The following is a 60,948-nucleotide window of genomic DNA, read 5'->3' on the forward strand; positions in this document are numbered from 1 at the left end:
AGGAAGTGTGACCTGGGCCTGGACCTTCTTTGGTTTAAGTAATCCATATCTGGTAACTGAGAGCCACCTTTGGCAACATGGGGAGAAGAAGTCTTCTATTCCTGAAGAAGGATCTGGGTGCCAAATCCAGTGCAGTCACCAATAAAGGACAGAGCTAAAACTGTGGCCCAGATCCTGCAGCACACTACTTTTCCTTTGCCATCTCATCTCTGCTTTCATCCCCAATTTGAAGGACATGGGCTAGCTCTTTGGTTGGAGTTCCAAGGCCTCTTGACACATGCAGCAAAATTTAGGCATAAGAGTTAGACAAGAAAAGCCCCCTGGCAGGGCTGTGAATGGGAAAGCCTACTGCTGCAAAGTCTGAAAACACAACTCACTCCTGAAACTCACTTCCCTGTGTACCTTCAGACCACATAGTCCCGTGACGTGGCCACACTTCAAATCTCTCAGCTTCTCATCCCTGCAGACCCCTAGCTGGTCTTATCTCATCATGGTAGAACCAAGAACCAAAACTATATACATCCTAGGATCTTGTGGAAACTTGCCTGACAGAGACCCTTACAGGCAAAGAGGGTTTGCAAAAAAAAAATAAAATAAGTATCTTATCTAAGGGTGCAAAGTTGGTAGCAGAAAAAAAAAGTGAGATTTGAACCCAGGTCTCCTGACTCAAAGGTCTTGGTCTTAGGTGCCACTCCGGGCAGTTGTAGACATTAAGACATGGAGATGGTGCTACTTTTTTTTTTTTTGGGTCCGGTCGTGGGGCCTACACTCAGAGCCTGGGCACTGTCCCTCAGCTCTTCAGCTCAAGGCTAGCGCTCTACCCCTTGAGCCACAGCACCTCTTCCGGCTTTTTTCTTTTTGTTTATGTGGTGCTGAGGAATCGAACCCAGGGCCTCATGCATGCAAGGCAAGCGCTCTACCACTCAGCCACCTTCCCAGCCCCGAGATGATGCTACTTTCTACCATCTCCCTGCCATGTTCTCTTTGTCCAGTATCCTCTATTCTCCTCTATTCTTTCCTCTCTTTTGCTCTGTTAGTTCCTACTCAGTCTTGAGATCTCTCCCGTAGGAAGTGTTTTCAGAGCTCCCACCCCACTCTATTTTGGTCCTCTCAGGACATCTCATTATTTACCTGTCACATCTGTGACTACCATAGTTAAATCCATTAGTGTGCAGCTGCATATTCAATAACTGTCTCATTAAATATGAACTCTATGACAGGGGTCCAGAGCAGTCTAACTCACCCACATATCCCCCAACACCCAGAAGGAATAAATTAATAAGAGTACATTCTGTTTGGTGCTGTTCTCTGATTCTTTCATTTCTTCGCCACAGTTGTCCTGACTTTTTAGACAAATGCCAATGCCTCAAAGGCACTTAATAAGATTAAATAAGTCTCTTGGATCTAGCACTCCCCCTCCTTGGAACCTAGCTCCCAGTTAAGGACAGAGTGGACAATCAACAGCAGTTTTAGGGCTGATTGATGATTGCCTGATGCCAGAGCCTCCAGAACACCCCTTCCAGGAAAAGAAGAGAAGAATTCTTGCACTTCTGCCAACACAGAAGGAGAGCAAGAGCCTCCTTCTTAGCCATTCTGGCCTGAGCCCCCAGGCAGCAAGGAGGGAATTAGCTCAAATCGCATTAACATGGTTCTCAGGAAACAGCTGCAGAATTAGAGGTTACAGCCACAGCAGCAGAGTCTTTTTAATAGGACATTAATGCTCATTCTGAGCAATTACTCTATTTGCAATGGTTTCTTAATGTTCAGCCTCTGGAGCCCTTGAGAGAAAGGAGCCATGTGCTTCCAGCAACCATTTCTCCATTGCAAAAGCAGAGGAGTGAGCTAGGGAAATGCCCTTCCTGGTCAAATTAGTGCCAGATAATTTGGGGAAGGGGTGAGTGGGTGGCAAGTCCCTGCACCTGGCTTCCCTTCTCTTCAAGGGTGGAGCTTCTCAGGCAGAGGCAGTGAGGTCTCTATGCACAAAAGACCCTTATCAAACCTTCTCCATTACTCCCTTCACAATCATGCAGTTGCCCAGAGCCAGAGCCTGCTAAGTGCTCCTAACAGCATCCAATACCTCTCCCAGTATAATGCTTACCATGCTTATCATCTTGGTTTTAATAGCATTTCCATCCTCAATTATTAGAGTAATTAAAGTTCATTGCAAAAATAAAGCAGCAAGCAGATCATATTTCCATGACACCCAGTAGTCCTAGTCCTGCAATGTTTTTCTAGGCATGGGCATACATAACAATATGGAAATACCAGATTATAAAAAAAGGAGGTCATTGGTTCTTCTACCCTGTTTTGTGACAGTAGCATGGCCACAGTTTATTGTTGTTGCATATCTAATTGTCTGCCCCATGTAGCCCCATAGCAGGGCACCGAATCAGGATAACTATTGCTCCGTGGGACAGAGCAGTCCTCCCCTTAAATGGTAGCAGACTAGTTGTGTCAAAAATTTGGGGGCTGCAAGTGACCTAATAAAAGAACCCAACTGAAACTCACTAAAGAAATGTCATAGCTAGAAAAATACCTTAGGGGTTTAGAAATAGTTTTAGCTGCAAATGAGACTCGATTCAGTAACTCTATTATATCATCTAAGATTCTCTCTCTATGCTTCCTCTAACCTCTTTCCCTAATCCCTCATTCTGTCTCTCTTTTTCACCTTTCTCCCTCCCTGCTTCTTCCCTCTCTTCTCTTCACCCATTTCCCCTCTCCCTTTCTTCCTCTTTCACTCTCTCTTTTCCTCCTTTCTCTCTCCCTCCTTTCTTTCTCTCCCTCTTTCCTTCTCTCTCTCCCTCCCCCTTTCCTTCTCCCTCTTCCTCTCCCTCTCCCTCTCCTTCTTTCTCTCTCTCTCTTTCCACTCTCCTTTTAGGCCTCTGTAGTCACATATTTTCCTGTGTTTCTCTGTCTGCTTTTCTCCCTGTCTTGTGCCTTTCCATCAGGTATTTAAACTTCATTAAACACAATTGCTCAGTTATCAGCAATGTAGGCACTCAATATTAGCTGTATTATTGTAGGAAGTACAATCTCTTTTCTGATAAAGGAATCCTGCTTCTTTCCACCAACTATGATGTCTTAAAAATATACTTACACAGAACATAATTCAGTTTTTTTTTTTGGTGAGGGGCATAAAACAAGTCTCCTGTCAGAGATCAAAAGTTCTTTTTCCTGCCAGCAGTACCTCTATTTGTCTACTGAGATAAGAAGGGCCAATATCTGAGCAGAACTAATTGCCGAGTGTTCCAGCAGAGTTCTAACAAATAGCTCTTCCTTTGATTTTTTTGGTGGTACTGATGTTTGAACTCCAGGCCTTGTGCGTGCTAAGCAAATGCTCTACTACTTGAGCATATGTCCAAACCTTTTTACTTTGTTATTTTAGATAAGGTCTCAGGCTTTTGCCCAGGCCAGCCTTGGACTTTACCCATTCCTCCTAAGTAGCTGAGATTACAGACACATACCAACTTGCCTGAATTATTTGTTAGAAAGATGGTAATCTCACTCACTTTTTGCTTTGGCTGGCCTCTAACTGCAGTCTTCCTTGCTCTGTTTGGGATTATAGGTATAAATCACCACACCCAGCCTGCCACTATTTTTGAAACATGACTGAATCAGCTGATGCAAACACTAAGGATGGAAAGGGCTGGCTGTGTTTCAAGAAGGAGGGCCTTATCAACTACATTCAAAGCCATGGGTGAATGAAGCAAATGGAGCAGGTGAGGGATGATCATGGATTTGATAAAGCACAGCAGAACTTGAACCTCATAATCTTTTATCCTGATACCAACCCTGCCAACTAAATGCCATGGTCTCCATTTTTACAGATAAGGAAATGAATGCCAAGAGTTGTTCGAGAATGTGCTCCAGGAATACATAACAAATAAGGATTGGGAACTAGATCAGATGGTACACATCCTAGATGTCATCAAAATCACCATACCTCTGCACAGGGCAAGCCGCACATGCAGCTCCTGAGAGTATTACTGTCCAAGTGGGACGTGTCAGCATGCAGTTCTTCTAGAAAGAGCTTGACCCATCTCTAAGCATAAGCCTGGTGTTTCATTCGCATTGTCTTTACTCTTAGCCCTTACAAGGCTTTTTTAAAAATTTTTATTTATTTATTTTTTATTGTGAAAATACCATACAGAGGGGATACAATTACATGGGCAAGGTAATGAGTACATTTCTTATCAAGTATTGTTGCCTCCGCCTTTGTTTCCCCTTCCCATCCTTTCCCAATCCCCCTCCTTCCCCGCTGCACCAAAGTTGTAGTTTGTTTTTCAACATAATGACTTGTACATCTCATTGTTGCAATGGGTCTACCTGTATCCCTATAAACAATTTGTTTTTTCCCTTCCCCTCTACAAATTATGCCAACATTAAATACAGTGAAAGCAGGGGTTATACAATGGGAGAGGGACATACAAAGCAACAAAGAAATCATCTTATAAATATGTTAGAAACAATAGCAAGAAAGAAAAACCATTTGAGTCCTTATCTTGGGGTTCATCTCACCTAACAATTTATCTGACCATTGTTTCTGCTTGTCTCAGACATATACTAGTTATTGCAAATAAGGGAAACCATGGGACCTATGTTTCTTTGGGCTTACTTCATTTAATAAAATTTTTTCCAAGTTTTTCCATTTCCTAACAAATGGGGCAATGTCATTCTTTCTGATGGAGCATAGAATTCCATGGTGTATATATACCACATTTTCTTGATCCATTCATCTACTGAGGGGCATCTGGGTTGGTTCCATACCTTAGCTATGGTAAATAAGGCTGCTGCAATAAACATAGTTGTGCTGGTAGCTTTAGTATGATCTTGCTTGTGATCATTTGGGTAAATGCCCAAAAGTAGGATTGCTGGGTAATTGGGGAGCTCTATGTAGAGTCTTTTGAGGAACCTCTATACTACTTTCCAAAGTGGTTGAACAAGTTTACACTCCCACCAACAATGCAGTAAGGTTCCCTTCTGTCCACATCCCCTCCAGCATCTGTTGTTATAAGAGTTCTTGATTATAGCCATTCTAACTGGGGTGAGGTGGTATCTCAATGTTGATTTGATTTGCATTTCTTTTATGGCTAGGGAGGTTGAGCATTTCTTCATGTGTCTATTGGCCATCCTTCTTTCCTCTTCAGAGAAGTTTCTCTTTAAGTCTTTAACCCACTTATTTGTTGGGCAGTTGTTTCTTTGAGGATTTGTTGATGGGGGATTTAATTTTTTGAGTTCCAGGTATATTTTAGATATGAGACCTTTGTCCATTGTATGGCTAGTGAAGATCTTCTCCCAATCTGTAGGCTTTCTATTGATTTTGCTAGCTATGTCATTTGCCATGCAGAAGCTCTGCAATTTCATGTTGCTCTCAATGTAGCTCTGAGGGAAAACATTAGTTTTCCTAACTGTAATGGAAGGGGAAACAAGTTTTGAGGGCCAATTCCTGCTACCTATGAGGCCCCAGGGAGTGGCTGGCTGCCCTCAATGTCTGGTCTGCTAGTCTATAGCCTCTCTACCATGAAAAGGATCCCACCAGCTACCTCCTCTTCTGGGTCCCATCAAGAGTTCCTCCCACCGGGGTCCTACACTCCTGCCTCTTCTCTGTTAGTAGTTCGCCTGCACCTGCAACTTTATTCTGCAGTTTCTGTTATCTTGATAAACTGTAGTGTGAAAACATCATCTGTTTGAGCCATAATCACATAATTTCTATTACAGTAAAATGTCTGCAATTATTTTGGTATCAGTTATTTCTCTCTATGTGTCTCTATCTCCTTCTCTGTCTCTGTTTGTGTTGGTCCTGGAGCTTGAACTCAGGGCCTGAGCACTGTCCCTGAGCTTTTTATGCTCTACCACTTGAGCCACAGCTACACTTCGGGGTTTGGGGTGGTTAGTTAGAGATGAGAGTCTCATGGACTGTCCTGCCCAGGCTGGCTTTGAACTGTGATCCTCAGATTTCAGCTTCCTAAGTAGCTAGAATTACAGGCATGAGCCATTATGCATGACTCTAGTTAATGCTCTCTTCTAGCATCTAAGTTACACATTTTATCATAGCTCCATATATGTAAAAAAAAGTATAGTGTGCATAAGGTTTGGTACTATCCAGGGTTTCAGGAATCTACTGTGGAGCTTGAAACATATCCCTGTTGATGGGGGGGGTGGTGCTATGTAATGTAAAGCAACAACAAACAATTTTCTATCCATGGAGCTTTGGATTGTCTCACTGATTAAAACATACATTAACAACTTTTGAAATACATTTTCAACCTCTCATGTTTTGTTTTACATTGTATTACGAAAATATCCAAACACTGAACAAAGTAAGTACTATGCAATAAGTATCCATCCACCCCAGCTCCCACACTCAAATCTACACAGTTTATCCCACATCTATCCATCCATACCTCCCTCTGGCCACCATCAATCCATCTTATTTTTAAGCCTCAACCTTTGGTACACTTTACTCTGAAATGAAACACTTCAGTGTGCATATCATTAACTACAGTTCAATATTTACTTATTTGTGTGATGCACTCTGCAAACAGAGAAATCAGCAACTTGAGTATACAAATGCTGCTTGTGAACAAATGCAAACACATGCAATAACTGACCCCTCCCCGATGATGCAAAGCAGTCTGTATCCCTGCAGGTGCCCTCATAACCTTTCTGTAGCTCTTACCCCACTACTCCCCTCCCCTGCTGATCGAATTCATCTCACCTTGGATGGCTTTGACTGTTACAGAATTTCTCATAAATAGAGTCATATGGTCATGTGCTCATCCGTGTCTGGCTCTTTTCACTCATCATAATGATTTTTGTTTTTATTTTTGGTACTAGGACTGGGGTTTGAACATCGAACCCTGTCTCTCACTTGGCTTTTTACACTCAAGGCTGGTGCTCTACCACTTGAGCCACCAACTCCACTTCAGCTGTTGGCTGGTTAGTTGGAGAAAAGAGTCCTACAGACTTTTCTGCCCAAGCTCTCAGCCTCCTGAGTAACTAGAATTACAGGCATAAGCCACCAGCATTGCTCCAATTTGTGGGTGCAATATCATGTAATAGTCCATCATTTGTCCATTTTGTTATTGATTGCAATAGTTATTAAGTAAAGAAAATTGCTCTTCCCTAATGAATTCCTTGTTAGGATATGTTTTTACTTTTGTAAGAATGCTTTTATCATCTAAAGCTAACTAGTTCTGAGCTATCAGGATCCAGGACTTTTGATAACCTGAGAGTTCTGGATTTCTACTTCAGTTCCACCTGTCACTAACTGGGTGACCTTGGGTTAGTTACCTAGCCATTTCCTTATTCATATTCATCAAGTGGAAGTAAAAATCCCTAAAAGTTTCCACATAGTAATTGCACTATACAAAATTGCAATGAGGATTGGAAAATATTGCAGGAATAATGCCAATTACCGTTTTTCATAGTATTTCTTGCTACTTAGAGAAAAACATTTGACAATGCAATTAACTCACAGGCCCCCAGATTTTCCAGGTGATCCTAAAGCCAACGATAATTCTCTTTGTAAGAGACAGAAGACAAGAAAATACTAACACAGAGAAAGCCAAGTGAAGACAGAGGAAGACATTGAAATGATGTGGCCACAGATGTCACCAGAAGCTGCAAAGGGCAATACAGTTGAGGCCCTTACCAACACATTGACTTTCAGCTTCAAGAACTGTGACAGAATTTCTCTAGTCTTGAGCCAAGAAGTTCACAAAGAATTACTATAACAGTATTAAAGAACTGATACAAAGAAGGGTTTTATGGTTAATCCTGTCATTCACACCCTGTTGTTATGGGTTTAGTAGGGAGAGTTGGAATTTAGATTTAGATTTAGAAATGCAAAATCCAGGATGGCTCTCAAGGATGTCAAGAAGAGGAAAAAGAGTAGCAGCCATTTTACTTAAATATTCAATAGTGGAGACATATTGTCATGATTTCACTTTTGAAATTATTCCTACATTAGAAGAAGTGATTTTTTTTTTCCTCTCAAGTGTATCTGATTTTCCTAGAACAAGATTCCAGCAAACAAGTTTAAGCTTAGCTCTTTCCTTTAAACCCCTCTGTTTGAACACAAAATATCCCTTGTGCAATGTTCTGTTTGTATTTCTTCACTTCAGGCTGGTTCTAACTTTATATTCATCTAGAAATTCTAAGCTGAAAGGGCCAAGGGAAGGTCCAAACCTATTTTTTTCCTTCTCCTTCCTTTCTCCACATGGCCAAATTGACAGCAGAAGTCTGCCATCTTGTGGACACACACAATTCCAACAGCCTAACCCTATATCAGAAAGTCAAAATTGAGATGTTAGTTTCAAAGTCACTTGGCTTGTCTTTCTGCCTCTAAATAAAGCTTCACCTAACTGGCTTGGAAAAACAAGTATATGTATGGAAATCTTCCTGGTCATTCAAACAGCTAAGACGTGAGCAAAAATGGTGTTGAAGTAGGCCTGCAACCTTCAGGAGACCTTAGGTGCCTTGGGTTCATAGAAAGAAAATAGTTTTTATTCTTCCTCTTGGAAGAACTAGATGCTCTACTTGCTACTTTCATAAACCCATAGGAGACATCTCCATGGACTTGGGAAAGCCCAATATCCACCCCCACTTACTTCTCTTAAGGTTTAATGGAGTAAGTGAAGAGAAGCTGGGAAAGGTTGCTTGATGAGCAATAAATGATAGCTAGGTAGGAGGTAAGAAGTTCTAATGTGCTGTCACCCAGTACGATTATAGACACGGATGGTGTATGACTTGTCTCAAAAAGCTAGAAGAAAGGATTCAGTGTGTTTTCCCATAAAGAAATATCAAATATTGGGGCTGGGAAGGTGGCTCAGTGGTAGAGCACTTGCCTTGCATACATGAGGCCCTGGGTTCGATTCCCCAGAACCACATAAGCAAAAAGAAAAAAAGCTGGAAATGGCACTGTGGTTCAAGTGGTAGAGCACTAGCCTTGAGCTGAAAGCTGAGGGATAGCGCCCAGGCCCAGAGTTCAGGCCCCACAACTGGACCCAAAAATAAAAAAATTTTTAAAAAAGAAATATCAAATATTTGACACAATTGCATAATGTACACATTTATACCAAAAAAATTGCCACAATACCCATTAATAGGTACAATTTTCTATCTTATGTACACATCAAAAATAAATTCTATTGGGTGGTGATAGCTCACACCTCTGATCCTAGATACACAGAAAGCTGAGATCCAAGGACCACAGCCCAAATCCAGCCCAATTAGAAAAGTGCAAAGATTCCATCTCCAAAATAATCAGTCAAAAGCCAGCCTGGCTCTGGTAAATTACCAGATATCAGCAAGCAAACCAAGCTAGAATGCAGGCCCATAAAAGTAGACAGTGAGGAAGCTAGCCTATGCATTAATTCTCAATCCATTTCAAATGAGGATAATATTATCTATCTAATAGATCTGTTGCAAACATGAAATGGTTAATATATGTTTTTAAAAGTACTTGGCATATTGCCTAATGGGTAAACTTAAAACATATTAACAATCTCTTCACCACAGCCCAAGCAGACCTCTTAACATGTGACCCCTGCTCAGTACCCAGTGCTCTTCAGCACCCCTGTACCTTGCCAGCCCCCACTTCCCCCACTGGTACTCCTCCATCACTGCCTGGCCCTGTGACTTTCAGGCCCCAAGGCCTCTTCATATCAGCATCAATCTGCCTGGAGCTTGATTCCCTTTCATCTACTCACTCCTCAGCTTATAGCTGAGATGCTCTTGGGGAGCTTTCTGAGGCCTCTCAGAAGAAGTCAGACCCCCTAACTACTAAGCACATCCTACAGCAGTACTCCCTGTCTCTTCCTTCACAGTTCCCCGCCTGATTGCCCAATTATTTGTGTAATTTAGCCTTCTGTTATCAACTTCACAGGGTCAAAGATGGAGTGTCTATGTCTAGTCACATCTTCAGTTATGAGCTCAGCGCTTGAGCATAGGAAATACTGAATGGGTAATAAATGTATAAAACAAATAGTACAGTGAGAGTTTCACACTGATGAAAAGGGCACACTGAACTTACTCTCCTTCCAGTGGCCAAAGGAGGCATGGGAGGGAGGAACATTCTTTGAAGCAGATGTCTTTGGTTGACAATGAATCTGAGTTAGCTTTTCATCATTGGAACTAAGTTTTGCTACCTAGATGGGCTTTGTAGGAATGTGTCCCTATCCTTGCTGAGGTGGTAGCATTTGTATCTGGTTTGAAACACTTTAGAAGTAGCCTTTGTGGCTACTGCTATCATCTCCAATACTTCCTTCACATGGGGCCACCAAAGACTAGACAGATGAATGCCTGGTACTTGTTGGTTGACCTGCCGGGCACAGGAAGGCAGATGGTATAGTAACTAGTATAGGCAGGAACTCCTGAGCCCTGTACCTGTTCCTCCAACATGTCATCTTGTGATTGTCGCCAGCATGCATACTTAGAACACCCAGCTAAGAACAGGATCCACTCACAAGTGATGACTCCGTTTCAGATTTTGCCCACCCTGCCCCCACACTCTAAGAGAGCTGACTATAGCTGGCAAGGCAGATGCTGGACACGGTCTCTACAAGAGACTGCATTCTATCAATAGACACCTAGAAACACACCAGGCTTGGTGTTGAGCCAGCAGATCAACACTTTCTCTATTCTCTACACACAAGAGTGTGGTGGGGGCTGAGTTCTCTAGAACTATTACTGTAGAATCACAGCAAAATGAGAATGGAGCTTGTGAACTGACTTTCAGCCCACATCATCCCCTATACAGTTAGCCTAGACATCTGTCTCAGAAGACAGGTGTTTATGTCCTGTCCTTACCTTTGGGTTCTGGCAGAGAAGCTGGTCTGTCTCCCCTCACACCAGTGCCTCTGACTGATTTTATGATGTTGTCTCTGATCAAGCTGGGAGAGCCTAGCACGACAAGTTCTTTGTACCATCCTTTCCACAAAAGGAAGCCAGCTTTGACAGGCCTTTGTTCCTTCCAAAACCTTACTGTCTTTCATTGAAAAGAAAAACCAAAATCATTCCTCAAGCAGAACTCATACTGGATCCATTTAAATTTGTTTTCATTGTTTCTTAGCCTGAGCTTGCTTGCTTTCTTCTACCATTTCTAGACAGTCTGCACAAACCTGCAACAGCAGGCTTTAGAAGATTTCAAGGACTTAATAGTGACTTGACACGTCATTGTTCTTTGTTGCCATTGACAAAAGTCTGGACCACACAGGCTTAGGCAGAAAAGAGACTAAACTTGGAATGGTAATTCCCAGCTTCAGGCATGGCAAGATGCAAAACCTCCAGTGATATCAGCAGGTTCCAACCCTTTCTGGTATCTCAGCTCTGCTTTCTCTACATTCAGCAAGGCTTTCTCCATGAAAAACTTTCTCTCATACCTCCAGTATCACACTATACATTCCACAGCCTTCTAGTCCAGCCAGGATTACCAGAATTAGCCAATATTTGGGACACATTTATACCTGAAATGCAAATTTAACTTAATTTTATCTAGCAACCCTACTAATATAGGTCCTAGGAGTAAATCTGAGCAATTGACTCATGTTCTGACACCCAGTTTCAATGATCAGAAGAATGGGTAAAAAAACAACTGTCAATATATGGCCACTTACCTAATCCTGAGATGGCCCTGTACTCCACATGTGCTAATAGTGGGAAGTGATGACCCCAATAATCAAGAGTTGGACTTAGAAGAAAGAGAAATAACTCTTTCTTAGGCAAAAACACCAAATGCTGGCTGCAGTGACCCTGAAAATCCCAGACAATAGTGAAGAGTAGAATACTCCAAGGTGCTTATAGAACATACAACAGCCTACCAACACCTCAAACCACTCTTCCTTCATAGGTACTGTAATTATTCTCTATATTAACAAAGCATGACAAACTGGGAGCAGGACTTACACAACAGAATTTCATTTTCTCACAGATGGAAAGGCTGAAGTCCAAGGATCAAGGTATCTATCTGCAGGTCTGATTTCCTCTGTGGCCATTCTCTTGACTTGCGGTTTCAAATTTCTCCTATGTCCTCATGTGGTCCTTCCTGTTATACCCCTATAGGTATTTAGCATCTCTTCTCAACAGACACCAGTCTGTTGAAATAGGCACCACCCCTCATGAACCTCACTTTGACATGTTCACCTCTGTAAAAATTTTCAGTTCCAAATACATTGACATTCTGAGACAATGGTGGCAGAACCTCAACAAAAGAATAGGGGATGGGCCCACTCCAGCCCATGAGAAGCCCTCTCCCATTTACTCTTTTCATTTAATAAACAGGATCACGAGGGGACTGTGGCTTGTCTCCCATCCTCAGTTCTGATTAATGGTGGTATTCCAAAGAGTCTTTCAGAACTCCAGACAGAGGCTGTCCAGCCACACCACTGCCAATGTATCCAGTCACCAATATGCACACCAAATCCACAGGCCAGACACTTTTGTTTGTTGGAACTCAAAGCCTCACACATGCTATACAAGTGCTCTTCCACTTGAGCTATGCCCCCAGTCCTTTCCATATTTGTTCATTTTTTTTCCCAGATAGCTTCCTCTAGTGCCAACCTCTGATGGCAATACTCTACCTAGGCCTCCCATCTAGCCAAATTGGAAAATCTACATCTTGCCCCAGACATTCTTAAAATTGAGTATTTCTCTGAGAGGGATGGAACTAAACAGGAAGAAAGATTCTTCTACACAGTTTGAGGAGATTCAGCTAAAACGAAAGGGGGACAGGCACCCAAGCTTATGATTTGAAGCAATAAAGACTCTTTAAGGGCAAAAATGATGAGTTCTATGGATGTGTAAATGAGCCCAGAGAGGAATTCATCAGATGGGTAAATTACAAAATGAAAAAAGACTGTAACAAGTGAGAGAGAACAGTGAATATTTCAGTGTCTTTTCGTTCATAAGAAATTCATGAGCAACGTGTGTTGGAAATTTTGTTGGTTTTGCTGGTGAGGGAGAATTGTAAATATGTATAATATGTAAATACCTTTTATAATAAAAGCCCTGAAGATAAATGAGGCTGTCTGTACAGAAGCTGTGAACCATATCGGATGTTGATGTAACTGGCATCTCTCTAGAAATTACCATAATGCTTACAGGCCTTTGAAAGTTCCTGAGCTCTGGGAAAGAAATGCATAAATACTAACCAGAAAAACATATACAGACGCCTCGTTTTTCTCCTTTGCTTTTCCCTTTCTCTTTCTTTTCATTTCCTTGGGTTCATTTTCATGTGAGGAAGGTAACCTTAGCCTAGGTGGAACAGGGCTTTGGATCTAGACCTGGCCAGGTTCAAACAGGCCTTCCTTCCACCAACCACCGCGGAATCCCACCTCTAGGCCCTGTGAAAGTCGCTTTCCCCACCTGTGACACGCTTCTCGCCCTTGGGGAAGTCTGGATACAGCTGCAGAGTGAGGCCTAGGGCCACAGCTTTGGCGAGGGTTAAGTCACCTCAAGGTAGTGAGGTCATCTGGAGAGGATGCCAAATGAGCCACTGAAGTAAAGACCGACGAGAACGCGAGAAGGCCAACAGAAGCCAGGCCCCGCCCCCGAGGCCCCGCCCCGAGCCTCGCTCCCCCCACGTCCCGCCAGACCCCGCCCCTGGCCCTAGCTCCGGGCCCGAGGTCACGTCCAAAAACCACGCCCCCGACTCAAAGGCCACGCCCCCTGTGTCCGGCCACGCCCCCGTCCCATCCCCTGGTCTCTTCCCGGGCGGATTCCAGAGCCATGGCGCCTCAGGCGGCAGTGCCCGGGGCGCGCGCACTGTGGCGGGCCTGCAACGCGCTCATGGCCGCCTTCTTCGCGCTGGCCGCCTTCGTGCAGGTCAGCTGGGCTGGCGCGCGGCCGGGGGACTCCAGGCCCGGCTGCGGTGCCTGGCTGCGGGGCCGCAGGGGCGTTCGGGGTGCCGGGAGGACCAGCAGTGGGGGTACGTTTTGGGGAACCCCAGGCTGCCACTCTGTCACTTCCCATGGGACCGTGAGGGCAGCTGCCCGGCCCTTCGGCCTGAGGGGAGACGGGGAGACCCGGAGCAAAACCCTTTCCGATCATGCCTGACCTCATCCTGTCTGGTCTGCTTGTGGGATCGTCCTTAGAGCCCTTAGAACGCACCCATTCAGGAGTTTGAGGCAATTCTTGGGGGGCAGAGGGGGGGGTCTGTGGGTGTGTTAGAGCCACCTGCTGCATTCAGTCTGGAGCCCAGCAGTCCAGAGTTGCTAGACTATGAATGTTGCAGCGTCTGGCTATTTGCAAATGAAGAGAAAGAGCTAAACCAAACCTAGAAAATGGAACAGATGTCCACTAACACGGTGATGTTTTCGTGTTCCAGGTCAATGATCCAGATGTCCAACTAACACGGTGATGTTTTCGTGTTCCAGGTCAACGATCCAGATGCAGAGCTGTGGGTGGTGAGTAGGGGCCTCTTTCAAATTTAAAAAAAAAATGGCCCCCTAATTTGGTAGAGTTGTGTAAAGTGCACAAATCACACAGGTTGATCAGGTTGCCTCTCCTCCTGCTTCATGTGCTGGAAAAACTTAAAACATCAAACCTTTATTTCCTAATACAATGTGTGTTTATGTGTGTAACTGCTAAACTTTCCAGAGATAGTTCTTCCTGTTGAAACGCCAACAATCCTCATCCCTTAATCATACCACACTTATGAGTCCTATCATTTTCTCAATGCCTCAGTGTGCTGAACATTTAACATGCATTATCGCTAACCATGATAGCAATCATAAGAAGGAAGTGTGTAGGTTATTATGCAAATATTTGAGCATCCTTAGAGTTTAGTATCCTCAGTGGGCAGGTGCAGTGAAGGAACCAATTGTCCATGGCTACCAAGGAGCAGTCACATATTCTCTTTGAATAGATGTCATAACTGAGGATGCTGTTCTGGAGTGTTCTATCAACCAAACCTTCCTCCTGAGTTTCTAGCTAGAAACTCTAGCAAACAGTTGAGTAGGCAAAGGCAGGCTTAAGGTTAATGGTTCTGTTGATTCAGAGTTATTTTTAAGAAACCAACTAAAGCCCATAAAACCTACAATGTTCATCACTGCTGTGACTCGAGCCCTTTGGAGGGGATTGTCCCGTAAATGTCTTGAGACATTTGAATTTTGCAGTTGTGTGTGTGTGTGTGTGTGTGTGTGTGTGTGTGTGTGTGTGTGTGTGTGTGTGTGTGTGTGTGTGTGTGTGTGTGTGTGTGTGTGTGTGTGTGTATACTGGGGGCTTGAACTTAGGTCCTCATGTTCTTAGCCTAATGCTCAAGACTAACACCTACCATTTGAGCCACATCTATTTCCAGCTTTTTACTGGTTAATTGGAGATAAGAGGCTTACAAGCTTTTTTGCCCAAGCTGACCTCAAACTGTGATCCTCAGATCTGAATTCCTGAGTAGCTAGGATTACAGGCATAAGACACTAGCAACCAGCTTTGTCCCCAGTTTCTTTCAACACAGATGCACAAGACTGCACAGTGTCATAGAGGAGATAATGCTTAGGCTTTGGGATTATATTGACTGCGTGAATGAACAACAAGTGAAAACAGTGGAAATTATAATGAGAAATTCTAGTTAGGTTTGGGGGGAATTTTTTAGTGCAGTAGTATCACACTCTGGCATTGCCTGTCATGCCCCTGAATCACACCCAATCATCTCTTCCTCAGCACTGTGGCCCACATGATCTCAGGTAACAGCTATGGTAATAGCTGGTAGACAAGGGTAGTATTAGGAATAGCTGCATGGTAGTATTAGGAATAGCTGCATGGTCCTCAATGGCTGTGTGTTGAATTAAACTAAACATTGTAAGTGAGCACCATGATACAATTAGTTTACTTGACTATTTAGGAGGGAAGCAGGCAAGAATCCAAGCTGGCATGGTGATCAAGTTATATAAGAAAAGGTAGCTACTTCATAAAAGGTTACTAAAACCTAAAAGAAAATCATGGAGCTTGATGACAACTGATGTCAACTTTCTTTACTTTCTGGATATCTCCACACATCATGCATCTTGACATACTTCTTAACCCAGGTATTTCTTCTCTTTTTGCTTACAGGTGGTATACATGATACCTGCAGTACTGACTCTGCTTGTTGGATTGAACCCTCTTGTCACAGGTATGAACCTTGAATTCTGAATGGATAGCCACCAAATCAGATTTCCTTAGGATAATTCCTGAGAACCTGCCTACCCAACTCCCAGGACTCTATAAAGCACTGCTTCTAATTTCTGATTATAAGAGGAGTTCATTCTACTCCAAATCATCCTGACTCATCTTTAGGAAGGACTTGTTATACTTACTAATTTGGATCCAGGACTTCAAAGGCTGATATGGAATCTGCTGTACAGGTTAGCCCATAAGAGAGAAGGGTTTTAGCCATTGCATTGATTTCTTAAGCCACTAAACTCAGTGGCAATTGATACATAGTACATATTTATTATTTATAATTCTTTGCAAAGTTTTCTTAAAGCAATACCACACACCTTAATTTCTTTCTTATTTTGAATTTATTTAAAATCTATGTGTCTGAATTGCCACTTGTGAATAGAATCTGTCTATAATGTCAATAACAAATCTTAGTATACTATCATAAAATCTACAGCAATGCATTGCATACTTTTATATCCATTTCTCACTAAGCTATAAATCTCTCTTGAGCAGAATTATAGCCCATGCATCTTTGTATGACTTTAGCTTACATGTGCCTTAATCCATTTAAATTGCTGTTACAGAAAATATCATAGACTGGGAGGTTTATAAACAAGAGAGATGGATTTCTTCCAGTTCTGGAGGCTGGGAAGTCCAAGATCAAGTCATCAGCAAGTTTGGCCTCTGATGAAGGACTGCTTCCATCAGAGACAGCCCTTTTGCTGTGTGTTCTCCCCCAACAGTAGAGGACACACAGAGATTTCTCAGGCCTCTTTCCTGGGCACTAATCTAATTCACGAGTGTTCCATTCAGATGAACTGCTTACCGCCCCCCAAAGGTAGTATCTCATAGTACTATCACCTTAGGGTTAGGATTTCAATTTATCTATGTGAGGTGGACACAAGTATTCACTCTGTGCTTGAGTGACCAGGCATATAGTAGGTACTTGATGGTTGCTGAATAACTGAATGCCTGTAAAGCAGTCTTGTGTGTATGTTTATTCTGTACTCTGTGCCTCTTTTGTTATTGTTATTGGTCAGGGAGCTTGAACTCTGGGCCTGGACTCTGTTCCTGAGCTTTTCAGTTTAAGGTGAACACTCTACCAATTGAGCCACAGTGCTACTCCCTGTTTTCTGGTGGCTCATTGGAGATAAGAGTCGTATGGGCTTTCCTGCCCAAGCTGGTTTTGAACTGCAATCCTCAGATCTCAGCCTCCTGAGTAGCTAGGACTTCAGGCCTGATCCACCAGTGCCCGGCATCTGTGCCTTTTTTTTTTTTTAACCTCTTACAAAAATCTCCCAGTGAGTATACACATAAAGAGCTCAATTAAAATAACTGGTTTATTTGCATACAAGTGACCAAGTGTTGGGGAAAACAGGATCTTACCTTTCATAGTCCTGAGAAATTCTCAACAAACTTTAGGTTGAGTCAGGTGCTGGGGGCTTACTTCTATAACCCAAGCTACTCAGGAGACTAAGATTTGAAGATCCCAATTCAAAGCCAGCCTGGAGGAAAAAAAATATGTGGGAATCTTAATCTATAATAAGTCACTCAAAACCCAGAAATTGAGGTATGTTCAAGAAGTAAAGCACCAGCCATAGCTGAGTAAGAGTGTGAGACCCTGAGTTCAGCCTGTTACCAGCACAAAGACACAAAAACACAAAAACTCTTAGACTGAACACTTTTATAACTAGAACACTGTCTGTTAGAAAAAAATACTCCTTTTGATGAGGACTGTCAATCCTGAAAGATTATTCTTCACTTTCTTTAAAACAGCTTCTACTAAGAGGGCTTGAATGTTCCCAATGGCTTTTGGATGATTCTCACCTTCATGGGGAAAATTCTAGTTCCTTATATACCTTGGCTCCTTTTTTAGGACCCTTAATTTCTTATCTTCATCCTTAAAGTGGATGAGTTAGGGCTTCATCAATTACAGTCCAGACAGAAATAATCTAAAATATGCTATCAACTAAGAAGTAATTAAACTGGTGATGTTCACTGAAAAAAAGTTATGGGTGATGCTGCCTGTAGGCACTAGACTCACCCAAGACTTCTCTCTACCTCTTATTTCTACCATTTGCTGCCCTCACTTTACTCCTAGGCTCCACAGGGTAATTCTTGGTGCTCCGTGCAGCTCCAAGTTCACAGAACAATGCTCAACAAAAGAGACTCCCATTTCTTCACTACCAAAGGCCCAGAAGTGAGTTATTGGCCTTGGTTCACTATCTATTGGCCTTGAGACAAATCATGGCATCAAATCATGGACCACATAGAACAAGAGGTGTGGAAAGGGTAAGTCTCATAAAGAAAATAATGATACTACTCATGGAAATGGGAAATGCTAGACAACCAAAAACAATTTTTTCAGTGAAGTTTATAGGTAATGCACATTATAACCTCTATGTTGTCTCTTTGGAATCTCTTTCCTGAAAGCAGTTTATGACATGACAGGTACTAAGAGATTGTTTCTGGTTGTGTTCCAGTGACTAATAGCATCAAGATTTGTATTTGTAGGGAACTTTATTTGGAAGAGCATCTCTGCAATACACATGGTGTTTTGTATGGCGTGGGCTGTAGGTTTGGCGTACCATCTCCTGATTCACTCACAACAGAACATCTTACATGAAGAAGAAGGCAGGTGAGCAGTAACTTTTGCTCTTTGGATGGGTAGGGTGAAACCAAGAAACCCTTTATTTCTTTGTAATGCCAGTTTAACTGTGCACAGTGATGATTTAACTACCCCAACTGTACCACGAGAAGCAAGGAAAGTAACACGTCTTCAGTAAGCTGAAGAAACTGAGGAAATGATGGGGTCAGGATTCAAAACCCACCTATCAGATTCCATGATTACCTACACCCAAAGTCATTACCTATTCCATTCTATTACTGTAGGCAGCTGGACCTTGACCTCCCTGTAACAAAGCCAAGGTACAACACAGTGACCTAAACCTCTACTAAGATAGTAGTAACTCTGTCAGCATTTCCATTCACCTCTGGCTAAGTCAAAGTCCTCAAATGTGAACAGCTGCCTCTGAGGTCAATATTTTATAACCACCTCTGCCAGGCTCACCCTCCTGTGTCACATGTCATCTCCTCCGATCACCATGAACCTTTACTCTCCTGTTACTACCTCTTCCTTTTCCTCCTCCTACCCTTGACTCTTGGCCTTACTGAGAGACTATTTACTTTCTTTTCTACCCCCTGCTATTTTCCAAGTCCAACTTATGAAATAGTCATCAGTACTAAGGTGTGCTTTGTCATCTGTGGGAAACTAGAGAGTCAACCTGGCTAGGACTGTATATGGGATATAAACCAAACAGGTTGAATGCCTCCAATTTAAGCCCGGGAATTAGTATGGTGAGCTTCAAGTAGGACCTTCAGTGGCACTGACAGAAGATGATTGTTGTTTTTTGCTTTTAATCCTATGTAAAAGTCATGTGCTTTTAAACACATATCCAGAAGCACATATGCACTACAACAGTAATCTGATTCTTACTACAAACTATGCATCTCCCTTCAGGCTCCAACTACTACTAAAAATGTATACAGATTTGAGCTCATCCTGCCTAACACTGAGGTCTCAGACAAGTAGAGATAATGAAATTTATCTGGGCTTGTTTTCTTGGTTGTACTTTTCCCCGTAGTGGTAAGGGAGTAAGGTGCAGGCACTTCACATCATGAAATGTGAAACTGTTTTCCAGGGAGCTGTCTGGCCTGGTGATCATCACAGCATGGATGGGGCTATGTCACAGCTCAGCAAAGTAAGTTTTCAACCTTCCATTCAAATCAGGTGACCCCAAGGTTGGTAAAATCAGGTAGCAAGTGAATTTTTTTTAATGTACTGGAACTGGGGCTTGAACTCAGGGTTTCAATCTCTCCTTTAGCTTTTTTTCTCAAGGCTGGTGCTCTACCACTTATATTACACTCCTAGTTCTGGAATTTTGCTGGTCAGTGGGAGATAAGACTCTCTTGTATTTGTCTGCCAAGCTGGCTTTTAACCGTGATCCTCAGATCCCTACTTCCTAGGTAGCTAGGATTATAGGCATGAGCCAGCAATACTTGGCTTCAAGAGAAAATTTAGACATGTATGTGAACAATAATCTTTAAAGAAAATCTTTCTACCCTAATCTTACCTTTTCATAAGGGAAGTGACTGACAGATCATTTGTATGTTCATGAACCCCATGTGTAGTGTGTGTTCTTCAAGGAAACAGTCATCTCAGACAGAAACTTCAGAAAAGAAGGAAAAGTGGGGAACAGGGGGAGCGGGGAGGATTGGGCGGGGGGGGGGACTGGGGGAGGATGGGAAGGGATGAGAAGGGGAAACAAAAGAAGAGGCTACAATGCTTGATAAGTAATGTACTCATTGTCTTGCCCTTGTAATTGTAACCCCTCTGTATAGTATTTTCACAATAAAAAAATAAATAAAATGAAAAAAAAGAAGGAAAAGCAAGGAAAATACAAACATGTAAGATACATATAAAATGGATATTAACAAAACAATAGTAGCGATGTTTCATTGAGTTTAAAAATCTAGAATAAAAATACATAACAAGAGTAGGATGTATGTTTGAAGGGTATAAATGGAGTTAAGTTTTTTATAGATCTTGGATTGTCTAAGAAGAGTTAAAGTACAGATGTTGTCGTCTTTCGCATAGCACTAAGAGAATAGGAAATGAATAGAGAAGATAGTACAAAAATGGGAAGTAGGAGGCAAGTGGCACAAATTGGAAGCACATGTTAAGATAGAGATGAAAAATCCAGATACACCAGAAATTATGTCAAAAGTTTACCAGATATTCTGGTTAAGAGTCAAAACTTTCCAAAATGCACCGAGACTTAAAATCCAAATCTCCACTGTTCATAGAAGACAATCTTTGATATACAAATATAGAAATACCAAATGTCAAAAGGTAGAAATGTATTATCTGTGTGTGGTGCTTCATGCCTGTAATCTCCTGTCATTAGGAGGCAGGAAGATCATGAGTTCTAGGCCAGCCTGTGGTATATACTGTGCACACACACACACTCATGCATTCATATTTTAGGTATCATTTTATTTAAAATGTACTCATTTTTAATAATTGTGTACAATGTCTACATGGCTTCCTAGTCAAATCTATAAAATAAGACATATTTGGGAAAAAAGCCCTAACTTCTTTTTTTTAATTTTTTATTGTAAAGATACTATACAGAGGGTTACAGTTACATGAATAAGATAATGAGTACACTTCCTATTGAGCATTGTTACCCCCTCCATTGTTTTCCCTCTACCATCCCTTCCCTCCCTACCTTCCCCGAGGTTCTTTTTTTTTTTTTAATTGTGATTAAGTGATTACATAATTTCCCAAATTTTACAGTATTGTGGAATAATGATGCTCATTTTAAGTCACAAGTTCATTCTAACTTTCCTGGAGCAAATTGTCTATCACAGTCTATAACATATAACGGTGTATACACCATACATGTGATCAGCAGCATGGGGATATTTAGTAGTGGTTTGACCAGATGAGTGGGAGTTCTTTGTTTCTTAAGTCCTGTTAGTTTTGTTGTATCACCTAACATTTTAGATTTAGCATCCACTTATCAGGGAGACCATGTACTGTTTGTCTCTTTGCTCTTAAGCCCTAACTTCTTTATTGAATCCTAAATCCTTTCCCTATATGTGAGCTCTTTTCAGTTTTATAGCTTATCCCATGGATTTTCAGTGCAACAAATAGAAACATATGTATTAATTCCTGCCTACCATAGATGAGTGGTAGTGAGCTGTAAGCAGTGTACCTAGGCTTTCTGACCTATGTCTTAGAGCTCATTATAATATACAAAGCCTTTCTTATTCCATGGCTCTGTTTAGATTATATCCACGATTTTGCCATTAAAAATAGCGCTGCAATTAATAACCTTCTACATATATCTAATGGTTTTAGAAGTATGGCTTTGGGATTGCTGGATCAAAGTATAATTGCATCATTAATATTTCACTGTGCTTCCTCAGACTCTCCTCCACAGGGATTGCTGTGTGTTTTGTATTAACTCTAGCCATCAATAAGCGTGACTTTCCCTAGGCCCTAGCCAATAGAACATATTGTTAAAATTTTGAACTTTTACTAATTGGATAGTTGAGAAGGGGATAGACTTTTGATTTAATTGGTCTTATTAAGAGCAAACTTAAGGGCTAGGAATGTAGCTTAGTGGTAGAGCACCTGCCTAGCATGTTTAAGCCCTTGTGTCCAATCCCCATCCAAGAAAGAAGAGAGATTAAAGACACTTGAGCCACACCTCCACGCCTTTTTGCTTTGATTATAATTGAGATAGGATCTTATCTTCATGTCTAGACTGGCATGGACTGTGATCCTCTAATTTACACTTCCCATGTAGCTGGGATGACAGGTGTGCAACACCACATTTAGTGTTTTATTGCTTGAGATAAAATTGGGTCCCCTGCACTTTTGTTTTTTGTTTTTTTGGGGGGGGGAGGGGGTCAGTTGTGGGGCCTGAACTCTGAACCTGGGTGCTGTCCCTCAGCTCTTTAGCTCAAGGCTAGTGCTCTACCGCTTGAGTCATAGTACCACCTCCAGCTTTTTCGGCTTATGTGGTGCTGAGGAATCAAACCCAGGGCCTCATGCATGCAAAGCAAGCATTCTATCACTGAGCCCAGTCCCCTGCACTTTTATGGCATCTCTTGCTTGCACTTCTTGCCTAGGTTCGCTTCAAATCATCTACCCCACTCCTTCCTCCCAACTAGCCAGGATTGCAGGCATACCTATCATACCCAGCTTATATTTCTTTTTCTCTGAAACATTGGTCCATCTCCAGGATATAGTTAAATTTAATTGTCAGATTTAGTGTTATTTATCTTTAGAAGAACTTTATATGCCTGAAATTCAATTGTCAGATTTAGTATTATTTATCTTTAGAAGAACTTTATATGCCTGGGCAATTAACCCTTGGTTATAAGTCCAGAACTACTTTCTTGTGCAATTTGTTATTGTTTTCACTTTACCATGGGCAAGTTTTTATTTTGTTATATTCATTAAGGCAATTTTGATCATCCTTGTTGATTCTTCATTTAGAACCACTCGTGTGAAAACATACTTCCCTTCACACTATAAAGAGACTGACATAAATTTTCTTGTAATATATGTGTGGTTTCAGTTTTACATTTAAATCTTCAGAATTGGGCTGAGGGTGTAGCTCAGTGGTAAAGTAGTTGCCTATGTTCAAGGTTCTGGGTTCAATCCCCGGTATAGCCAAAACAACAAAATTCCTTATAGATAAACCCGAGGTAATGACATGAATAAGGAATAAGAGAGTCAATATTATCTTTTTCCATAGTTACCTAGTCATCTAAGCACTACTTATTAAGAAGTCCACTTAGGATGCCAAAGAAAGACACTTTTTAATGACCATTTCTATTCATCAAAAAGATATAACAGTTCTAATTTTTTATTAATTTTTTATTGTGAAAATACCATACAGAGGGGTTACAATTACATGGGCAAGGAAGTGAGTATGTTTCTTACCAAGCATTGTTGCCTCCTCCTTTGTTTCCCCTTACCATCCCTGCCCTCCCATCTCCCCCCCCCCACCAAAGTTGTAAAGTTCGTTTTTTGACATATTCTAAATTTTATGTGCCTAACAACATAGCTAAAACTTATACCATAAAATTTGAGAGGTAAAAACTTTTCACTCTAGTTATTGTGGAAGACATTAAAGTATTTCTCTTATTCTTTAATATAGCAAGAAGACAAAAAATAAAAATATAAGACTTGAACCACACCATAAGAAATTTGGCCTAATGGACATTGTTAGACCATCTGAATATGAATGGTAGAATTCATGTTCTTATTAATACATGTTTAATATTAAAAAACGTAAGTCCCCACACATTGCAAAGGACTATAGGTTTCAAGACTATAGATTTCAAATCCTGTGATGATTTTTTTATCACAGTGCAATTAAGCTATTAACTACTAACCATAATTAGGTGATTTCTGTACTTATGGAAGTTAGGAAATACAGTTTCAAATAATGTTTGGAACAGAGAATGAATCACAATGGAGATTAACATGTTTTGTACAGAATTAGTAAAGTATTACATACCAAAATTTGTGGGATGCCACTAAAAATCATGCTTAAAAGCTTTATATATAGCTATGTGTGTGTGTGTGTGTGTGTGAGAGAGAGAGAGAGAGAGAGAGAGAGAGAGAGAGAGAGAGAGAGAGAGAGAGAGAGAGGAGAGAGGAGAGAGAGAGGCCAAATTTAATGAGTTAAGCTTCTAAGAAGTTAGGAAAAAGCCAGGCACTAGTAGATCATACCTTTAATCCTAGGGAGTAAAGACTGGGGGAAATCACAGTTCCAGGCCACTCAGTTTTATGAGTTGCATCACAACAGGAAAAGCTGATTCAGGTGGTCACTAGGTACCTGCCAAGCAAGGACAAGGCTTTGAGTTCAAGCCCTAGTACTGTCAAAATTGAAAAGAAATAAATAAAGGTGGGTGGAAAAAGCAAGTTAAACTCAAAGTAGAAAAGAAGATAAACATAATAGCAGAATCCTCTTGAGAGCTTCTCCAGAGGCTGAGATCTGAGGATCAAGGTTGGAAGCCAGCCTGGGCAGAAAAAGCCAAACCTCTTATCTCATTAATCAGCAAAAAGCTGGAATTGGAGCTATGGCTCAAGTGGTAGAGTGTCAGTAAAGAGAGAGCTTGAGGTCCTTAGTTCAAGCCCCAGTACTGAAACTAAAGAATCCTAAGGGGACACTTTGGACAACTTTATGATATTAAATTTGAACATTTTTATCAAGGGAACAAATTCTTTTTAAAATTCGATTGAGAATACAAAAACTATTTGAAACAAAGGACTTGGTGCTATAAATCATTTTAAAGACTATATTTGGCCTTATCAATTCTCTTATTTTTATATTAATTTTTATTTCACTAATTTCTGCTTTTATCTTCCTGTTTCTGTTTAACTTGCTGCTTTGTTCCTAATTTCTTGAAATAGAGAATACATATCTTTATGGACTCTAAACTCATTAATTTCCAGCCTTTTCTTCTTAAATAAAGTCTATAATTAAATTTTCCCCAAAAGAAAACTCTAGGCCTAGAGAGCACAGCTGGAGAAATCTAACACTTAAGAAAGAAATGATGCCAGCCATCAACAAACACTTCTAGGAACAGGAAAAGAAGTCACACTTTCTGATTCACTGATGAGGACAAAACTTGCCAAGAGCACTTAAAAGGATGGGGGGATTATTACATAGTGATCATAATCATGATCACAGATGGAAAAATCTAAAGAAAACATTAACAAATTAAATCCTGAAATAGACATTATAGATACCTTACAGACATCATTAGGTAGGATAAGATATTTGCAACACAGACAACAAAGATTTAAATGGAAGGATTTTCTACAGGTAAGTAATATTTTGATAGAAAAACATTAAAATGTCATCTTATGCTTTAACAATTCAATATTTGTACTTGCTTCCAAAGTAATCTATGATCTTAGCAGACTTTTACTTATAATAGTTTTCATATGTCTTTACAGGAATCCAGTTGGTGGAAGAATTCATTTGGTGATGGCCATTACAATTGCTCTTCTCCCATTGATTTCATGGGTCTACATATACATAAACAAAGAGATGAGGGCCACTTGGCCAACTCATTGCAAGACAGTCATTTAAAGAAACTCAAGGATTATATTTTTTGAATTGGTACTTTCAATTCTTTTTTTAATATACATATTAGGGTAACAGGACAGTTTTTCAGATCAAGAAATTTAGCTAATTGTAGGGTTGATTTAAAGATCTTACAAACTTTTGTGGAATGGAGCTGATAAAGTGCTTATCTAGCAAACCCCAATGCTACCACAAAAGCAAAAACAAAAAATAAATATTTAAAGCTGTCTACCCTGCAATGTAAGATTGAATGAGACAAATAAGAGAAGTGGAGTCTATCAATCTCTGGAAGCCTTTTTTCTGAAGAATATTGTGCCTGTAGTGTAGTGGCAAAGCTAATGGAGTTGTAATTCACTTTACCACTGCCCATGTTGATTGGGCAAATATATAAACCTCCTGATATTTCCTTATCTATAACATTAGTGTCAGATTGCCTACATACTTAGTCACTACAACCAAAGGCACTTAGAATATATCAAGTGCTTGTAGAGTACAAAGGACCACATGTCATTAAAATCAAGGGACTAGCGTTTGGGCACTATTTTGCAGCTGATGTAGAGTCAGAAAGGACTATGTCACTGAACTAATCTCATTATACTGAATGGGTGAGTACATGAACTAGATGAGAACTCAAAAGAAACCAAAGGAATAGTCATGACTTGAAAAAGTTGGATGGAGAAAAGGAATTTGGAACCAATTAAGAAAGAAATAGAGAATATTAGTTACTCATATATTCTATTCTAAATGATAAATAAGGCCAAAAGCCATGTTTATAATTGGATGTCAAAAGTGACCTTAGGAAGGAGATTATTTTAGGGTTATACTCTCCAGTATGGCACCACTATCTACTGAGTTAAATTGCTATTGAGCACTTGAAATGCAGCGAGGGTGATTGAGAAGTAATTTTTAAGTGTGTATATCTGTGTGTGCACGCATGCACCAGTTCTGGGGCTTGAATTCAAAGCCTTGTGCTCTAGCTAGCTTATTGCTCATGGCTGAGCCATGCTTGCAGTCTGGCATTTTGCTTGTTAATTGGAAATCTTCCAGAATTGGCTTTGAACTTCAGTTCTCCACATTTCAGTCCCTTGAATAGATAAGAGTATATGCAAGAGCCACTGGCACTGGGTATTCTTAAAATTTTTTCATTCTAATTTAAAAATTGATTTTTCAATCCTTAGAAAACATTTTAAGTATGCTAGGAACAACATGGGTACATGAATCTTTTTCAGATGCAAATTTGGAGATCTAAATCCATATTAAATTTTTACAATAACAAATTAAGTGTCCAAATGGATGGGCTATGAGTGTAAAACACACAGTAGGTTTTTTAAATGTTATACAAATAGTAAAATATTTTTATATTAATTACATAGTGAAATGCCAATATTTTGATATGTTGGGTTAAATAAATGATTAAAATCAAGTTTGTTGCTATTTACTTTTTTCATTAAGTTATAGAAATTTATTTTAAATAACCTACAGTTGTTTAAAAGGGAATTCATGATAAAAATAGAAGATACTTGAGGAAAGATGTGGAAAATGGACTATGCACACACACTAACAATGTCTCTAAAATTAATGATTATAGCAAAAAATGTCTTCATATTAAAATTCTTTTTCTTTCTCCATTTTTATACAATTACAAAAGAAAATAATAAAAGCCCTAAAATCTTGATTATTCTTATTTTTTTGAGGGGACCAAATACTCATTTTCCTCTAAACTCACTGACCTGTGGAACTTTTTTTTTTTTTCCAGGTAAGGGGTAGGTTTATTAATCATTACGGCTGGCACTAGGCCATCTTGGTCCTCCACGCGGTGGGGAAAGGCCTGGGAAAGAGAGCTGGGAGAGCTGGGAAAGAGAGGAAAGAGAGAAAAGAGAGAAAAGAGCTAGAAAAGAGCTAGAAAGGAGCAGAGAGAGAAGGGAGCTGGGAAAGAGAAGGAAAGAGCTGAGAAAGAGCTAGAAAAGAGGAGAGAGAGCAGAGAGAGTGGCCTGTGGAACTTTTTATACAATGAAAGTTCTCACATGCATGTCTGGTTTTTAAAAAGAAAAAGATGGATATCTTAAAGGGTATCTTAAAGGATATCTTAAAGGATATCTGAGAGAATGCTCAGAACAAAGGATGATGGGAAAATTATTTCAGCACTGATTATTTCATTATCTTTAGACTCACTTGCCCTTCATCCCTCCCAACCCCAATCTACACGATCATAAAGATCAAGAAAAAGGCTTAAATATTTTAAAATAATTAAAAAGAAATAAAAATTCACATTTAAAAAGGAACACACTCAAGTCAGGAAATACTTTCCCATCATGCTTTTCTGTGAACAGGTGTCTGAACCAAAACACTGCCGTGTCATAACTGCTTCAAGTTTAATGAAAACTGGTTCCCATGATAATAGAGTGACAACTCTTAACAGGTGCACTGGGTTTTTGTTCTACTTAATCTTAAATTGTTTACTTCTTAAAATATGACTGCTAGAATGTTTAAAATTTTTAATGTGGTTCACATATTTCAGATGGGTATCTGAATGGTAACTTTTCTACATATGCTATAATCAAGCCAACTCTGGTCAGATACCATTTCATCAGAATTAGGAAATTCTGAAGCATTGAGTTAGTGCCTACCATAGATCAAGAGAATGAAGATGAGTGATAATCTGTCTCTTTATAGTTCAATAAAACAGTAAGTAGTGTATGTTTATTACAGAAGGTATGTATTGTTTTGTCTTTGTGACAGTGGCTTCTGAAGTCACCTTATCAGGGAAATGGCATGTACTTTTTGTATGTATATGCCATTACTCAAGGCTCTTCATGATATGGTCCTACTCTATCCTTTTCTGCCAGGCCCCAAGACCTTTCTAGTGGACATTCATAACACTGCTAGTCATTCCTAAATTTAGCTGGTCTTTGGTGCTCTTGTTATTCAACATGAAATGCTTTTCTCCATTTATTCCATTTTCTTATCATCTCCAGTCCCCTCAAACATAATGTGTTCCTCCCACATTTTTGTATGGCATTCAGTTTCACACATTTGTATCTGTGCATGTCTCTCCCTTATGGAAAGTTCTATGAGTATAGAAGGACATTAGTCATCTCTTTGGCTAGCTGAGTACCAGTGTTCAAAAACATGTAGGTCATAATCCTTGGAAACCGATACCTTATGCTGCAAAATAGGAGTTTCCAGATTTCCAAAGCCTGGAAAGGGCAAGGAAAAGGACTCTGCTTCAAGCTTCCTGAAGGAATATAGCCATGCCAATAGCTCAGTTTTTTAGCTCACTGGTTTCAGACTTACCACCCTTAGAACTATCAAAGAACAAATTCATGTTGCAAGCCACCAAGTAGTGCATACTGGTTCCCAACAGGCACATTCACATTGACTGGTATTTTTTTCATTTTTTTTTTAGGCTCAAATCAAATTTTCTCTACAGTCTCCATTTGCCATGGGTTGTTTCTGAAGGTAACTCAGCACATATACCAACTGAGTTAAACATGCCCCATAGTTATAAAAGTTATCAAGGACAAGGGGGCTGGGAAGGTGGCTCAGTGGTAGAGCGCTTGCCTTGCATGCCTGAGGCCCTGGGTTCGATTCCTCAGCACCACATAAGCAAAAGGAAAAAAGCCGGAAGTGGCGCTGTGGCTCAAGTGGTAGAGCACTAGCCTTGAGCTGAAGAGTTGAGGGATAGCGCCCAGGCCCAGAGTTCAGGCCCCACGACTGGACCCAAAAAAAAAAAAAGTTATCAAGGACAAATTCATTTACCTATCGTGGTGTCACACGGCAGGTAAATAAACCTAGCTAACAGCACAAGACTGCAGTGGCGCCTCATTTGGAATCATGGGATTGGATGACCTGACAGATATAGGGGTACCACACTCAAAGTTACTTCACAGTAACTTTTCTCACACACACAAAAAAGAATAGTCTATAAAGTTCTATTATAGGTATTTGGAGCAAAAGTATCCCAAATTCATTCACACTGCATTGTGAACAGAAAAAGTTTGCCTGAGCTTTTTTTTTAATATCATGAATTTTAAATTATAGAGTTCACATGAACATGTTTCAAGTAATGCCAAATAAAATCCCTTATCAGAACTAAATTCACTCACTGGAGTCTGCCCCCTCCCCCCCCCCCCCGGCTTATTCTGTTTCTAACTTTCAGTGTGGGATATACTACTTAAAAGTGACATTTCTGCATGTTTTATCTTCACTAACACATATTGAAGTCATAAATACATTTGGTCATGCAGACAGAATCCTAATGGGATTGAGAATTTTTATTTCCATTTTCCTTTTGGTGTGGTAGGGATAAACACGTATTAAAGTCATTGTTTTCACAAAGTCAAACAAGATAGATCAGACTATGAATGGGAAGCTTCTTCCTTCTTGTAATTCATAATTCTGTCTGGAATTCTGCCTCTTCCTTTCAGCATCATTTTGTCAGGATAGACGTGAACTGTGCCGAATGCCTGGCTGTCTGGAGCTGTTTCAATAACTCCTTCCAGGTTAACGTGGTGCACACCAAAAGGATCCTCTGAGTAGCCACCATCATGCGTGTGGCCAGCAAAGAAACACACCACACACTTGTGAGCCCAAATGACCGCCAGAGCATCTGAATAGTTCCAGGCTAGGCACACACTGTCGGAAGCCTCTGGGTAAATGGGGAGATGGCCTGGTAAAAAGAAGAAGTTAGGAACCAATTAAGAAATTTTTTTTCATCAAGATAAATGGTTAAATGCTAGTACTGAGGGAAAATAAACACAATAACAATGCTTATTGTTCATGTAAATGGACTAAGACCAAGAGAACCCACATACACACGAAAAACTAGTCTCACAGATGGAACATGACACACACCTAACACTTGGGAAGACTGGGGCCAGAGGATCATGAGTGGGATACCAGCCAAGACTACATAGTGAGGATAACTACAAAATGAAAAAGCTCAGGGAGAGTGTCTGGGCCCTAAGTTCAAAACCCATAACTGAAGAAGAAAAAAAGAAGTTGAAACAAATCATAAGCAAGTTGGGAGAGGCTTCTGTATAGAAAAACCTCTGAGATTCTGAGGCCTACAGGCCTGAGTTACACAAACACAAGGAATACAAGGGCAGCTTACACAGTACAGTCTGCAAAGGCAGCAAAAATTCAGACAAATAATGTGCTGCAATCCAATCTCATTGATTTCCTGGATTATGAATGTTACATACACAGAGAGATGTAATACTAAATAAAAGATCAGTTTAGGGACTGGCCATGGATTATGTGTCATATAAACACTCAGTGCAGTAGAGCTGAAACAGTTTTTTATAGAGTCTTCAAATACTCCCCTGAGATCAAGGTAGCCATTATCTATTTACAGATGAGAAAACTGACCGATGCAGCCAACATTTATCCTGGACCACACAGAAGACACGTGAAGGTGGATCTTGGAGAATTTAAGTCTGATTTTTTTTTTTTAAATTTTTGTAGGTCATGGGGCCTGAACTCTGGGCCTGGGCGCTGTCTCTCAGCAATTCAGCTCAAGGCTAGTGCTCTACCACTTGAGCCACAGCACCACTTCCAGCTTTTTCTGCTTATGTGGTGCTGAGGAATTGAACCCAGGGCCTCATGCATGCAAGGTAAGCACTTTACCACTGAACTACCTTCCCAGCCCTGATCTTGGAGAATTTAAAATCACTAGTGCCAACACATCTGTGAATCTAGACCAGGTAATATGTTTACTTCCATCTCTGCTTCTTCCCAATACATCTCTTTAATTCTTTCTGTGTTTGTTTTTATTCTGAAATTAAACATGTTTCTACTTAATATTTCCTTGTTTATAATGTAAGTAAAACAGGGGGCAAGGGGTTAACAGCCATCTAGTACCCTGAGGAAGATGGCCTTTTAGACACAAGGCACAGACACATTGGCTGTGTAGAAGCCATACTGACTCAGACATAAAATGAGGCAATTCGTTGCCCCCTTTCCTTGAAGTGTTTTGCTTTCAGGACATCACTACTTTCCCTAGAAATTTCTTCCTACTTTTCCTCTTCCAACCTCAATGGCCACTAGTTTTCAATTTCCTCTACTAGTCTCTCCTCAGTTCCCCAACATTCTGTCAGGAGTATCTGAAATGCTTGGTCCTTGGACTTCTCTATTGCACACAATGACTTAGTGATATCTCCATGACTTACATAGATCTAAATATTATCTTATCTTTTTAGTGCCTACATTTATATATCTAACTTAAATTTCTTTACTCTGAGTTTTAGATTCATGTTTGAACTGCCCACCCAACATCTCCATTAGTGTACAATAGCACATGACCTCAAATAGACATTTGAACTTACGTTTACTTATCTAGTTTCTAAATTTACGGCAAATGGTAAACAAATATAAGGGGCTACTGAAGCAGATAGATACACTCCCATCAACAAAGAGGGACTGGATGACAGAAAAGAAAGAGAAGGAGAATATACAACATGAACAGTCGGCAGTTCTGCTGGCAGCTGTATGAATAGCTACATATTTCAATTTCTTTAGAATTCAGTTTATCTTTATGTAAAATTAAATGATTTGTCTAGATGTTCCCTAGGTCCTTTTCAACAACAATACTCTTAGCTTACTAGAAAAACTAAAAGCAGACTTATTCAACTAGTACACCAGCTTTTTGTTGAGCCAAATAGTATCATATCTTACCCGAACCCAAGGGCATCTTATCTTTTCCAAGCCTTGATGCTTCACAGTCAAATATTCCTACTCCATTTATATTTCTGCCATGTAGGTAGAAGACTAATATGTAAAATCTATCTTTGTTGATAAATGTAATTTTGTATGACCAACCCGCTGAGTAGCCTATTGTTTTCAAATTCATAATCCATCTGACACAATGCTAAGAAAACTGTAGCTCATAGGTTTAATAAGTATTCAGGGCCACACAGTTTGATAAGTAAGAGTCTGAATGGCTTCTATCCTCTGGATATTGATGCGTATTTTCATCTGATTTTAAAATAAGAGATGCAATGTCAGTCCCCAAACCAGCCACACTGCAAATCCAAATGTTTTTTTCATGTTTCATGTTTTAAGCACTTCTAGATTTCTATAATCTCCTATGGCAGTGTGTCTATAAAAAAAAATAATAACTCAGAAGCTGGGCACTGGTGGCTCAGGCCTGTAATCCTAACCACTCGGGAGGTTGAGATCTGAGGATCAAGGTTCAAAGCCAGCCCAGGAAGGAAACTCCAAGAGACTCTTATCTCCGATAAACCACTCAGAAAACTGGAAATGGTGCCGTGGCTCAAGTTGCAGAGCTGAATTGCTGAGGGACAGGGCGCAGGCCCAGAATTCGAGCCCCACGATCAACCAAAAAAAAAAAAAAAAGGACTCAGATCTAAATTCCTTGGGACCCTGCTGTTGATAAGTACTCACAGTGATCTGAGGCACACTCATCCCATGTTATCTCAGCTTTGTCTCAGCTGGAGAGCATGGCCTGTTTGGTGGCTACTTCCCTTATAAGCTAAGCTTCCTAACACTGGATTTGACATGGAGCCTGAACTGAATTTCTCAGTTAAAGATTACGACATAAAATGTCTGTTCTAATCGGTTAAATGTCCGATATACCTTTTATTTAAGAACAGTATATTAAATGGATTTTTGGAGCAAAGAGTTGGAATAGGAGCTTGGATACCACACATGAGCCTGGTATTGCCGTAGGTCCAGGAATGGTGTGGTGCATCCCCTCCAATAAAAAGGAAAAACTTAAAACTACATAAAGAAGTGGATGTGTTTGATAGAGCATTTTCCTTGAATGAAAATGCTAAATGAGAGCTCAAGGCCCTGAGTCTAAGCCCCATTTTGGTACACACATAATTACTATATAAGCTGATCCCATTGAGAGAAACTCAATTTTGAAGCCTACAGGAGTTACAAGTGCTAATATATAGATAATTCTGTTATTTTACAATTCTTTTCCGACTCATCCTTAAATGTTACTCTTAGATTTTGGTTATATTTTAATGAAAATTTTAAACTAAACATCCATTCTATAGAAAGAGAATATCAAGCATAAATATCATTAATAGCCAACATTTCTCAATCTCTAAAATGCTAGTGTAACCAGATAAACAATTTCAATACTTACTCACAATCACCACCTTTTCTTGGTTTGTGTCAGAGAATGTAAGAACTTCATTCAACCAGCAGAGCTGTTCTTGGCTGAATCCTCCATTATACTGGACAAACTGGGGCTCAGAAAGTCCTAAATGAATTCAGTAGATCAGACTGAATCTGACATCCATTGTCATTTTCCTCATTTGGGCATTCAAGATTAGCTAATACAAGACACTTGTTCTTTTGAGGGACTATTTAATTAGCAGTGAAAAAAATACCAAGTCATAAGAATTTAGGGCAGTATACAAACAAATCACATGGTATCTTTTTAGTCTTGATATTCTCTGGCTTACTCAGCTGGCCCTATATTTTGAAAAGGAAATATGACTTCCTTACTTTGTCCATTGAACCCACAACATATTCTTGTACTTTTCTGTCCTCCAAAATCATCTTCTACCTCCCTGATTCCTGTGTTTAATACCAGTGTTCTATCTACTTAGTCCTTTGCATTTGTTTTTCCTGTGTATAACTCCTTCCTGTCAGCTGGACATCAGTTTAAATATTTCTTTCCTGGGACAGGCTTTCTCTGATCACCTTATCTAAGGTAGTATCCATAATGCTTTTCTGTACTAAAATACTCTATTTTCTTACTAACACTTGTCAATGTGGAAATAATCTGGTTTTGGTTCCATTGATTTGCTGCAGTTTGAATGTGAAATGTTCCTCAAAGTTCTTTGTGTTAAAGGAAGGCTTGATCACCAACTCAGCAAGTTGAGCTGTAGTAGCTCATAATGCAAAAATAAGATTGTAGAACCTTGAAGACATAGAGGGTCTATTGGGAAATTAATTATTGAGACTGTGCTCTCAAAGGATGTAAAAGGACCCCAGATCTTCCTTTCTGTTTGTGTTCCAAGCTGCCATGAGGCAGGCAGCTTCTCTAATACAGGCTCCAAGTGACAATGTACTGCATCATAAGGTCAAGGGGCCATGGACTGACAACTATGATCTAAAATAAACTTCCTCCTTGTAAATTACTTACGTAAGATATTTTGTCAGTGTTAGAAAACTAATTAACATATTTATTATCTCTTCTACCTACTACTATGATTCATTCCTTTTATTAAAAATAGTAATACTGTAAAGTGCTCATCCTGGAATGGGCATTCAAATATCTGTTAAATAAATGAAACCCAAATCAACTAATGAGCCCTTGTGACATCAGGCTCATGAAAAATCCTGACCTTCAACAACAGTGACAATATACTTTTACCTGAATCATCCATGTTCCTGCTGAATAAAAGGTAGCTGAAGAATTTAAAGACAATGTATTAGATTCTCAGCGCAAAGGAATAATTCACCTTGAGGACTATTCAACTCCTCATTGGGATTGTGCTCCCTCAGTATCTTCATACCCTGCTGGTATTTTGGAGAGGATGGATCGATGCCCAAGACACTCAAGTCATAAGCATCGAGTAAAATGAACCGGAATTTGGGGAATGGTACAAAATGATAAGCGTAATAATCCTCTGAAGGGATGGTCTCAGGATGATGTACAATCTGGTCTTCTAGGAACTTTGTGTTAAGTTTAGAGTTTGTTAAGTAGTCTCTACTGAAGTTATAGAATTCATGGTTTCCCCATGTGTGATGAACTGGGACTTTGAGCACTTTGAACGTGTCCATGACAAGTTCCAGAGACTTTTCTGATGCTTTATACTTTGCATTATAGCCATCGATGATATCTCCAAGCTGGAGGACACAGCAGAGTGTCTTGCTTTCTTTATTCCAGTCTTCGATGGCACCCTGTAAGTGAAGAAGACTATGTCTATAATACCTCCGCCTGCTTCTATGGAAATTGTATCCATCTTCTAAATCCGCATACTGGATATCTGCTATAACTCCAAAGGAGAAGAGTTGTTCTGAACCATCAGTTGGCATTTGGGGATTCTGCTCATCAGCCATAACTTCAAAACACGCTTCTAAATAAACTAAAGGAAGTGAAAGATATAATTAAGTTAAAAGCATCTAATTTAACTAATTGGATTCAAGAAAATGATAAAGTGAATATTAAACAATAAACTCATTGGGCAGCCAGACACAGAAAAGAGGATGTAGGCTTTAGAATTCTGAAACACGAAGCCTCTGAAATGCTTCAGTTTTCTCATCTGTAAAAAGATATTAACTTCCATTCTTCAGAAGGGCACCATTTGCAGAAGGGCAGTATCATAATAATGAACATTCTAATTCTAGTAAAGCCAAATTCAAGTCTGAAATAATTTCTTTTTTTTTTGGCGGGCGGGGGTGGGGTCAGTTATGGGGCCTGAACTCTGGGCCTAGGTGCTGTCCCTCAGCTCTTCAGCTTAAGGCTAGGACTCTACCATGTGAGCCACAGTACCACTTCTGGCTTTTTCTGCTTATGTGGTGATGAAGAATCGAACCCAGGGCCTCATGCATGCAAGGCAAGCATTCTACCACTGAGCTACCTTCTCAGCCACCTGAAATAATTTCTAATGTTGCATTCACTTTAACCATGCACATAATTTACATTCTTTCCCACAAATATCCAGCAATTCTATCAAAACTTCGAGGTTCTCATAAAGGTATATATTGAGCCCACTCAACTACTACATTTTATGTATCACAGTTCTACTATGTGATCACTTTGTGTCAGGCTGGATCCTTGTTGATGGCTAGCTCACTAAAGTAAGTTTCTTGTATTTCATATCTCAAGTAACTAGAGGAAACATTAATGATATGAAAAGAGAGAAATTCTATTTATTTATTTATTCACTCATTTAGGCAATACTGTTTTTTTTTTTTTTGCCAGTCCTGGGGCTTGAATTCAGGGCCTGGGTGCTGTCCCTGAGCCTGAGCACACAAGGCTAGAGCTCTACTACTTGAGCCACAATGCCACTTCCCCCTTATTCTGAATAGTTTTTTTGGAGATAAGAATCTCATGGACTTTTCTGCCCAGACTGGGTTTGAACTGTGACTCTGAGAACTCAGCATCCTGAGTAGCTAGGATTACAGGCATGAGTCATCAGGGCACGGCTTCCTTTTCTTTTTCTTTTCTTTTTTTCTTTCTTTTTTAAACTCAGAGCCTCATATTTGCTAGGCAGGCATTCTACCACTGAGCCATGCCTCCAGCAAGAGGAATATTTTTAAACCAAGACACAAAGCAGCTCAACAAAAACTATGGCATAGCTAGGTGCCAGTGGCTGATTCCTGTAATCCTGGCTACTCAAAAGGCTGAGATCCAGGGGATCAAGGCTCAAAACCAATGTAGAATGGCTGGGAATGTGGCTTAGTGGTAGAGTGCTTGATTAGCATGCATGAAGGCCTGGGTTTGATTCCTCAGTACCAAATAAAAAGAAAAAGCCAGAAGTGGCGCTGTGATTCAAGTGGTAGAGTGCTAGCCTTGTGCAAAACAAGCTGAGGGACAGTGCCCACACCCTGAGTCCAAGAACAAGGACTGGCAAAAAACAAAACAAAACAAAACAAAAAACCTCAGTGTAGACAAACAAGACTCCATTCTCCAAAAATAGCAAAAAGCAGGAGGTGCACCTCAAATGGTAAAGTGTCAGCTGAAACGAGTAAGCTGAACAAGTGCAAGGCTCCAAGCTCAAACCCCAGTACTGAAGAAAACAAAAAATTAAGCTATGACACTAATGTGAGGATTGTCACTTTCATAAGTAGTGATTTTCCTGCTTTTTCAACAGTTAGATTCAAATTTAACCAGATGTATTTTTAAAAATCTTATTAGCCCCCTGCCTACAACCAAACAGAAAGCATGAAATCTTTTCATTTTATACATGATTTCTGCTCTGCCTTAGTGGCTAAGTGGAACAAACTTAATTTTAAGCTTGAAAAAAAAACCAATTTCATTACATTGTTAATAATTTAAATTTATTATCTCTAAAAGAATCAAGTATAATAAGGATTAAGACAAGACCATGAATTTTTAGCTATTTTTTTTGGGGGGGGGGGTCTGGTCGTGGGGCCTGAACTCTGGGCCTGGGCACTGTCCCTCAGCTCTTCAGCTCAAGGCTGGCACTCTACCACTTGAGCCACAGCGCCACTTCTGGCTTTTTTCTTTTTGCTTATGTGGTGCTAAGGAATCGAACCCAGGGCCTCATGCATGCAAGGCAAGCGCTCTACCACTAAACCACCTTCCCAGCCCACTATGTTTGTTATAATGACTATAAATAGCAGTCAACTATTTGGCTTTTTCTTTTTTGTTGTTTTTTTTTTACAGTAAACTATTTGGTAACAACTGATTTTTATTAAGATCTAGTTGACTCTAAAAATTCATTTGACTCTCTAACATTTTTTTCAGACTCCAAGTCTCTAGTCATTTGCCCAATGTAGCTAAAGTTCCCAACCACTCCTTCATAGACATGTGAAATCCCACTTGTAAAAGCAGCTGAGATGGAAGATACAACTTCATACTCAACCTGGGGGTTCCCTTCAAACTAAGACTTTTGTCATTCAAAGATACACTATATCAACTTACCTAATTAGATGTACTAGTTACTTTGCTTTCTTCTATTGTGGGGTATAACTAACCCCACAATAGATAAAATAGCACCCCCCCACAAAGAAAGAAATTGCAAAAATTGGTTCTCAGGCTCTTTATTTGTTCATTTCTTCCTTCAATCTCCTTCTGAAAATCCTCTAGACAGTCGGTGATTATGTATGTGCTGGAGAGGTACTTATGTGTGTGGAGAATTCAGATACAATTACAAGAAATAGAAACCTCATCTAAGTCAACTGAAAACTCAACTTATTAATTTCAAGTACTTGTGATTCCAAGTACAAATTAGTAAGAGACGCAAATTAGAACATAATTTAGCAAATAACATCACATGAACATTATTACCAAGCTTAAGAAAATGTCTGGCAACGCTCCTAATCCTCTGCCAAATGAAATTTGTTTTTATATTCACGTTCAGAGCCTTAGGTTATGTGTTCCTCAGATCTCTTGGAGGAATTTGGTTCCAATTAATTTGATCTCCTTTCTATAAACAGGCTATTATTTTTGCTACCTAGCAATCATTTCTTGTTCTTTGTGCAGTGGCACCCCATTTAGGCATTTACCTAATTCCCTACTTTCTGTTCATGTTATTATTGGACATTTCCCACTCTTGGCTGGGTAAGGGCACAGCAGAGAGATGACTCAGGTCTGGCCTATAAAAGCCCAGTTTCCTCCTGAGTTAGGCATTCAACCCAAGCTGGATCTATAAGCAGAGCCCAAGGACATTTGCTGGGAACACTCGCCCAAGTACTGCAACTGTGCCTGCTCTGCTTATTACTAAAACTTGAGTTTCCAGGGGAAAGTTAACAGAAAAGAAACCCAGTTTATTTATATGGAAGCAAATATGAATGACAGAAATAAGAAGTTTCTTGGAAACATAGTTGATGGATATATACAATCTCTCTGTTCCTGCCAGGACTGCCCTTTGGTTATTTAGTTACATCAGATAACACATTTCCCTTTGAGCTGAAAGTTCAGAATCAAAAGTAAGGACAGGCAAAGAACCAAGTGGGCAGGTAAATTACTCCTTGCTAATTCAGTGTGGTATTTTATGAGTGATAGATGCTAGGAAGCTCAGAGTTTCCTTGCTGGACAGAGATAGCTTGGAAATAATTATATTAATCAAATCAAAGCCAGACCCTCATTTGTCATAACTGCAATGTGCCTATAAATCTACAAGTAAACACACTGGATGGTAAAAGACAAAAAAATACACTCGGACATGATAAATCATATGGGACTCTAGACATTCACACAGTGAGACCAAAGGATAGTCTTGGGAGAGGATCACAAAGGCTCAACAGCTATGTGCATATGATCATATAAAATGATGCTTATCAAAATGAATTCCAAGAAATAGATGCAAGACTTTATTTCTTTGTTGCTGTTTATATTTTCTGTGCCTTCTGTCTTGTTTGTAAGTTTATCTGTTTGGGGGAGGTAGGAGGAACACCTAGAGATGGTGGGACAAAGGGTGGACAAATGCAGCAGTGATACTCACTAGACACTATGTTGCAAATGAACTATACAACTTGTGGAGTTGGGGGTGAAGGTAGGGAAAAAAACTGGGAGAAAGGGAGGGCAGGGATGACATTGTTCAAAAAGAAATGTATGCATTACCTGATTTATGTAACTGTAACTCCTCTGTATATCACTTTTACAGTAACAATTTAAAAAATAAAAACATTTTTTAAAAAAGAATCTCTAAGCCACCTCCACTGGGAAATTAAGAATAAGCATCCTTACATCTTGGAACTTTCTCAAAATACCCTTTTCTACCAAATACACATGGAGAAAATAGGTGAGGAGGGCAATTAAAGTAATTGTTGAAGCTATCTATGAGTACATAATTAGCTACTTTTATGCATGCTTTAAAAATACTTGTTTATTTGAGCTTCTAAAGTACAGAGATAATAGATCTGAACAAATTAGAAGACCTAAGGATATATTTTGTTTTTGAATAGGAAAGAGAATAGTAAATTTCTAGTGAACTTCATTTTACAATTTTAGCTCTATGAGCAAAGCTACTTAAGTGTTAGTTTTATTATTTGTTTGTTTGTGCCAGTCCTGGAGCTTGAACTCAGGGCCTGGGTGCTGTCCCTGAGCACTTTTGCTCAAGGCTAGCACTCTACCACTTGAGCCACAGCAACTTTTCCAGCTTTTTGGTGGTTAATTGGAGATAAGTTTCATGGCCTTTCCTGCCCAGGCTAGCTTAGAACCATTATCCTCAGATTTCAGCCTCCTGAGTTGCTAGGATTACAAGCTTGAGCCACCAATACCTGGCTAAATTTTAGTTTTCAAGAAGGTATTATGATGAGCTGCTGACACCTTTGAAATTGAAGACCTAACACTGAAATATAGTCCCAGTTTTCCATAGAGGAAAATGACTCCTCATTCAATTGCTGTGAAAGTTAGCTGAATTAAAATCCATTCATTATTTTAATTAATTAAATGCACTGATTTGACTAATTAATATTTACTTTGTAAATCTCTGAATCATAAAGCACCATATGCATACAATAAAATGAATTTTAAATTATATATCTGAGAATATTTCACCAGTGAATCTCAAGACAGTTAAAACCACTAAAGTTTTAAATGTTTTCCTTGTGAAACTATGATTTGAACAAACCCCAGCTTTGTGCAGGCATGTTAAGCAAATGCTCCATCATTTAAGCTTGTGAGTTTCAGGGGGCATGGGAGCAGTGGTTTTGTTGAGACATGGTCTCACTAACTTTTCCTGGGCTTGCATTAGATTCATGATCCTCTAACCTCAGCTTCCAGAGTAGCTGAGATTATAAGGCATGTACCATCATACCCAACTACCACAAATCTAACAGAACAAAATAATTTTTTTAACTTACAATGTTTTCCTCTCAAAATAGCTACAGAAAATATTGGTACAACCAGACACAGTACTCATGCATGTAATCCCAGCTACTTGGGAAACAATGATTGGGAGGATTGTGGCTTAAGGCCAGCCACTGCAAAAAGCAAGATTTCACCTCACACAACAAGCTATGCCAATTATCCCAGCTACAGAGGAGGACGTGAGTAGAAGGACTGAGGTCTGAGGATGGCCCTTGGGGAAATCTCTACCTGGAAAATATACAAAAGTAGCTTGAGAGCATGGCTCCAAGTGGTAGTGTGCCTACCTAGCAAGCAAAGGCCCTGAGTTTAAACCACAGTACCACCAAAAAAGAAAGTTGTGGTGATGGATAAGCAGCAAGCATCTTGTGAAAACCACATCAGATATTAAGAGATTTTTTTTAATAGCAAAAAATACACATGCATGGGGTATTGCTGCTAAAAACTTGCTAGAATACCTAAGACTGGTAGAAGACTGAAGTTCCTCACAGAAAGCCCTCAAGCACCCAAGACATTTGCAGAAAAATATGTTTCCTTTATTGTCAAAGCAAAACAAAGGGGGAGAGGTTTTTGGACATTAGCAGTAAGACTGTTGACAAAAAGACAGATGAGCAAAGCTTTCATATGAAGAAACAATGAACAAAGCAAAGTATTTAGCATTACTAGTGTTAATAGTAACAGGAAGGTTATAACAGGAAATATTTGTAGTAGGTACAAGGGTCAGGGTCTGAAGTAAGATGAAACAGTCAGAAAATTGACAAAAAGTTAAAGCTTAGCTATCCTAGTCAAACTAGTCTACAGTTACATGAAGGACAAAATTAATCAGCTTTGACAACTACTAATGAACAACTATCAGAGGGTATTATCTCTGTCTTTTTCAAGAAAAGTACCTAAATTGAAAACCAACTCATTTGGTGATTCTGGTGCTTTATAGTAGGTATAAGTAACAGATTTGCATTAGGTAATATTTTAGGAAATAGCTATGGTCTGAGAAATCAGGCTTAGCAATTCATCCAATAACCAAGTTATAGTAGACACTAATATTTATCTACTACTATAAATATGAAAAGATTGTAAGCATGCTTTGATAAGTAAATGAGCATAAAGCTACTAATAGAATCACTGTGGCGAATAACATTTAGTAGTTGGGCATTAGTGGCTCATGTCTATAAACCTCACCATTTTGGAGACTGAGATCTGAGGATCTCAATTCAAAGCCATGGTATGCAGAAAAATCCATGAGATTTTTATATCCAAATAACCAGCAAAATGTTATAAGTGGGGCTCAAGTGGTTCAAGTGGTATTGTACCACACTTGAATGAAAAAAACTAAGGGACAGCAGCCAGGCCCTGAGTTCAAGCCCCCATGCTGGCACACAAAAAAAAGAGAATAAATTAGATCAGCTGAAAACAACATCAAATTCAATTTTAACTTATGTGATATGTATGACCAAGTTAATATTCAAGTGAACAATTAAAGAAATGAAAGATAACTTTGGGTGCTCATTATCTGAACAAGAAATGTGCTTTCATATCTTTTTTTTTTCTTTTTCTTTTTCTTGTCAAGTGTGGGGAAAACTTGACAGGTAAAAATACACAGAAATAAGAGGACAAATCTTTACTGTAAGCAACTTCAAAAATGGAAGAATGAGTTGTAAGTGAACACTGGTGGCTCATGTTTATAATCCTAGCTACTCAGGAGGCTGAGATCTGAAGATCTTAATTCTTAGTCAATATGGGCTAAAACCCAGCAAAATGCTGCACTGGAAGTGTAGCACAAGTGGTGAGTGCCAGTTCAGAAAAAGCTAAACTAGGGCCCCTGAGCTCAAGCTCTGATACTGACACATACAAAAAGAGAGAAAAAAAAGCTAGGTGCTAGTGGCTCACACTGTCATTCTATCTATTCAGAAGGCTGAGATCTGAGGATTGTGGTTCAAAGCCAGCTCAGGCAGCAAAGTCCTTGAGATTCTTATTTCCAATTAATCACCAGAAAACCAAAAGTGGAGCTGTGGCTCAAAGTGGTACAGCATTAGCCTTGAGCAAAAGAGCTCAGGGACAGCACCCAAGCTCTGAGTTCAAGTTCCATGACTGACAAAAAAATAAAAAAAATCTGGGTGATGGTGGCTCACACTTGTAATCCTAGCTACCTAGGAGGCTGAGATCTGAGGGTCATGGTCCAGGAAGAAAAGTCTGTGAGACTCTCATCTCCAATTAACCACCAGAAAACTGCAAGTGGTGGAGTACTCACCTTAAGCTGAAGAGTGCCCAGATCCAGAGTTCAAGCCCTCACCTGACAAAAAAAAAAAAAGGAAACATTGTTTTAATTAACAATGATTTCAAGTGCTTAGTAAACATCTAAGAATTCTTCTACCTATAAGGGCAAATTTTAGGAAGCTCCAGCTCAATTTGGGAAGGATGAAACACCAATGATATTCAACTACAATGCTTACTTACTGGATTACAGGACAACACACTTGGCTAGTTGGTCCAAGTTATGAGGGAAAAAACCACCATGGTCCAATCCAACACTCACTGGATCAATAGTTACTTCTGTTCCAGATCCAATATAGCTAAATCAAGAGGTGCTTCCTCTCAGTCGACATCCCTGGGGGGGGGGGGGGGGGGGGGGAGGGGAAACAGAAGAAAAAGCAAGAGTGGAATCTGTAGTGAAGGAAGAGAGAGGACATTTTTCACAAATCTATCATAGAGGTGGAGGTGGGGAGTGGGAGTGAGGGCAAGGGAGGCCTTGGGCCACAAGCAAAAGCAGATCTAGACAGAATGTAAACAAAGATTTCCAAATTAACGAATTAAATAATTCCTTGAATACTTTTGATCTAGTGTCAGTAGAAAAACAACGTGTTGTCCTAGATGAGGAAGTCGTTAGCAAACATGAAATCACAAACAGGAAGGGCGGGAGGGAAGGCTGTGAGGTCGAGAAAAGAAACTGTACACCCCGCCCTCCCCACCCCCATCCCAAATTGGTAGTTTAGAAATGGGATGTGATTTGACATTTACACCTTGTAGAGAGCTGTGCTTTGGGATCAGGTTGTGCTGTGCTATAGTTAGAAGGGCTGGGCACCCTCTGTCATTACTTAAGTCGGTTTTTACCACCTTCACTACCCAAATTACCCTCCTTAGCAATATATATATAATATATAATGTTATAATATATGATATATATCATATATTATATGATATATTATATAATTATACCATATATGATATATTATATAATTATATCATATATAAGTATGTTATATCATATATGATATATATTTCTATATTATATAATGTATTATATCATATATATTATATCACATATATTATATATTATATGCCAGGGATTACTTCAATCTCTACGGGGCGACTCCTACCTCGGGGATGCTAACAAGCCGACCTCTAGATTAGGCAGGACGACGAGGTGACAGGATAAGCAGGACAAAGTGGGGGAAAGGGCCCGTCTGTCCCACCCCGTCCCGGTTCTGGGGTGCAAAGGGCTCTCTGTCACCCCCGAGCTTGGGGCCGGATACGCCCCCCCCCCGGATCCCCGCTAAAGCAGGTGCCCCCAGAGGTCAGGACCTCCAGCCCCGGCCCAGCCACGCAGCCAGGGATCCTCCAGGCCTCCTCGTCCCCAGTACACCCCTACCCCCGCGCCGGTGGGCGCCGCCAAAGCCCAGGATCGCTCACGGCCGGTAAGGCGATGACAGCGACCACCAAGCGGAGCTGAACCGAGAGCTAGAGTGGCCTCGCCCAACTTCCGGAGGAAGCGGAAACCGCGCCGGAAGTGGCGGGGCGGGTCAAAGGAGACGCGGGTTCCTCCGCTTCGGCTCATGGCGGGGCTGGCTTTAGCAGCCGGCCGCATGATGTGGCCTCCCGGGGTCCAGCTTTGGCAGAGCAGATGTGGGCTTTGGGGTCTGGCAGCGAGGCCCGGGAGACTCTGGATGAGCCAGTGCCGCCCGCGGCTGGGAGAGGGGCGGCGAGCCTCCGCGCGGCCCGGTGGTACCCTGGGAAGCAGGCCCTTCGGCACCCGCCTGCCGCCGCCCCCGACCTCCCCGGGGCGGGAGCCGGGGGACCGCAGGGACCCGACACGTCCCTCCAAGCCCGGGGTGAGTGTTTCCCCGGGGTGAGTGTTTCCCCGGGGCGCCCTGGTCACGCAGTCCGGTTGGCATATCCTTCCCATTTTGTCTTCAAACGCGAGAACTCCTGGCCTGCCTACCTGGGTCGTGGTGGGCCAGATGGGATCCACGAGACAGGAGATGAGGTTTATTTTTTATAAATCTCATATCAAAAAGATCAGACCCAGACTTTAACTGGTGGGGGCGGGGGGAATCAGTCCAGCTCCCGCCACACCTACTCTTGGGTGTTAAGAACTGAGACATTGGAGGGGTTTTACAAACTTGCCTTCTCTTTTGAAATAGTAAAAAGATAATTAAAAAAAAAAAACCACCTCTGGGAAACATTCCCGAATGACGGAAAGACAGAAGGAATGAAAGGCATATCTGACAAAAGGAGGTCCTGAAGGTTAAGGTATCTTAGGTTGAGCCTGACTGGGCTCGCCTCCCCCTAAAAAAAACCTTTGTCCTAAGCACTAGGGGTTGCTAGATATGACCTTGTGTATTTTCTCTGCTCAAAAACTTAAAACAACTACAGTCAGGGATAGCAATTTCGAGTCTTGAATTCCCATATCCTGCATCAAGCGAGGAAATGTTTCTATTTCTTCTGACTCCGATCCTCTTCATTAAAATCCTTGCCACACCTTTCACCTTCTGAGACTCTCCTTTCTATGAGACACCCCGAAATGCTTTTCACGAATGAGTAGCTCTCAAAGGGCTTGTGATTTTTTGCTTGGAAACTGGGACTTGAAGGAACTTCTCATCCGTCCCTGGAATCAGGTCCATGTTTCCGGGTTTGCTTTCTCTCCCAATCCTCAAGGAAGCTTTAGAACCTACTGCTTCTCCACATGGATTAGATAAGTAGGTTTGGATGTTAACTTGTGCCAGGTTTTCTGTTCTTGTTTTCTTAAGGGTCCCTGCCTTAACTTTACTATGATTAAAGAGTCATTACTTAGAATTTCCGTCATTTGAATCTCCCATGTATACCTTGAAATTGAAACAAAAAGTAGATAGTAGTTGCAGGTTGTTTGCCTTTTTCTTGTCTGTTCTCTGGTTCTAGTACTCCTACAAAAGAATTTAGAGCCATTACTGTAGTGATAGGTAATTGAGTTCTCTGAGCTAGGATAAGGTTAATGAGCTAGGTCTTACCTGCCTTAGGACTTGAAAATGCAGTGAAGTAAAACTTATGCAATTTGTAAGAAGCCTCACTTTTAGGTCAGGCAGTGGCATAAGGCTGCCATCCCAGCTACTTGGGAGACTTTTCAGTCTCCCAAGCTACCTAGAGCAAAAAATTATGGAGACCCTAATCTTAGCAAACGGTCCATGATAAGCATCTGTCATCCCAGCTAAGTGGAGATGCCATAGGTGTGAGGATAGCTTAGATGAGACCAAGGAAAAAACCACCAGGCTACCTGAAAAATAGAATTGAAAAAGATCTGGGGGCAGGGTTTAAGTGTTTGACAGGGTTCAAGTGTTTGAGACTCCATCTTGCAAGTTAGAAGTCCTACCTTCAACTCTCCCCCTCCCCCCCCCCCCAGTAAAACAATCATGGGAGGGGGGAGCCCACTTCTAGACATACTTCCTATTACATTGGCTATTCTGGGCATTGACCACATTTTATGGCTTATTTATATACCTGATATCAACACATGCTGGTAATAATTGTTTTTTGTTTTTTATTTTGGTCTGTCCTGGGGCTTGAAATCTGTGCCTAGGCGCTGTCTCTGAGCTCTTCAGCTCAAGGCAAGCACTCTACCACCACATGAGCCACAGCGCCACTTCTGGTTTTCTGGTGTTTCATTGGAGATAAGAGTCTCACAGACTTTCCTGCCCAGACTGGTTTTGAACCGTGATTCTTAGATCTCAGCCTCCTGAGAAGCTAGGATTACATGTGTGAATCATTGGTGCCCAGTAATTATTTTTTAAATCGTCATTGTAGTTAGGTTCACACATAGTGACAGTCATAATACTTGCCTTTCTTTTGGTTGATTTTCTGAAGGAACAGAAACTAATGTGGGGAAATTTCCTCTGGAAATGAGTGTCTTTGTAACTGTCTGTAGAGCTCAGATAGAACCATATCCGCTGTCAGCATTTTCTTATTTAGCAATAAACAGAAGCATTTTTCATATTTAACAAGATCATGGCCTGTGTACCTGTATATTAAAAATTCCTGCAATATTTAGCATGGTTAAATGTTTATTTCTAATATTTTATTTTTGAAATCTCTGCCCCAGTAGCCTGTTTCTTGGAAGTCTTTAGCATTCACTTTTGCTGTTGGAGGAGCATTATTGGCTGGAATGAAGTACTTCAAAAAAGAAAAGACAGAGAGTAAGTGCATATGTGGTTACATCTGGTACATATCTTGCTAGATCTGAATAAAATATTTCCTGACTATAGACTGACATCTTTTTTTCTTTGTATAAGATTTTTTAAAAATTTGCAGAGATGACATAGAAGATTGTCAGTATCTTTTACCCAGTTTCCCTTACATTAACATTTTATATAATCATTTCATATATATCAAATTTTAACCACATGGGAGACTGAAATTAATGTTATTTGAAGAAAAATGGGTGAAACGGAGTTATCATGTGAAGCAAAGTAAGCCAAGACTGGGAAAGATAAATAGCTAGTGATTTCCCTAATAAGTAGAATTGAGGGGAATTGTTAAGATGTGGAAAAGGACAAGGGGGAAGGAGAGAAGATAAGACTGGGTAATGGAAAGGGTGAATATACAAATATGAAAATCTCACAGTGAAACCTATTACTTTTCACAGTCAGTATATGCTAATAAAATGGATAAAAGGGTATCTGTGTAGCTGTGGATACATAATTAGAAACTGAGTAGGGAGAAGCACAAAACTATCTACTAAAAACTAAAGGTTTTTTTTTTTCAATTTCACATGTTCCATTGACACTTTACTTTTCCTAGATCTAGATATATACTTAAATTTTGTTAAGCTGTAAGTCTTTAAAGACATGAACAGATTTGAATGTGGCAGTATGAGGTCCAGAGAATGCAAAGATTAATAAAATTTAGCCCAGTCCTAGAGGTGCAGGTGACAGGGAACAGACAAATACAGAGTTTTTCTACATAAGTTTCTGCCAGTCCAGTGGGAAAATCTCAGGTTAGTACCAAGGGACAGCCTCTCTCCCCTTGGGATTTGTGAAGACTGCCTGAATCGTGGATCTTAGTGTAAGTAGATCCTATAAACCTGAATGACAGAGGGCCAGCATACTGATCTGATGTAGCATCCTGAAACATTGTAGTGACTATTCAAAAGTTTTTAAGATTTGGTTTAGAAGTTTCCAGTAAATCTTAAACATACTATTTTAAATCTGATACTGTTCTTAGATAAAGGAAAATATATGCATCTGGGTGTGAGAATTCATAGGACAATATGAGTTGTATATAAATATAGTATAGGTAGATGACTCTTGAATAACAGTTGTATAACAATTATAATTTTATTGGTATAATGTTACACTTACTGAATTCTTTTAGTTGCATAAGAAAGTAGATTTTCAGAAGTTGAAAAGTTAGGAAATGCACTAGCTTCTGACAGTTCTAAAATAAGCAACTTCTTTGAATTTTACCTATATTAATATTTGTTTTAGATAGAAAATACAGAGCTGGGAAGGTGGCTCAGTGGTAGAGCGCTTGCCTTATGTGCATGAGACCCTGGGTTCGATTCCTCAGCACCACATAAGCAGAAAAAAAAGCCTGAAGTAGTGCTGTGGCTCAAGTGGTAGTACGCTAGCCTTGAGCTGAAGAGCTGAGGGACAGCGCCCAGGCCCACGACCGGACCCCATCCCCCCCCCCAAAAAAAAAAAAATTTACAGCGAAACAATCTTAAAAGTGTTCTAAATTACTTGAATATTTGCTGACATGATCCTTCATCATCTCCAAATGCTTTATATTGTATGTTTCCTACAAGCACAGATATATCTATCAGAATCAGACTACTCACTTGATTCTTTAGCAATGGAGGCCAGTTCATAGCCACACATTCCTAGTTGACTCTGGTCTCCTCAATTCAGTTTGTACCTATCTCTCAAGCTTTACAGGAATTTCATGATCTTGCCATGGCTTTTATGACCTTGACATCTTTGAAGATTACAGGCTAGTTATTTCATAAAGTGTCCCCTAGTTAGGGTTTGTCTGATGTTTCCTGGTGCAACATTTTGGCAGGAATATCACAGAAAGAATGCTGCAGCCCATTATTGCATAGAGTCAGGTGCCTCTTGGGTTCATCTTGTCCCATTACTGATAATGTGGTCATTTGAGTATGATGTCTATTAGGCTTCTTGAAAAGTTATGATTACAAGTATGTATTTAGTTTTGTATATTTGCATGTCCTATTTCCCATCAGTCTCTGAATTTATTTCAGTATGGACTCATAGCTTTTTTTATATATTCCATGAGTTATGATCCATTATTTTCTTTATGTTGATACTCAGAGAACCCATCTTAGTTAGTGAGAGACTCTTCAGGCAGACTTCTTTGTCTCCAATATTATTTGAATTTTTCCTTCCTTCTGCCTAAAAAGATAGACATCTCCAGTCCCAGTCCCTTAAGAGGTGGAGATCTGGCAAATCATGGTTCTTTGGCCAGCCCAGGCAAAGCTGAGACTTTACCTAAAAAATAACTAAAGTAGAAAGCTGAGGGTATGTCCAAAATGGTAGAGTACTTACCTAGAAAATGCAAGGCCCTGTATTCAGACCCCATATTACTGAAAAACAAGCTCATCTTACACTTTCTCCAAAGATCTCTGTTTCCTTTATTTCATCAATACCCTGTACATAGCTAAGGCCAATCACTACTGCCACTTCCCCTGCCTCCTCAATATGTCAGGCTCAGGGTCCCCTGCCTACTCAAGCATCTGCTGTAGGCCACTGTGACTCCTTCCTACCCCACAGCAGCCTTACATTGTAATGGTTTACGACTGAACTGCTTTTAAAGAGGAAAGTATTTTTACCATTTCATAGTACTTACTCAGTAGCGTAGCATTTTGTTTTATTTATGCTTGGTTTTGGAAAAGATTCTTGTTAGCTTCCTGAAAACTAGGAGTATTTCTATATTTTATTTCCCCTTCCTCCAGTTTTAGTATAGTGCTACCATATGCCAATATTTGATTAGCTCTGGCCAGAATGACTGTGTTTGTATATGTGTCTCTTTTAAGAGCTGGAGAAGGAACGGCAGCGAAGCATTGGAAAGCCTTTACTTGGGGGACCATTTTCCCTCACAACTCATGCTGGAGAGCCCAAAACTGACAAGGATTACCTGGGTCAGTGGGTACTGATTTATTTTGGTTTCACTCATTGCCCTGATATCTGTCCAGAAGAACTAGAAAAAATGATTCAAGTTGTGGATGAAATAGGTAAGAAAAGCATCACTACTCTACACTGTTGATGCTTACTTTATGTCATGTGGTTTTTCACATTCTGGTATTAGGTTGCAGGGGACCGTTGTAAGTTGTTAGTCTGAAAGAACATGAATCTCAGTGTTCAGCTTGTTGCGTTGCTTTCTCTGGCCTTACTCCCTACCCTCTGGTGGAGAAGCTTGCTCTGATGGCTTAGTCACTTCAAAGAGTCAGTATGGCCTGGGCCTTCCTGTATTGCAGACTACCTATTGCCTTTTCCCCAGTGCCTGATGGTTACATTTAGATATTGGGAATGATCCGTAGTCTTTAATTAGTGCCATTTAGAATAATTGTTTGCAGAATTGTTTGAGGGTATTCTCTCCTTATGAAGAGTATTATCTTGCCCTTGAAATAGGATAAGGAAGAAAGTATAAACATAGCATATATTATAGATACCAGTACTTATATGCCAGCCTGGTATTAGATTGGATTGGATTGGTTCTAGCATAGACAGCATGTGGCACTGCTCCTCTATCCCCTTCTCCATTCTCTCAGCTTAGATCTCATGGACCCTGTGTCACCCTGATGCTTTGCTATAGCACTTGCTGCACTCCCCTGTCATTGCTGGTTTGCTTTGTCTTTTCCCTTCCAGTATTACCATGTACTGATGGGGACTTTCTTTCAGATAGTATTCCAACTCTGCCAAATTTAACTCCACTTTTCATCACCATTGACCCAGAAAGGGATACAAAAGAAGCTATCGCAGATTATGTGAAAGGTAGGTTTTATTAATGATACTTTATATCCTATTTAGTTTTTGCAGCTTTTTAGGGGGAAGTGTTGTTGTTGTTGTTGTTGTTGTTGTTGTTGTTGTTGTTGTTTTGTAACAGGGCCTTACCCTGTATCCCAGTCTGGCTGACCTGGAACTTGCTGAATAGTTTAGGCTGGCCTTGAACTCATGATCCTTCTGTACCATTCCTTGCAGCTTTAAAGATAACAAATCATTTCAACCTTGCAGAACCTTGTGAAATCAACAGAACAAATGGACCCAGCTGCATAATTTATGTCTATAATTTGCAAGTTTGTCAGAAATATTGGAAATAGTAGTTTTTTCTAAAGCATTACAAACCAGCTATTTATAAGTGACCTAATACACAGTCTGTAATTTGCATGTTATTTAACCAATTGTTTTTTGTCACATTAAATCATAATAGCTCTAAATGAAGAGACCTCTGAGTAGCTATACTTAAATGCCAACCTTTATGTTAATATTCTTCAACAGCAAATAAACACTACTAGTTGCATCTTGAGTGCTTAAAATTTTTAAGTTAGTATGTAAGAAAATATTGCCATTTTGCAATTTGGTAAATAAAACAATATTGGATGTGCACTAACCCAGTCTTTCTTCACCTGTGATTACTTCCTCAAAGACTGAAAAGCAAAGACAAACCCCTTCTTTTTCTTTGCTTCAGTCATTTTCTAGTTTAGAATGAGTTAAAGAACAAAAATTGGGTTGTGTACATTTGGAAAAAGATGCTACTATTGAATGTTGGGTTGTCATTTTAGTTACCAGATAAATCCAGTTGTTTTAAGTGACTTCCACCTATGTAAATTCCAGAATTAGTACATACATGATATATCAATGATTTACCTTTAGTCCTAGTTGCTTACCCTAGTCCTTAGTTTATTAACAATTGCTGATTTGAAAGGATGAATATTTATTATTCAGCTTTTGTCACACAAGTAGAACATGATACCTGTATTAAGATTGTGGAGATTGTGTACTAAGAAAAAGATGCAGATACTTTGCTGTGCTATATTAATTGTGAATCAGAATTTTCTTCTCATATAAGTTCATTGTATCTTAACTAAGGCTTGCTCGGGACCTAGGTGCTGTTCCTTAGTGTTTTTCACTCAAGCCTGGTGCTCTACCACTTCTGGCTTTTTTTGCTAGTTATCAGGAGATAAGAATCTCACAGACTTTTCTTACCCCAGATGGCTTCAAACTGTGATCTTTAGATCTCAGGCTTTCGAGTAGCTAGGATTACAGGTGTGAACCACCAGTGGATGGCCTACGATATGTATTTTAAAACTAATTATAAAGGTTAGTTAAGTAACAATAATGAATTCAGTACAGATACTTGGTAGATACCATAAAAAAATGAGACATACATTATTGAGGGGAATTGTTATTTTTTTCTATATGAATTTTTTTTTGAATCAAGTGTTTGGGGATTCAGGAAAGAAGTAAAAGTATGGCTGCTTTATTACTTTTTAAGTAGAGGTGTTATTTTGTTTGCTTATTTCTCATTTTTTGCTTTTGTTTTTATTTTTTATTTTTTTATTGCTATTATAAAAGTGATGTTCAAGGGATTATAAGTGCATAAGTCAGGGAAAGATTACATTTGTTTTTGGACAGTGTCACCTCTTCCCTTACTCTCCCTAGTTTTTCCCTCTTATCCCTATCTATAAGTTGTATATAGTTCATTTTCAACGTAGTGTTTAGTAAGTACTGTTTTCTTTTTTTAATTTAGAGTTTTCTCCCAAGCTTGTTGGCTTGACTGGCACCAAAAAGGAGATTGATCAAGTGGCCAAAGCATACAGAGTGTATTATAGCCCTGGACCCAAGGATGAAGACGAGGACTACATAGTAAGTACACACTCCATTTGTAATTTGTGGCTGGCTCCTAGATCCGAAATACTCACACAGCTTCCAAGATGAAAGGAAACCTGAGATTACTGCAAATTCTTGAAGAGCACATTATGTTCCCCCATGGGCTATGCCTAAATTAAAAGTAATCTTGATCCTTCTGCCCTAATTAAGCCCACACAGTAATCATGCCTCCCAGGTCTGGTGCCTCGTAGCATTGAGAAACTTGAATGATGAGAAAAAAGGATAAGAGAAAAATCTTCCTTCAGGAAGAATTCTTAAGGAAATCCTTTAGGAAAGTGGACAGACCCTCGTGCAGCTTCTTTGCTGTACCAGCCAAGAGAGGAAACCATGGAAAAAGGCTTTCTCAAGCTTCTTTACCTGTTCACACATGCTAGAGTTCTACCACTTGATCCACAGCTCTACTCTGGCTTTTTGCTGGCTAATTGGAGACTTTTCTCCCCAGACTGGGCTTGGACTGCGGTCCACCAGGTCTCAGATTTCTGAATAGCTAGGGTTATAGGCATTGGCACTTCGTTCTTCTGTATTTCTAGGCAGAGTTAATATAACTAGTTTTTTTGGGGGGGGAGGGGGTTGTTGTTATTTTTCTGGTCATGGGGCCTGAACTCTGCCCTTGGGCGCTGTCCTTCAGCTCTTCAGCTCAAGGCTAGCACTCTACCACTTGAGCCACAGCGTCACGTCTGGCTTTTTCTGTTTATGTGGTGCTGAGGAATCAAACCCAGGGCCTCATGCATGCAAGGCGAGCACTCTACCACTGAGCCACCTTCCCAGCCCCTGTAACTAGTTTTGATCTTAACTGACCAACTGGAGTCAGGATGGTCTGACTTCAAGCCTTAAATGAATTTTCCTAAATGGTGTACACAAATTAATACCCCTTAGTCTGTTGTTTTTATAGCTCCTAACTCTGTCAGTAAGATATTTTTCAGTAAGAAATTTTACAGATAAAACTGAGCAAATTAAAGACATTCTATGTGTTAGGAGAGTTTTACTGAAACTAAAGCACTGCTCACCAGTGAATGAGATTTGGATCCAGCTGCTGTCATGTCTGATTGTTCTATCAACTATCCCTTGACAATTCTGTAGTCACTGCTGGGTAGTCTCAATGTAGCAAGAACTCGCACTTTTCATGTTGTCTGTCTCTTGTCAGCATGGACAGTTAGGTGCCAGCAAGGTTATAGACAAACCAAACAGCTTTAGTACCTGACATTTAGGCAATTCAGGCCATAATTTTTAATTTTTTAATCTTAAAATTCTAAATGCAAAAGGTAAATCTTATGGATACTTCTTTGACCCTCTTGAGTACATCTTAAACCCTATCTGTGTTGATATATAATAATCAATGAGTTCATTGCTGCACATTTGCTAAGAGAACCAATAGGGGGAGACACTCTTGGTGTCTTAGGTTTTCATTAATTGTGGGAGACCACAAATTTTCATGTGCAGAATGGTATGGAAAACATCTAAGATTTAAGGGCCTTCAAGGAATGGTGTGTTCCCTTAAAGACGAATGTTGAGTCATAATGGAATGACATTTTCATAGTATCAGACAACAGCAACAAAACATAAACTAGCTTTTGTATGGAATCTTTAGTGTGATAACATGAGCTGGGCATGCCATATATTTGAGATTCCTTAAAAAAAACCTGTGCACTCTTATACATATCAGATCCAATATAAGTATTAAGATGCTTTTCAAAAGAGAACACAAATAAATGGCTTTCAAAGCTAGGAGAAAATTCTCAGTTTCATAATAAATGTGACTGAGTGAGATGCTAATTTTTATCAATTAGTTAGTTGAAAAATCTATTGTAAAATATATTGTCAAAATTGCATCAGCAGGAAATGCACTATGGAAGCAGGTCAGAAACCACTGGCACTTCCCATGCGTTGTTAACAGAGGGCAGTCTGTCAGCTGGCTTTGGTCTAAAGATTCCACTTTTGGAAATCCCTCCTACAGATGGACCCTGAAGCATTATTAGTAAAGAGAAGGGACTGAAAGCCAAGCAGACATTTTGTAAAAGCTACCTGTGTCTATGCTGATACACACCAATGATCGATGTATTTTTTAACAAAATTCAAGTAAGATACTCTGTTACTTAGTGGAGATCTGTAGATAGCTTACTTAGAAGAGTAGTAAATACAGAGTATCTCTGAGGAGTTCACAAGAAACTGGCAGCCCAGATACCCTTAAGTGTAGTATGCATGTTAACCTTTTTAGACAAGAAACATGTATGCTAAAACACTTGATTTGCTTTTCTCCAGTGGGAGTAGGGAAAGATGGAAACAGGGTGGTGAGAAAAGTCTTTGAATTAGATAAGTTAGATACATGCTAGGTTTGCTGTGTCGTTATGTAACCTTCAGAAAGTTGTGTTTGGATAGGGCTGAGATGATATGTGACAGGACTTTTCAGTAATTGCAAGTTTCATTCCAGATGAGAAACTACTAGAACTTTAAAGAATTCTATATGATATGATAAGAATTCTGTACATCCATTGGCTATAGCCATAGCCCAAATATGTGACCACTGAAAAGTTTGATAGAGATAGAACTTTTTATTGGATACTAGAAAAAAAATTATATTGAGACTACTCTGAAAAAGAGTCCAACACTCTACAATTCTGTTTCTTAAGAGAGAAAGAAAAAGGAAGGGAGAAGTGGAGGCAAGAGATGTGAGCAGCAAAATATGGCTTGGAGGAGAACCGGAGAATTAATTCTGATTCCTCTGTCAAATTGTGGAGAAACATCCATCCCTTTTCTGCTCCCTGCAGTAAATTCTCCACAATACATGAAGTCACCAGCTGTCTGAGCTCTCAGCAGCATTCTTTCCTTATGGGACAGACAAGTAGTTCTTTCCATCTGCTATCTACACACGCACACGCACACACGCGCGCGCGTGTGTGTGTGTATGAATGATGTAACCTCACAGACATGTAATGTGTGTTGGGCATATTTGGGGGAGTGTCTCCAGTTTGGTATGTGTGATCACATTCCTGCCTTTCTTCCTGTCTTCCCAAATAGCAATTGAGCCTGCAAGAGATGCCAAGGGCTTAAAATGCTAAATCTTGTCTCTTAAAGCTAGGTGTTTTTTTGGAAGTAGCTAACTAAAAAGATTAATGACTAAACTTAAGTTGGAGCTGGGAACACTTTAAGATCTTGGTCAGGGGAATAGATGAATTGATAAATTGAAGAGAATTCAAAGTATGGCATTCCTGGCCACTGAGGAGTTTCCAGTGTGCTTCCAGTAGGATTGGTTGTCAGTGCAACATATAAAAATTAATTAAAGGACAAAAACACATCTTCCAGTTTTCGTTTGAACTACTAATGTAGGCATTAAATATTGTATTAAGATTTGTAGATTACATAATTAAAACTATTAATTTCCTGGCTTCTCATAAAACATCATGTGCTCAATTTAGATAGTAATGAATGAGAACCAGTTCTTTCTAAAAACATATAAGCTTACCTGAGAACTTACTATGGAAATTAATTTTTTTCAACACTTTCGATTTCAGTTGGCATCTCTATAATGTAGAAAAGGGCTCAGATGTGACAGTTTCCCTCAAAAATCTAAAGTATTTCCAAACCAGCCTTATCAAGCATTGAACACATTATGAAAGCCTGTAGCAACCATTAAGGGGGCTGTTCTCTCAGCAGCTCTGTGGGTGAGTATATTTAAGGATTGAACCAAACAAACCAAGTTGTAACTGACATTTTAAGCAATAGTCATCAGTGCAACATAGAGTTTGGATGTCCATAGGTGTTCATTTCCTGTAATAGACTTAGAAGCCCATTGCATAAATAATAGATGCTACAATGGCTACGCATGAATGTGAAACTTACCCTGTTTATGTATTCATTGGCTCACTTCAATAACCCTTATGTCACATACTCCTCCCTTCTCTTTGCAGGTGGATCATACAATAATAATGTACTTGATTGGACCAGATGGCGAATTTCTAGATTATTTTGGCCAGAACAAGAAAAATGCAGAAATAGCAGGTGCAATTGCTGCACACATGAGGACCCACATGAAAAAGAGATAGCCACAGCCAGGATTCTCTGGCTAAAGAAGACCAAAGCATCGTCTGCTATTAAAGCATATATATCTATATGCAACCTACTGAAAGACCTTCGTACCAGGAGAACATGTCTGTTAGCTGCATGTTTCCCTTGGACTCAATTAGCACTTTTGGAACTGTAATCATTACAGTCCAGCCAAATAGCTACCCTGAGCCAGGAAGACCAGGTTAAATGGAGCCAGTAGAGAAAAGACCACAGAATTAACAGAGAGAAGCATGCTGGTGTATGGCCAAGGAGCAAGGCCCTCACAGGCTGCTTCTCCATTGTCTTGGACTAAAGTCACACAGGTTGTGTGGCTGATCTTTATAGAAGAATATAATTTCCATAGTGCTCTTGCTTTGCTTACCTTCAGTGCTTGATGGCAGGCAGTCAAGATTAGCTATCTGCCATTCAAAGTCAGTCTTTGTACTTAAAAGGAAAAGGTTAGTCTTGTTAATGAATATCATTGTCACATTTCATCTCCCCATCAGTAGATACTGATTTAACTAGTGAAGAGGGGAAAATGTGTTGCTTGTAGATAACTGTTAATTTGATTCCTATAGGAGTCTTTTGGGTTTATTTTAAATAGATAAATGATTTTCAGATTTTTAATTATAGACCAGACAAAAAAGGGTATTGATCATCAGTGTGACAAAGAATGGTTTTTCTGCATATAACATTGCACTGCATATAAAATGAAGGTGTGTTCAGTTTTGCTGGGTGTAGAGCAAGCCTGTCATCAGAGCTGAGGCTGAGATCTGCAGACTGTGTAGGGTAGGTTGGTGCTTGTGAAAATGCAGAGTCTCTGACCAGAGCTGGCCTCAACAAGCTTGGAGAAGGGTGCAGAGTCCTAATAGACAGGCCTAGAAACATCATTTCATGGCAGAATAATCACTTGGTATGTCAGCTGTTCAAGAAAATGACCGTTGAGTGGTGTAGTGAATCTTGGCTTTTACATTTTTCTTGCCTAGTGACTTGACTGTCACTAGGGCCAAGTTCTCTGAATGTCTTTTAATAAATCCTAAATTGCCACCTAGGTGGGAAGTAGATCTATTTATTTATTTATTTAAGTTTTAATTATTTTTTTGTCGGTCGTGGGGCTTGAACTCTGGGCCTGGGCGCTGTCCCTCAGCTCTTCAGCTCAAGGCTACCACTCTACCACTCTACAGCGCCACTTCCGGTTTTCTGGTAGTTTATTAGAGATAAGAGTTTCACGGACTTTCCTGCACGGGCTGGCTTTGAACTGTGATCCTCAGATCTCAGCCTCCTGAGTAGCTAGGCTTACATTCATGAGCCACTGGCGCCAGCATAGATTTATTTTTACATGTACATGGTGCAGGCCTATGTTTTGGTTTTTACATTCTCATAAAGTCAGCATTAGCTCCTAAGCTTTACATTTAATTTTTTTTAAAATTTTGGTTTTGCTGGTACTACAGGACCTCATGCTTGTTCAGCTGGTACTCTTGAGCCACACCTCTAGCACTGCTTTTACAAGGTTTTTTTGTTTTTAAAGATGGAGTCTCTTAGACATTTCTGCCCAAGCTGAATTGAACTGTCACCCTCTGGATCTCAGCCTCCAAAGTAGCTAAGATTACAGACATGAGCTATTGGCAACCATCTGTAAGAAATATACTTACATGAGTGAAAGAAAGGTAACTATAGCCATTAAAAACTGAATCATGTCCTTCACACTCCATATGTCCAAGTCCCAGTTACTTCAAAATATGACTATTTTCTGCTTATGTGGTGCTGAGGAATCGAACCTAGGGCCTCATGCATGCAAGGCAAAGAGGTTAAATGAAAATATCATTAGGGTAGACTATCCCTAAGTCTGTTTGACTGCTGTCCTTAAAAGACAGAAAATATCACCATGACTCTCAGGGGTCCAGGAGGAGCCAGCCCTGCTGCCGCCTTGGCTTTGGACTTCGAATGCTTTGCCTGGTATTTTATTCAAAGAGCCCTAGAAAACCCCCATAACAACTCATTCCTTGACGAAACCCCTATAACAACTCATTCCTTGATGAATAACTGCTAGATGTTGTCCACAAATAGTTGGTTTGAAATGATTTAAAGTGAAGAACTTGCTATAAAAGACTAGTCTCCTGTAACAAAAATAATACTGAGGATCTGAAGTGCCAAACATTTTAAAAGGTGGTCTGTTTTAAGCCACCAGACATTTGTGTGGATCACTGCACACAAGCTTGCTCTCAGATTAGCTGTAGTCCTCATTCTCAGCTGTTGCAAGTCCGCTTGTGTAATGATCCAGAAAAGGAGCAGCAGCTTTGGGAGAAACCTTTCCATTTGCTTTTCATTCCAGTGTTAGGTTTAAAGGCTAGAAGCAGAGCAGGGATCTCGGGAATTATCCCCCTCTTTGTGCACGAGGGAACACTCCTAGATAATATTAAGTTGAAAAGCCAGGGTCTGACTTTCTGCTCTGGAGCTGGTCCCTGCTTGGTGCAATGATAATGCAATCTCTGTGGTGACCGGGTGAATCTAACCAGAGCCTTGGCTTCCATGTGGTACCTCTCAGGGAATCAAGGTTTAAGGCTTCCTTTCAACTGAGCCTGACTTCAGGATCTTTTCAGTAGTCTAGGATATTTGGGCCCACCAGTGGAACTAATATTTTAAGAAGTGATGTTTGTTTATTTGAAAATTGTAAGAATCCTGTCAATGCAGTAGGCATGAAAGGACTTGTCCACATGGCTGTCCACAGGGCAGCTGATACAGTGTGTCTAAGAGCTGAGATTTTCTAAATACCGGTACACGCCCATATGAGTTAGAAGGTTAATTATCATTTTAGGAGGCCAATGAAAAGCCTTAAATGAAATTTAAAAGTGTAAATGCACCTACTGAAGAAACTTAAATACCTCTTTTGTTTTTTAAGTATAAAGTTAAAATGAAAGTTTCCACCGTACTCTGTGCTTTGTTTGGTTTATTTTTCTTGACACACATGGGGCTTGAATTCCAGGCCTGGGTGCTGTCCCTGAGCTTTTGTTCAAGGCTGACACTACCACTTTGGGCCACAGCTCCACTTTGGGTTTTTGAGTGGTGGATTGAAGATAAGAATCTCAGGGACTTCCCTGCCTGGGCTAAGCTTCGAACCTTGATCTTCAGATCTCAGCTTCCTAAGCAGATAGGATTACAGGCATGAGCCACCAGCACTCAACTAGTGGTTTCTTTTTTTATTTATAGCACAATGTTTGTATGTGTTTGTGAGTATACAGTTGATTTTTTTAAAAAGTCACGCAAACGTTCTTCATTTATGGATACATTCTCCATTTGGTTTATTCTTTACATAAGTATTATGAGCCACATTGTTCTGATGATACAGCTTTTTGCTCCTGTTACTAATGAGATGCAAGTAATAACCTGTTTAGCCATGTCTTAGGAGCCTGTTAGGTTCTGTTTACCTTTAAAATTCATTTTAGGGTTCTTTCTC

At 40.0% G+C, this 60,948-nt stretch overlaps 3 protein-coding genes across 6 annotated transcripts; 2 read left to right on the plus strand and 1 right to left on the minus strand.

Moving 5' to 3' along the window:
- Positions 1 to 13,724: 13,724 nt before the first annotated feature.
- Positions 13,725 to 27,434, plus strand: Tmem220 (transmembrane protein 220). The gene is made up of 6 exons (XM_070026952.1): positions 13,725 to 13,824; positions 14,376 to 14,405; positions 16,048 to 16,108; positions 18,655 to 18,778; positions 19,842 to 19,901; positions 25,691 to 27,434. The coding sequence occupies exons 1-6, from the start codon at positions 13,729 to 13,731 to the stop codon at positions 25,824 to 25,826; spliced, it is 507 nt and encodes a 168-aa protein (XP_069883053.1). The 5' UTR covers positions 13,725 to 13,728; the 3' UTR covers positions 25,827 to 27,434.
- Positions 27,435 to 29,995: 2,561 nt separating this feature from the next.
- On the minus strand, positions 29,996 to 45,035 carry Adprm (ADP-ribose/CDP-alcohol diphosphatase, manganese dependent). Of its 3 annotated transcripts, none has more exons than XM_070026956.1 (6): positions 44,951 to 45,035; positions 43,755 to 43,909; positions 43,553 to 43,594; positions 35,264 to 35,890; positions 33,937 to 34,053; positions 29,996 to 30,489 (listed from the first exon to the last, which is right to left on the minus strand). In XM_070026956.1, the coding sequence occupies exons 4-6, from the start codon at positions 35,862 to 35,864 to the stop codon at positions 30,179 to 30,181; spliced, it is 1,029 nt and encodes a 342-aa protein (XP_069883057.1). In that variant the 5' UTR covers positions 35,865 to 35,890; positions 43,553 to 43,594; positions 43,755 to 43,909; positions 44,951 to 45,035; the 3' UTR covers positions 29,996 to 30,178. The 3 variants fall into 3 exon arrangements, with proteins under 3 accessions (XP_069883057.1, XP_069883054.1, XP_069883056.1); XM_070026953.1 differs by having other exon boundaries at positions 29,997 to 30,489; positions 43,759 to 43,909; XM_070026955.1 differs by lacking the exon at positions 44,951 to 45,035 and adding an exon at positions 44,679 to 44,823 and having other exon boundaries at positions 29,997 to 30,489; positions 43,759 to 43,909.
- Positions 45,036 to 45,113: 78 nt separating this feature from the next.
- On the plus strand, positions 45,114 to 60,423 carry Sco1 (synthesis of cytochrome C oxidase 1). Of its 2 annotated transcripts, none has more exons than XM_070026957.1 (6): positions 45,114 to 45,410; positions 47,654 to 47,744; positions 50,600 to 50,797; positions 51,465 to 51,557; positions 53,314 to 53,429; positions 57,359 to 60,423. In XM_070026957.1, the coding sequence occupies exons 1-6, from the start codon at positions 45,135 to 45,137 to the stop codon at positions 57,491 to 57,493; spliced, it is 909 nt and encodes a 302-aa protein (XP_069883058.1). In that variant the 5' UTR covers positions 45,114 to 45,134; the 3' UTR covers positions 57,494 to 60,423. The 2 variants fall into 2 exon arrangements, with proteins under 2 accessions (XP_069883058.1, XP_069883059.1); XM_070026958.1 differs by having other exon boundaries at positions 50,600 to 50,704.
- Positions 60,424 to 60,948: the final 525 nt, after the last annotated feature.

Source organism: Dipodomys merriami, unplaced genomic scaffold (assembly GCF_024711535.1).
Source record: "Dipodomys merriami isolate MVZ:Mamm:240054 unplaced genomic scaffold, mDipMer1.0.p SCAF_19, whole genome shotgun sequence".
NCBI lineage: Eukaryota > Metazoa > Chordata > Mammalia > Rodentia > Heteromyidae > Dipodomys > Dipodomys merriami.

What these genes read in the sequence shown, in the direction of transcription:
- Tmem220 (XM_070026952.1), top strand. Translation starts at nt 13,729, where the DNA reads ATGGCGCCTCAGGCGGCAGTGCCCGGGGCGCGCGCACTGTGGCGGGCC. An exon ending in CGCTGGCCGCCTTCGTGCAG is followed by an intron (nt 13,825 to 14,375) that starts GTCAGCTGGGCT and finishes TTCGTGTTCCAG; the next exon opens with GTCAACGATCCAGATGCAGA. An exon ending in CAGATGCAGAGCTGTGGGTG is followed by an intron (nt 14,406 to 16,047) that starts GTGAGTAGGGGC and finishes TTTTGCTTACAG; the next exon opens with GTGGTATACATGATACCTGC.
- Adprm (XM_070026956.1), bottom strand. Translation starts at nt 35,864, where the DNA reads ATGGCTGATGAGCAGAATCCCCAAATGCCAACTGATGGTTCAGAACAA. An exon ending in GGAGTTGAATAGTCCTCAAG is followed by an intron (nt 34,054 to 35,263) that starts GTGAATTATTCC and finishes GAATTCATTTAG; the next exon opens with GACTTTCTGAGCCCCAGTTT. An exon ending in AGAAAAGGTGGTGATTGTGA is followed by an intron (nt 30,490 to 33,936) that starts GTAAGTATTGAA and finishes TCTTTTTACCAG; the next exon opens with GCCATCTCCCCATTTACCCA.
- Sco1 (XM_070026957.1), top strand. Translation starts at nt 45,135, where the DNA reads ATGGCGGGGCTGGCTTTAGCAGCCGGCCGCATGATGTGGCCTCCCGGG. An exon ending in CACGTCCCTCCAAGCCCGGG is followed by an intron (nt 45,411 to 47,653) that starts GTGAGTGTTTCC and finishes CTGCCCCAGTAG; the next exon opens with CCTGTTTCTTGGAAGTCTTT. An exon ending in TATCGCAGATTATGTGAAAG is followed by an intron (nt 51,558 to 53,313) that starts GTAGGTTTTATT and finishes TTTTTAATTTAG; the next exon opens with AGTTTTCTCCCAAGCTTGTT.